General features: G+C 43.3%; 1 protein-coding gene across 1 annotated transcript; it reads right to left on the reverse strand.

Annotated features, from left to right (window-relative positions):
• Window positions 1–24,615: 24,615 nt before the first annotated feature.
• Window positions 24,616–49,297, reverse strand: atp6v0b (ATPase H+ transporting V0 subunit b). The gene is made up of 8 exons (XM_033028730.1): window positions 49,103–49,297; window positions 43,479–43,527; window positions 38,660–38,743; window positions 38,062–38,139; window positions 36,995–37,064; window positions 33,856–33,907; window positions 32,403–32,593; window positions 24,616–28,182 (listed from the first exon to the last, which is right to left on the reverse strand). The coding sequence occupies exons 1-8, from the start codon at window positions 49,167–49,169 to the stop codon at window positions 28,156–28,158; spliced, it is 618 nt and encodes a 205-aa protein (XP_032884621.1). The 5' UTR covers window positions 49,170–49,297; the 3' UTR covers window positions 24,616–28,155.
• Window positions 49,298–72,089: the final 22,792 nt, after the last annotated feature.

Consider the following 72,089-nt stretch of genomic DNA (forward strand, 5'->3'; position numbering starts at 1 on the left):
AGATATCCGCAAAGGTATTAAGACCAAATTCTTAAAATACTGGAGATATTTTTTATTTTGGGGGGGGGGATTAATTATTGCTCAGTCCATTGGCCCAATTGATCAAGATCCACTTCTAATCTTAGATAACCTTCACTGCTCACTACACCACTAATTTTAGTATCATCAACAAAGCTATGAACCATGCCACCTACATTCAGATACAAATTGTTAATATAAATAACAAACAACATCGGACCCAGCACCGATATTCATAGAGTGTTGAAACAAGCCCTTCGGCCCAACTTGCCCACACCGACCAACATGCCCCACCTAAACATTGCAATAGTATCTGCCTCAACCCCGACAGCTTGTTCCATACACCTAGCATTTTTTATGTAAAAATGTTACCCCTCGGGTTCCTATTAAATCTTTGGTCCTCTGGTTCCCAATTGCTCCATTCTCTGGGAAAATACCCTGCATTTACTTGATCTATTCCTTTCATGATTTTGTACGCCTTTATAAGATCACCCCTCATACTCCCGCGCTCCAAGGAATAAAGTCCTAGCCTGCTCAATCTTTCCCTATAGCTCAGGCCCTCGAGTCATAGGATGATACAGTGTGGAAACAGGCCCTTTGGCCCAACTCGCCCACACCGGCCAACAATGTCCCAGCTACACTAGTCCCACATCTGCACTTGGTCCATATCCCTCCAAAACTGTCCTAATCCATGTACCTCTCTAATTTCTTCTTAAACGATGAGATAGTCCCAGCCTCAACTACCTCCTCTGGCAGCTTGTTCCATAGGCCCACCACCCTTTGTGTGAAAATGTTACCCCTTGGATTCCTATTAAATCTTTTCCCCTTCACCTTGAACCTATGTCCTCTGAGTCTTGGCAACATCCTGATAAATCTTCTCTGCACCGTTTCCAGCTTCCCAACATCTTTCCAATAACATGATGATCAAAACTGTTCAGAAAGGGGGACCACGTTCAGAAAGGGTGAAATAGTTTGATTAGCATCATGGTCAGTGCAGACATGGTGGGTCAAAGGCCCTTTTGCTGTGCTGTACTGTTCTACATTTCCCGTAAGTTTCAGTTCACAGATTTGGGGAATGTTTTCTATTGTTAATGTCTTCTTCTTATCGAGTCTACATCCAAGATTAGAAGTTGTTCAGCCAGAGCTGAACACACCTCTTGGCATCTACACAATGGTATCTGTCTTGCGACTCTTGTGCTTCGTGTGCGTGGTGGTGGAAAGATTGGTGGAAACAGGGCCACAACATGAACGCTCTTTCCTTGACCCTTATTGTTTAAGTAATTTGATAGCAGCTCATATAAAGGGCGCCTCCTGGCCGTTTGGATCAGTGCAGTACAGGCACTTAGGAAATCTTGTCGGGATTCTAAGATGAAAACCTGCATTTACCATTGTTATTTCAGTTCAGACCGAAAGGTCTGAATGACAATAAAGGAATTCAGATTCAGTTATAAAATATGTACAGAGCCACACAGTGGTAGTTCCTATTTACTCCATTCATCCTCACAATTCAAGGTCCTGATTCAGTAATAAGACCAGCAACACCATCTCACTGACATTCCTTCCAGAGGAAGTGTCCCTTCCTTTGAAATAGGTTTAGTGTGGCATTTACATAAACCCACAGGACCTACTATAATATGTGATCTCCATGTGGTACTGTAGGGGTGTAGAGGGAAGGAACAAAATACTCGACAAATAAAGTTTTGAGGAAGTTTGATCTTTTGCCCAGTAACAAAAAAAAGTTTTGGTTTTAGTTCTAGAGTTACAGCGCGGAAACAGGCCATTCGGCAAACCGTGTCACCCCGTACACGAGGGACAAATTACAATTTTACCAAAGCCAATTAACCGGCAAACCTGCACGTCTTTGGAATGTGGGAGGAAACCGGAGCATCCAGAGAAAACCCAAGTGGTCACAGGGATAAATTACAAATTCCATAGTCAGCATCAAATCTTGGTTTCTGGCAATGTAAGGCAGCAACTCTACCACTGCGCCACTGTGCTGCCTAGAAGCACAAAAAAAAGCTTTAGGTAAATCAATAACTTATACTTATTGTTCAAAAGGGAACTGCAGATGCTGGAATATCGAAGGTACACAAAATTGCTGGGGAAACTCAGCGGGTGCAGCAGCATCTATGGGTCCTTCGCTCCATAGATGCTGCTGCACCCGCTGAGTTTCCCCAGCAATTTTGTGTACCTAACTTATACTTATTAGCATCTTCCATGACTTCAAGGTGCCCCGAATTGTTTTAAAGCTAATGTGACTGGTGTAATCACTATTTTAACATTTCAATTGAACTGTAATTGGAAATAATGTTTTCAGCAATAGCTCCCGAATCCTCTAAACCACTCCACCATTCTATTTTGACATTTTCTTAGAGATGTGTCAAAGCTTACCATCTTTATCAAGGTTTGATCTCCTAATTTTTCCGTTTTTTTCTGAAAGTATCCTGAGAAGTGACCACATTTACAGTTGGTGGGTGCAATTGTTAATGCACAAAATACAGCATCCTTATGTTTTTTATCTATCTATCTCTATAAAATTCGGATCTTGGATGTGTGTGTGTGTGTGTGTGTGTGTGTGTGTGTGTGTTTGTGTGTGTGTGTGTATGTGTGTGTGTGTGTGTGTGTGTGTGTGTGTGTGTGTGTGTGTGTGTGTGTGTGTGTGTGTGTGTGCGTGTGTGTGTGTGTGTGTGGTCATACTGCTCGAAAAACAACACCCTGACGATAAAATTTTTACATATTCCTGTAGAGATTTATCCGGTGAAGTCAAAAATCGGCTTACCTGAAAATTTCGAGCTTTATTTCTTGAGTTATTAATTAAAATGCTCAAAAATTTCAAATAACTTAGAAAATGAAATCGCTTTGGCTGATGATGTGTTGATGTCACAATGGTTGCACGTTGTGTTCATGCGCTGCGAGTCACGTCGTCCAGCCGTACCGCTCGCAAGAACTTTGAAAAAAAAGTCTTCTTGATCGCACTGCAAGTGACGTCACCCCCCCACCCCCGACCACACGTTCTCAGGCCCTGACTGCAGCCTACAGCCTGAAGCCTGAAGCGAGGTTCGGGAACCAACCCTCCCCTTTGACAACACGCCCCCCCCAACCCTCCCAAACTCCTCCCTCTCTGCCCCCTCATGCTCCCTCTCTGCCCCCCCCCCACAACGGGTAGGGGACAGGTGCGTTTTGCAGCCAGGAGCAAGGGAGCGAGGGATTATTGCGTTCGGCAACTAGCCCTCATCTCTGATGACGCGCCCTCAACCCCTCAAACTCTCCCCCCTCCCTCTCTCCCCCTACCCCCTGCTCCCTCTCTTCCCCCCTCACGCTCCCTCTCGCCCCCCCCCCCTCTCGCCCCCCCCTCTCTCCCCTCTCTGTGCTTCTGTGTCCCTCTCCGTGCCTCTGTGTCCCTCTCCGTGCCTCGGTGTCCCTCTCTGTGCCTCTGTGTCCTTCTCTGTGACTCTGTGTCCCTCTCTCTCTATCCCCCTCCCTCTCTAGGCGCGCCTGTGATTTGGGGAATATGCGTAAGTGGATAGGGCGGGGATGGGGTAAAAACTAATGAATGAATGGGATGGCAGGACTTTCATATGAAGAAAGATTGGATAGACTCGGCTTGTACACGCTAGAATTCAGAAGATTGAGGGGGGATCTTATAGAAACTTACAAAATTCTTAAGGGGTTGGACAGGCTAGATACAATAAGATTATTCCCGATGTTGGGGAAGTCCAGAACTAGGGGTCACAGTTTAAGGATAAGAGGGAAGTCTTTTAGGACCGAGATGAGAAAATCATTTTTTACACAGAGAGTGGTGAATCTGTGGAATTCTCTGTCACAGAAGGTAGTTGAGGCCAGTTCATTGGCTATATTTAAGAGGGAGTTAGATGTGGCCCTTGTGGCTAAAGGGATCATGGGGTATGGAGAGAAGGCAGGGATGGGATACTGAGTTGGATGATCAGCCATGATCATATCGAATGGCGGTGCAGGCTCGAAGGGCCGAATGGCCTACTCCTGCACCTATTTTCTATGTTTCTATGAATAATATTAATATAATATTAATGGGGGTGGTTAGTGTATGTGTGATGGGGTTAGTTAGTGCTTGTGTGAAGCTGCACGCTACTCCCTCCCCCCACAACCACATGTTGAGGGGAAGGGACCCAACGGGTCCCACTTGGTCTAGTCTATAACCAAAACTCTCATCTTGTATGTATGTAGGTGTACATATATATGTACTGTATGTACATGTCCAAAATACAGCCATAATGGTACATGATAGCGCAACAATTTTAGGCCTACCTTACTCGCCATTAGCCTGGGGTGTGCTGTATCAAGCATCGTTCCATTTGACAAAGTAATTCACTTAAAAAAAAAACTATTTACTTTATACCGCGAACGGCACAGTGCTCCCACTTGCGGGCCTAGTTAGCCATGCCTGCGCAGTTGGGGAGGGTTGCCAGGTCCGCCATCTGCCCGTGCGCAGTTGGGGATGGTTCCCGGGCCAGGATCGCCATTTTGACTGAACATCGCCTCGTGTATAGGTGAGTGGTAGAATATTGCGTTGGGGGAGGTGGACCCAATGGGTCCACGCTTGGTCTAGTAGTCCAATTAAAAAGCACCAATAATTCTGAGAAGCGGGCAGAACTCACTGCTTTTCTCTGAATGTACCATTGGGATATTTTACTTGCATGACATATACCTTGTTAATATTTCTCTTACAAGATGAATTTGTATGTCAAAATGCATGATACCTCATCGACTGGATGTGTCTCATACGAAAATATATTTTCCATATCATTTCAGTGTAACAAGAATTGTGTGAAGCCTCAGCGTACATCTAATCAACAGGTAGAGCATTCTAATTTATTATAGGTGAATTATTGAAGTACTACGGCAACGTGCGCTTTCGGGGTGGAGGATTTATATCTCATCTACTAGACTACTGTTCATTCATTATTCACCAGCTTTGCTGCTGCTACACCTATCTCCTCGCAATTTGTCTGCTCTGCCTTCTATGCTCAATCTTGCTCACTAGTACCAATTTTCAGAAGTGCTGCCCCATTTGTTAACTTGGTGCTTTTGGTGGCATGTGATTCCTCAATGAAGAAGGAATTCTTCTCTGTCCAAGTTCCTTGCAAGTGATCCCAGAGTTCAATTTTGCATGGTGGCACAATAGTACAGCTGGTGCCTTACAGAGCTTGCTTAACGGCGGCGGGGCTTACCATCACCCGCCGGAAGCTTTAACATCGGGAGCCCCTGACGCCTCGACACAGCAGTTGGACTGCTAGACCGCGGGAGAAGAAAAGATTGAAAAGACTAGGCTTGTATTCACTACGCCTGGTCTCGCCGATGTAGAGAAGTTGACACCTGAAACAGCGGATACAGTGGATGAGGTTGGAGGAGGTGCAAGTGAAGCTCTGCCTCGCCTGGAAAGACAGTTTGGGTCCTTGGATGGAGTCGAGAGTGGAGGTAAAGGGACAGGTGTTGCATCTCCTGCGGTTGCAGGGGAAAGTACCTGGGGAGGGGGTAGTTTGGGTGGGAAGGAACAAGTTGACCAGGGAGTTTCGGAGGGAACGGTCTCTGCGGAAAGCAGCACGGGGTGGAGATGGGAAGATGTGGCCAGTAGTGGGATCCCGTTAGCGGTGGCGAAAATATTGGAGGATTATATGCTGTATGCAACGGCTGATGAGGTGGAAGGTGAGGACAAGGGAGACTCTGTCCTTGCTACGAATGGAGGGAGGGGGAGCAAGAGCGGAGCTGCGGGATATCGAGGAGAAATAGGTTTAAGATGAGGGGGGGAAAATTTAATAGGAACCTGAGAGGTAACCTTTTCACACAAAGGGTGGTAGGTGGATGGAACGAGCGACTGGAGGAGGTAATTGAGGCAGGTTCCATCGCAATGTTTAACAAACATTTAGACAGGTATATACAGGTTTAGAAGGATATGACAGGTTTAGAAGGATATGAGCCGAATGCAGGCAGGTGGGACTAGTGCAGATGGGACATGTTGGCCAGTGTGGGCAAGGTGGATTTAAGGGCCTGTTTTCACTCTCTAAGACTATAGACTTTGGGCATCTTTGACAACAGCAGCATTAATTCACCAGATCCAATTGCAATTGCGTGGAGCAGGTATTCCACCACAATGCAGTTCTCCGTTCCCACCCACCCCCACCTCTGCACTTGAGGCAGCTGTATTTCTATTCACTTGTTGCCTTTGCTCTTCCAGCTAGTTCAGGGCTTGGATATTAAGTCCAAAGCAATCTTATTATATTGTTAGGTAGACACAAAATGCTGGATTAAATCAGCGGGACAGGCAGCATCTCTGGAGAGAAGGAATGGGTGACGTTTCGGGTCAAGACCCTTCTTCAGACTGATCTGAATTGCTATACTGTTTTGTAGATCTCATAGACCAGCTAACGTGTATTGGAGGTAGTGAGAGTGATGTTAGAACGGTGCTAGCACGGAAATCAAATAGGTTGCTTTCTTTTGGATGGAATGGAGATCGTTAAGTTGAGCTGCGTCATCCAGGGAAGTGGAGAGCAGCCGTCCTCACTCCCAGCACACCTTGTGGAAGCTCTTTTCTAATGATAGTGCACAAAACAAATAAAATAAACAGCATCTGGTTGCTCCAGTAAAATTTCTGGTCTTTATGACCCTAAAGACTTTGATATCAGATACTTATAGCAAAAGTAATGGCTTTGACTGTGAAGGGGATCTGATTGCACTGACATTTCTTGAAACTGATTATAACCTTATCTCTGTGCTTCCCTCACCCTGACTCTCAGTCTGAAGAAGGGTCTCGACCCGGAACATCACCCATTCCTTCTATCCAGAGATGCTGCCTGTTCCGCTGAGTTACTCCAGCATTTTGTGCCTATCTTCGGTGTAAACCAGCATCTGCAGTTCCTTCCTACACATCACCTGCAAATCCTGGTTGCCATTACACCCTGTGCCAGAATAAAGTTCAACAGTAGACTCATGCAGGCATGGGCTGTGTTATTATTTGACAAGTTATACATTGAATTGAAGATTGTTGATGATCACACCAACATCCTCACTTCTGACTTCATGATGTAGGAAAGGTCATTAATGGATTAGCTGAAGGTGGCTGGACCCACAGGATATCCTGCCGTACTGCCCTGCAGCAAGATAATAATTGATTTCCACTAATTATCCTAGTTTGTGATGAGAATAATTACAGGCGGTAGAAAGTTTTCTTCTCAGTTCTCATTGATTTGAGTTTTTCCAGGGTTGTTTGTTGATATAGTCGTTCAAATAATATCTTGATGTCAAGTTTGAACAAGTGCTTTAATAAAGCCTGTAGATGAGTGGTCCCGCTATACACCAAATGGAGAAGGCTAGTGTTGATTAAATGCAGCTTGATAATACTGTTGTTGACAAATTCCTTTTTTTTGTTATAAACGATAATAGGTTGATGCGGTCGCATTCAGCTGCACTGGATGTTTTCTGTATTTGTTTTTGTAGACAGGAATTACCCGGGCACTTTTCTAGATTCTTGGAGACTTGCCACTGTTATAATTATGCTGGAACAGCTCAGTCAGAGCTGTGGCCGAGTCTGGAACTCACATTCGCCTTGTAACCCGGTATGTTATTTTTTGGTATATTCTGCACTTGTGCTTATTTTATTCCATCCCATAGGCAATAAAATTGAATAAACTGCAGCATCTGTGATGTCGGGGTGTCGAAGAGCCCAATGGCCTGAATGAAAACAGTGCCAATACATTGTTTCACCATTGAACCACCCCGAGTTGAACTACAGACTTTGATCTATTTGGAGGATTGAATGAATTTTGACATTTGCATGGAGACACAAAGAACTGCAGATGCTGGTTTACAAAAAAAAAGTGCTGGAGTTACTCAGCAGGTCAGGCAGCAACTCTAGAGAACATGGATAGGTGAAGAGTAGCGGCCCCAGCAGACTGACCGCTGCGGAACTCCGCTAGTCACTAGTGGAGGCACAACATTAGCCACCCTCCAGGGACCCATGTCGAACAATGATTGTATATTTCAGCCTGGGCTCCTGCAATTTTTTTTCTCTAGCTTCCCACGATACTGCTGCTCTCTCCTGACAATGATCCCTCCCCCAACAGTATCTCAAGGGGCAGACCAGTTGTCGAGGGGAATGTCCACAGGGGATTCCTGCACTCTCTGCCAACTAGGTTTCCTGGTGGTCAAACATCTACTTTCTACCCGTACACTAGGCGTGACCACTTCCCTGAAACTCCCATCTATGACCTCCTCAGTCTCCCGGTTGATCCTGAAGTCATCCAGCTGCTGCTCCAGTTCTCTCCGGTCTGCAAGCTGTTGCTGGGCTTGCCTCCCTCCCACAGGTGTAGTGCTCAGGGACACGGCAGATTTCCCTGACTGTCTGCATCCTCTGCCCGAACATCCAGCTCTACTGCACTAGACAAAGGAAGATTTAGAAAGGAAAGAAAAACGAACACAGACAGTATGTTGCTTTTTTAAAGTGGTCCTCTCCTGCTCCTGCTTTCAGCTGCTCAACTGAATCAAACCTTCTTGTCAGCAGATGGTAGCTCTGACAGCCAGTTTTTCTTTTAAATTTCAAAATAGACTTTATTCGAGAAATAAATATGCACAATACATGATCCTTACAAAACTCCATCTGACATTCTCGGAGGCTATACATACATTCAATACTGTTTACACAAATTACACAATTTTATCCCCACTCTTGCCACTCATGTGGCCCACTGGCATGGAATCCCTCCCTTTATTTTGAGGGGCATCTCCACCACACCCTGCCCCCCATGTCCAACAGTGGAAGGAACTTAGACTGTGGTCCTCCCCCACAGAGCCTTGGCGTTGGCTGCAGCGAGCTTCAGTGCGTCCCTCACCACGTATTCCAGCATCCTGCAGCGGGCCAGTCGGCAACATTCCCCGATGGACATATCGCTCCGCTGGGCAGACCAAAGAGCGTCTTTCACTGAGTTGATGACCTTCCAGCAGCACTCGATGTCAGTCTCTGAATGCACCCCTGGGAACAGTCCGTAAATCTCAGAGCCCTCTGTGATGGAGCTGTTCGGAATAGGGACCCTTGCAAACCCTCTCCAGACTCTTTGTGAATCCACACTCTGCTAAGAGGTGGGCAACCGTCTCCTCTCCATAGCAGCCATCCCGAGGGCAGCGTGCGCTGGGAATGAGGTTCCGACGGTGCAGGAAGGATCTGACTGGGTGGGCCCCCCTCACCGCCAGCCAAGCCAGGTTTTGGTGCTTGTTGGTGAGTTCGGGCGATGATGCATTTCGCCAGACAAGCTGGGCAGTCTGCTCTGGGAATCACACCACAGGATCCATGGAGTCATTCCCTGCAGTGCCCACAGGACGTTCCATGCTGACCACTGCCCGATGGACTTGTGGTCAAAGGTGTTGGTCCGGAAGAACCTTTCCACAAACTAAAGATGGTGCGGAAATGTCCAGCTGACTGGCACATTGCGTGGCATCTGCGCCAGGCCCATCCTTTGCAACACCGGGGACAGGTAGAACCTCAGCAGGTAGTGACACTTAGTGCCCACGTGCCTTGGCTCTATGCTCCACCTGATGCAGCCACAATCGAAGGTGACCATCAGGCAGGGTCATCTTAACAGCAATATAGGACCCTGGGCAAAGCAGTGCACTGGGGCCCCTACACTTCCAGTTTCTTTATGCCGAATCAAATATGCCGTCATGCACTTGTGATGCTCTTCTCCGTTTTCATGTTCTACAATAACATTCTACAATACATAGATTAGCATGGGGCCCCTAAGCTCGTGGGGCCCCGGGCAACTGTCCGGCGTGCCCGTGCATTAAGACAGCCCTGCCATCAGGGTGAGGGCGACGTTGGGCACGCTTTTACCCCCGTTGTCTGCCGACTTGTGCATTGTGGCCCGTCGCACCCGGCCAATCCTCAACCGGCCCAGGTGATCCCTGTGGCGTAGGAGGGAGGGACAGGCCACACTTGCGCCAAGTACCGCAGCCCCGAGAGCACCACACACCTGATGACCAAATTGTTTCCCATTATAGAGAGCTGCTTCCACAGCTCCAGTTTCTTCCTCACCTTGGCTGTCCGCTCCAGCCAATTTCTGTCATAAGCCTCAGCCCACCCGAACTCAAACTGGTCGCAGATGCTGATCAATCTGCGGACCGACCCTGGATCCGAGCAGAAGACGGCGACATCGTCCATGTACAGGGAGGTTTTGACCCCAGTGCCCACATTGCCTGGCAATGTCACTCCTCTTATGCTCACGTCCTTCCTGATGGACTCGGCAAAAGGTTCTATGCAACAGACAAATAAGACAGGAGAGAGAGGGCAACCCTGCCTGACTCCAGACCTGACGGGGAAGCTGTCTGATTCCCACCCATTGATTTGGACTGCACTACAGATATCGGTGTGGAGCAGTTGGATTCAATTCCTGATTCCCTCCCCAAAGCCCATTTTGGAAAACTTGTACGTGTGCGATATCCTGTCGACGGCCTGCTCCTGGTCCAAGCTGACTAGGTAGGCATCCACTCATCTGTCCTGCACGTAGGCAATGGTATCTCTCAGCAGCGCCAGGCTGCCTGAGATTTTCCTGCCAGGTTCAACACAGGTTTGGTCGGCGTGGATCACCCGTCTCAGAGCAGACTTGACCGGGTTGGCGATGGCCTGAGACAGGATCTTATAATCAACATTCAACAATGTGATGGGTCTCCAATTCCATATATCATTCATCTCCCCCTTCTGCTTGTAGATTAGGGTGATGCTGCCCTTCCTCATAGAGTCTGGCATGCTGCCAGCTAGAAGCATGTCATTGTACACTTCCAGCAGGTCTGGGCCCACCCAATCCCACAGAGCCGAATACAACTCGGCCGGTAAGCCATTGCTTCCGGGAGTTTTATTCGATTCAAAGGAACGGATGGAGCCAGTCAACTCCTCTAGGGTCAGTGGTGTCTGTACTGCTCCTGGTCTCCCAGAGCTGGGGAACAACAGAGGAGTCCTTTTCCTTTCTAATCTGACAGACAGTATCAGTGTCTCGACCACAAGCCTTGACTATGTCTGGTTATACTAATTGGACTGACCATCAGAGGCGATACACTTTTAAGAGAGACTAACTCCTGGAGAATCTACAGTATGTACATTCTTTGTTCCCCATACCTATGCCGCTACTTTGACAGTGCTATCCAATCAGTTTTATTTTCTTACTCTTCCCCATGGACCAGGTATGATTCTTGCATGGATGTACCCAATTCTCTTTTGAAATATACTAATGGTCAATTCCTTGGGCTATACATTCCGACTTCGGTCTAAGCTTTTCTTTGTGATTAGAAACAGAAGCAATTCCCATGACCTCTTGAGTTTATTGTATCATTCAGTAGCAAGACACACGATTTAAGAAATTTAAGAAACAGTTAGACTGGTATATGGATAGGACAGGTTTGGAGGTATGTGGACCAAACACAGGCAGGTGGGACTAGTGTAGCTGGGACATGTTGGCTGGTATGGGTAAGTAGGGCCGAAGGGCCTGTTTCCACACTGTATCACTCTCTGTTGCTATGACTTTATATCACATCCTCAAGATGGCCTTCCTAATCCATCTCCTGTGTTGCTACCTCTCTCCAATCCATCCCATCATAGCTTAATTCAATTAAAGTCCCAAACAATCAACTAATTTCATTCTTAAATATACAGACTCAAAGACTAAGTGGCAACAGCCCTCTTAAAAAAAAGTTTTTTGTTTTTTTTAACGGTTTACAGATATCAAACCACCTCCCAAAACCACGCATGCCATTTCTAGGCTCCCTAGCTGATAGAAAATCCCTCAACATACTTTCCAGTCCGTCCCTCCCTAAATATTATGTTTCAATGAGATCACTGATCGTTGCTCAGTTGGTAAAGGTTAGTCCTACTTGGTCTCTTCAAGTAGATCAATTCCTACAGCTACATTGTGTAACAGGATGAATACAGAATAAGCTGAACTGATCTTGCATCTGATGTGATAACATTTCTCTAAATTAACTTACATGCACTATAGCTTTCTGAACAGCATCCCGCAGCTGTATTTCCAAACACTGTCACATATTGAGCAACTGAAGAGATTGGCTCTGATGGTTCAAACTAATTGAGGCAGATTCTACTTATTCCTATTAGATCCACAACAATACCAGGGTATCCCGTGGCTCATTTGACCTCAACTTCCTGGAGATGGAATAATCGTACCGCGTCTCAAGCATCCATTGATGTTTCCTAATTTTTAAAACACAGGGAGCCACCCCATACTTCCAGCTCCTGTTTCTCCACTTTACTTCTCAGCAAAATAAAGTTTTCTGGAATAATTGGTTGTCAACATTGGTCACTCTTCAAGCACTCTCCATGGCTATTAGATCACAATTTTCTATAGTGTCATTAGCAGAGACAAATATCCAAAAATGCATCACATAGTATCAAATAAATATTGAAACTAGGACACTTAGTGTGAAAAATATACATCTTCTATATGCGCTGGGTCGCATCCTCAGTGATGTGACCTGGGGTCATCGGGTGTTTCGGGTCTCACTACATCAGACACCCTCGCCCAGGCGACCCAGCCGGGGTTGATCAGGCCCCGACTTGCATCCCAGCAGTAACCGCCCACGGATCAGCAAACTTAATAACTACTCTGCAGGGGTTGGGAGATTCTAGTGCGTGGAGGGACTGGGGTCTGTGGGGTGAGTCCTGGCCGGGCTCCTCCTACGTCTCACCAGGTTCAAGGCCTGTGCGCTGCACCTCTTTCTCCTTCTCCGAGCATTTCATTCGCGCCTGATGAAATTTTAGGCGATATTAAGGCAGATCATCGAAAATATGATTAAAATGTGTAGAGAGGGATTATGCAGTAGAATAATCTAGGGAGGCAATTCCAGCAGTTAGGGCCTTGGCAAAGGAAGGCCCCATCACCGATAACGAAGTGATTGAACATGGGATTGACCAAGATGCTACAATTAGCATTGCGTTTATCTGAGAGGATTGTAGAGCTGGCAAAATAAATGTTTTCACCATGAAATATACTTTTTTTTTGGTCAGTTTTTTTTTTAGTTGTTAATCCATCAATTTTGTGAACACCTTGCGCATTCACGTGGATTTTAATTCCCATCCAAGTGTCAGTGAACTATTTATTTTTTAAACACATATCAACTCTCGTCTGGAATCACGATGCTTATTTTTTTAATATGCCCTTTGCTGAATTTTCCCAGTTTTCCGTTCCAGAACCTCTGCTTTTTTGAAATACTATTTGCTGTCCATCCCAGACTCACCAGGATACTTGCTCTAACCTGATTTAGCATGAGCCTGTCAAGATGGAACAGTTTTCTCTCCTTAGAACTGGTCTCCAGTGCTACATAAATTGACATTCCTGCCTCCCATCATTCTTTCAATTATACATTAAACTGTTAATCTTCCATCTCTACTGAGGGTCCAGAACAAACATTAATTTTCATTATATAACTGGTGAAAGCAATGGTACAAGAGCTGCATATTTGGGACATTAAGGTTTTAGGGACAGCTGATGACACCAGGGCTGACTAATTTGCCAAATGTTTCCAGCAATTTTTGCTTTGATTTCGCAAAGCTTGTTCACCAAAGTCATTGTGAAAATGCAGCACCCATATGAAATTCCTTTTGCAGATAAGGCTCAAGTAAATAATAATTTCACTGACAAAAATATAGTAGATTGGAGAACATAAATAATTAACTGCTCGAAAAATTGCCTTAAACCTAATAAATATTTAATTCACTACCCGGAATGAATACATTCCAAGTGTATTCAATGAATTACTTCCTGCATGTAGTAAATGAATTAGATTTTTCACCAAATACAATTTAGTGCACTAAATAATTAATCACTCTCGACTCCTCCTGACCCTATCTCCCCAAAACAGGATTAAATTAATAAAGAGTCTTCTCAATTGCCAAGTTATGTTTAGGTTAACACTTTAACACCTACTCAGAACTGCCTCAACCAAACCATCATGTTATATCATGATGCATCCGAGCAAATAGATTTATAGAAAGGCCATTGTTAGTAAAGATCAAAGTAGTTTTGACATACCCTTGCAAAACATCACAATCATGGGTTTTAATGTATTCCTGGGTGTTCATGAAGCAATTATTTTGGGGCTACGTGAAATCTACATCTGGAAGTAACAAAAGAACCATCTATTCACTTTTCTATCATAAATCCAATAAATAAGGGGGAGGCTGGGTAGAGTGGATGTGGATAGGATGTTTCCACTAGTGGGAGAGTCTAGGACCAGAGGCCATAGCCTCTGAATAAAAGGATGTACCTTTCGAAAAGAGATGAGGAGAGATTTCTTTAGTCAGAGGGTTGTGAATCCGTGGAATTCATTGCCACAGAAGGCTGTGGAGGCCAACAATGGATATTTTTTAAGGCAGAGATTGATAGCCTTGATTAGTACAGGTGTCAGGGGCTACAGGGAGAAGGCAGAAGAAAATGGGTTGAGAGTGTAAGATAGATCAGCCATGATTGAATGGCAGAGAAGACTTGATGGGCTGCGTGGCCTAATTATGTTCCAACAACTTATGAACTTACGAGGCTGTGGATTGAGACTAAGTGCAGTATTTAAGGGTAAGTGTTGAGGCTTAGGTTCAGGAAGCTTCGGCTGAACAGAGGTAGAGGATAAAATAAAGGCAAAGTATTTTCCTTTTCACAAGTTCCCCTAGTGGTAGTGCAGTGAGTAAGGCAGTTAAAGCATTGGCATGCTCCTCCTACAGGACAAAGGAAGTCAGGGAGACTTCTAGTGCCCCTCAGCACCACATCAATGGGAGGTGCATCCTCTCTGATGAGAAACATAGAAACATAGAAAATAGGTGCAGGAGGAGGCCATTCGGCCCTTCGAGCCCGCACCGCCATTCATTATGATCATGGCTGATCTTCCCCTATCAATAACCTTTGCCTGCCTTCTCCCCATACCCCTTGACTCCACTAGCCCCTAGAGCTCTATCTCTCTCTTAAATCCATCAAGTGATTTGGCCTCCACTGCCCTCTGTGGCAGGGAATTCCATAAATTCACAACTCTCTGGGTGAAAACGTTTTTTCTCACCTCAGTCTTAAATGACCTCCCCTTTATTCTAAGATTGTGGCCCCTGGTTCTGGCATCGCCCAACATTGGGAACATTTTTCCTGCATCTAGCTTGTCCAGCCCTTTTATAAGTGTCTATAAGAGAGAGGGAATTATAGCTGTGGCGGGATGAACTTGCGATCATCCAGAAGTATGAGTCACTTAGATAAGAGCTATAGCCATGTGGTCACACCCAAGGTGCAGGTAGAAAGTGAATGGGTGACCACCAGGAAAAGGAATAAGCAGAGATTGCAAGAATCGAGAGGCCATTGCCCTCCAAAACAAGTATAGCCCTTTGAAATATTGGTGGAAAGGGCGAGGGGGAGATTGCTCAGGGGAGAGCAGCGGCAATCACGTCTGTGGCACAAGGAGGTTAGCGAATGCTGAATGATGAGAGGAGTACCAGTCAGAACCCTTTTCCCAGAGTGGAAATGTCAAGGATGACAGGCTATTAAAGTTGAGAGGGGTAACGTTTAAAGGAATTGTGGCAAATTCCTCCCGTTGGTGGAGGCAGATACGATAGTGGTATTTAAATCGTACATAGAATGAAGGGATATGGAGGCAGGTGATTAGTTTAACTTGGCATGGTGCTTGGCACCAACATCCTCTGCTGTTCTGTCCTATGTTCAATGTAAATAAAGGTTTACATTTATAATGCTTGTATTGGATGATGCTCAATTATCAGTCAAGTACTTTTGGTAAATGAGTAATGAGGCAAACAAAATTTCCTTAAGTCATAAATTATCACCACTTAGTTTTACAAAGTGTTGTTAGCATATTGCAGATACGTACAATTGCTAGCACCAGCTTGATAGTGTGGTGTGCTGCAAAATAACAGTTCCTTAAATGTCGCTGGTAGACAAGTTATCACTGCACATTTGCAAGAAATAGAAAATGCAACAATATAGTTGTCTTTGTGGAGAGAGAGATTCAAGATAGTTTATTGTCATGTGTCCCAGATAGTAATATATATATACACACACACGAATAAATAAAACAGATAAAGTGCAAATAAACAGATAATGGGCTATTAATATTCAGAGTTTTGTGTGAGTTAAGCTTAATAGGCTGTGGGGAAGAAGCTGTTTCTGAACCTGGACTTTGGAGTCTTCAGGCTCCTGTACCTTCTACCTGAAGGTAGCGGGGGGGATGAGTGTGTGGCCAGGATGACGTGAGTCCTTGATGATGCTGCCAGCCGTTTTAAGGCAGCGACTGCGATAGATCCCCTCGATGGTAGGGAGGTCAGAGCCGATGATGGACTGGGCAGTGTTTACTACTTTTTGTAGTCTTTTCCGCTCCTGGGCGCTCAAGTTGCCGAACCAAGCCACTATGCAACCGGTCAGCATGCTCTCTACTGTGCACCTGTAGATGTTAGAGAGAGTCCTCCTTGAAATATCGACTCTCCGTAATCTTCTCAGGAAGTAGAGGCGCTGATGTGCTTTCTTTATAACTGCATCAGTGTTCTTGGACCAGGAGAGATCTTCAGAAATGTGCACGCCCAGGAATGTTAAGCTCTTGACCCTTTCCACCATCAACCCGTTGATATAAACGGGATTGTGGGTCCCCATCCTACCTCTTCCAAAGTCCACAATCAGTTCCTTGGTTTTGCTGGTGTTGAGAGCCAGGTTATTGTGCTGGCACCAGTCGGTCGGTCGATCTCACTTCTATACTGACTCATCCCCAACAGTGGTGTCGTCAGCGAACTTAATGATGGAGTTCGCACTATGACCAGCTACACAGTCATGAGTATAGAGTAAGTACAGCAGGGGGCTAAGCATGCAGCCTTGAGGTGCTCCCGTGCTGATTGTTATCGAGGCTGACACCTTTCCACCAATTCGAACAGTCTGTGGTCTGTGAATGAGGAAGTCGAGGATCCAATTGCAGAGGGATGCGCAGAGACCCAGTTCTGCGAGTTTGGTAACCAGCTTGGAGGGGATGATTGTATTAAATGCTGAGCTGTAATCAATGAATAACAGCCTGACATATGAGTTTTTGTTGTCCAAGTGGTCCAGAGTGGAGTGGAGAGCCAGCGAGATCACATCCACCGTTGATCTGTTGTGGTGGTAAGCGAACTGCAGTGGGTCCAGGTTTTTGTCGAGGTAGGAGTTGATCTGCACCATGATCAACCTCTCAAAGCACTTAATCACCACCGACATTAGTGCCACTGTTCGATAGTTATTGAGGCACGTCACCTTGCTTTTCTTGGGCACCGGTATAATTGATGCCCTTTTAAAGCAGGTGGGAACCTCAGAAGTGAGAGGTTGAAAATGTCCGTAAAATCTCCAGCCAGTTGGTCCGCACAGGGTGTTAATAGAGAGTGTTAATATTTCAGGTTGATGACCTTCTTTCATTTTTGTATGACTATGCATATGAATGTTAATGGATTGCTTCAATTGCATTTCCATTAATTAATGGATACAGATGTCTGCAGGAAAACTATTTCTATTTTTAGTACGTATGCCTAATTGTGGGCAACACAAACTTAGTGCACCAAGGTATGAATCCAGTGATATTAAAGGGAATGGTAGCTTTGGAGAACGATTAAAACCATTTATTTAATCAGGATGGTGGCCTGGTGTACTCGCGTAATGTAGGTACACAAGACTGAATTGTCAGGGGTGGCGAAGTGTGGTTCAGCAATATATGGAGGGAGTGGTGATGGAAATTTGTGTTACTTCCTTAAGCCACTTTACTTTAAAAATACAATAATTGTAATGCTCAGAATGGTTGCTCTTCCTGATTTTTCCTTGCACCCTCTTCACAACACACCCCCTCTATGCTTTGCATTTCAGAATACATGTGGAAACTGATTGCAAGTTGACACTCAATAGAACTCAAACAACTGCTTGCAAAAGAGTACACAAAGTTAGATAGAGCTCTAGGGGCTAGTGGAATCAAGAGATATGGGGAGAAGGCAGGCACGGGTTATTGATTGGGGACGATCAGCCATGATCACAATGAATGGCGGTGCTGGCTCGAAGGGCCAAATGGCCTCCTCCTGCACCTACTTTCTATGTTTCTAATCCCAAACTATTTTCAAATAAGCTATGAAGGGGTAACACTCACATGAAAAAGGGGCACCGGAAAATCGATGCCATTCAAGATTAATATTGAATATTTGATTAAATTAAACTGCCTAAAACTATTGATATCAGAAACATCTGTATATTTACCTTTAAACATTTGTATGATCTCACCACTATGAAACATACCACTATGAAACATACTTTACTAGGTAGCGTAGGATGATATCTAACTAACAACATTGATGCTGCATGATGCGCAGCAGTAGAGTTGCTGCCTTGCAGCACCGGAGATCCGAGTTCGATCCTGACTACCGGTGGTGTTAAAACGGCATTTTAGCGTTCTCCCTGTGACCGCATAGGTTTTCTCCGGGTGCTCCAGTTTCCTCCCACACTCCAAAGACATACAGGTTTGTAGGCTAATTGGCTTTGGTAAAATTATAAAAATTGTCCCTAGTGTGTAGGATAGTACTAGTGTACAGGGATAGTTAGTTGCCATGGACTTGGAGGGCCGAAAGGTCTGTTTCCACGACGTATCTCTAAACTAAACTGGTCTGGCTTTGTGAATGGCCACACAATCTAGATGGCCCATGTGTTGCAGTTTAATTTATTGTCACATGTACTTGGGTACAGTGAAAAGCTTTTGCTGCTTGCTAACCAGTCAGCGGAAAGACAATACATGATTACAATCGAGCCATTTGTAAACCGTGTATAGGTACATGATAAGTATCTACTTATCTTCTCCAGACCCCTCAATCTGAAGAAGAGTCCCTCCACAGACGCTGCATGTTCCGCTGAGTTCCTCCAGCAGCTTGTTTTTTAACCCAAGATTCTGGGAACTCGTCTCTCAAGGCTCGAGACCCACATATGTGATGAGCCCCTCACTGTCCTTTAAAATGGCCCAGGCAGCTACTATGCACTCTAGTGGGAAAATAGCTTACTTCCCAGTTATATCTCCAGCCTGTGAATGTATAAACAAGTCAGGCAATCTTTGTCATCTGTAATGAATCTTAGATTAATCCCATGCCTATGCTTTGCACTGGGGAAACTAGCCTGGCCAGGTGACAGACATTTCAGTAACAATTATCATAGCTCCGTAGGTTTTAATCAAAGAGACACAAAATGCTGGAGTAACTCAGCGGGACAGGCAGCATCACTGGAGAGAAGGAATGGGTGACGTTTCGGGTCGAGACCTTTCTTCAGACAAAAAAGAAATGGGTGGCGTTTTGGGTAGACCCTTCTTCCATAGGTTTTAAGATAGTAATGAATAAGGATAAACCTGGACCTTAGGGGAAGGTAGTAGATTGGGGTAAAGCAGATTGCAGCAATATTAGGCAGGAGCTAGGGAGAGTACATTGGGAGCAGTTGGACAAACCGGAATTATTTTCTCAGAAGAGGAGACCTGATAGAAGTATATATAATTATGAGGCATAGATACAGTAGATTTCCCCTCCCTCCTTCCACCCATGTCAAAGACTAAAGGGTATAGTTTTAACAGGCACGTGCCATGAGTAATTCTCAGGGTATGCACTTGGCAGGCAGTCGACTTTTAAAAATCGTAAAAATCCGCGCGTGCACAGAAAACCATGAAAACCTCGCACGAGCTTGTAAAAATCGCTGAATAAAAGGTTGCAATGCCAATCCAGGAGGATACCCGGTTCCATTAAAAAAACTGCAATCCCTGCCAAAGTCCAGCAGATGGCAACAATGCTCAGCAGGATTGAGAAAGACTATTGCTTCAGGGGCAGTTTTTGCAAAACATAAAGGTCCCACTACGGGGACCTACTTTGCGAGTGTAGAAGAGTTGAGGAGAGTATGAAAAAGTGTCATGTTGAAGACCTCCTTCGACTATGTAGAAGACCTCCTTCGATTACATTGAAGACTAGCTACGACTAGCTTAGGGGAAATTGGACACCGAATAGTGGAGTGAAGCCGACCTCCTTCAATCTTCTTTGACTATGTTGAAGACTATCTACGACTACGTTTGACTACCTTCGACTACCCTCGATTACCTACGAATAACATACCGACCTACTATCTTCTACTTCGACTAAACCTACGAGTAAAAAAAAAAAAAGATTTTTTTCCCATGGCGACCTTTTACTCGCGGGCATTTTTCAGCATGCTAAAAAAAACACAGCGACCTAACTGAGGCCTCGAGTACGCGGGGACTACTCTCGAGCATGAAACAGAGTTACAAAGACCTCCTAGGATCTTGTGTCGACCATGCTGCGAGTACGAGTCGAGGGAAAATTCTTCTAAACTCGCCAATTAGGTTCCCGCAGAGGGACAGGCCCTTAACATCGAAGACCTGTCTCCACTGTGTTTATTCCACCTTCTCCAAAGAAAATGAACATTCAACATCTAAAGTTAACTATCTATTTAAGATTGCAATATTGTCACACAAAACCTACATGGTTCACCAAGGTCCTTTATGGAAGGAAATGGGTTATTTTTCCAAAGTTCAGCCTATGTGATACCAGACCTACAAACATGATGAACCCTTCTTAAATAGACATAAAAGGCTGGATTATCTCAGCGGGACAGGCAGCATCTTTGGAGAGAAGGAATGGGCGACTCCAGAGATGCTGCCCGTCCCGCTGAGTTACTCCAGCTTTTTGTGTCTATCTTCGGTTTAAACGAGCATCTGCAGTTCCTTCCGACACATGATGAACCCTTAACTCTGCTGTGCAGTGGCCCAAGGTCCTAAGTTCAGTGGGCAAATGTACAATAATAGACTGGTCTCTGGCAACTTCCTCATCTTGAAGAATGATTAAACCTTAAATTAATTCCATGTCTACGCCTCACAAAATAAATTAACCAAGTTGTTTCATTCTCTTGATAACTTTAAACTAAACATGATCCGTAATGTAATGTATAAAATTAATGGTCTTCGGTTGGTAATTTGAATTTAGCTGGGAAAACAAACTCAAAACTGCAGATGCTGGGGTTCTGTCAAAAGCAGAAAACGCTGGAAGAACTCATCTGATCAGGCCACGTGGAAAGAGAAAGAGTTCATTGTTTCAAATCCTAGACCCTTAATCAGAACAAATGCACGAATGTTGTTCTTAGCAGATGACAAAATATACCTATTCAAAGAGTAATCCAAGGTAAACACCAAAGAGGCATGATTTTGTTAAAACTACAAGTTTTCCCAAAGTTAAAATGTAGCATTTTATGAATCAATGTTTAGGTGTGGGTTTATTGTGTGCCAAGATACAATGAAAAGCTTTGCTTTGGATGCTATCCAATCAAATCAGACAATAGTCAGAGTCATACAGCACGGAAACAGGCCCTTTGATGAACCCGAGTACCAGACCATCCCCATCCAGGGACTGTGGAGAGCCAGAATCCAACAGCAACTCCATTAGTGAGCCTGGTAACTCACTCGTGGTTTCTCAGGATGGGCAGGTTGCAACTTTGCTGTGCTCACAATAGCTAGGGAGGGATTTCCTGAGCCTGGTGCTGAGGGGGTCTGTGGATTTGAGCTGGTCGGTTTAGGCAAGTGGACTGCACCTTGACCCACCACCCATTCCCACATTAAAAGGGTTGGGGGAGTGGGCAGATGAAGTTTAGTGCTGATAAATGTGAGGTTATCCACTTTGGTAGCAAAAACAGGAAAACAGATTATTATCTAAATGGAGTCAAGTTGGGAAAAGGGGAAGTGCAACAGGATCTGGGGGTCCTTGTTCATCAGTCTATGAACATAAGCACGCAGGTACAGCAAGCAGTGAAGAAAGCGAATGATATGTTGGCCTTTATAACAAGAGGAATCGAATATAGAAGCAAAGAGGTCCTTCTGCAGTTGTACAGAGCCCTAGTGAGACCACACCTGGAGTATTGTGTGCAGTTTTGGTCCCCTAATTTGAGGAAGGACATTCTTGCTATAGAGGGAGTGCAGCATAGGTTTACAAGGTTAATTCACGGGATGGTGGGACTGTCATATGCTGAGAGAATGGAGCAGCTGGGCTTATACACTCTGGAGTTTAGAAGGATGAGAGGATATCTCATTGAAACATATAAGATTGTTACGGGTTTGGACACGCTAGGCAGAAAACATGTTCCCGATGTTGGGAGAGTCCAGAACCAGGGGCCACAGTTTAAGAATAAGGAGTAAGCCATTTAGAACGGAGACGAGGAAACACTTTTTCTCACAGAGAGTGGTGAGTCTGTGGAATTCTCTGCCTCAGAGGGCAGTGGAGGCAGGTTCTCTGGATGCTTTCAAGAGAGAGCTAGATAGGGCTCTTGAAGATAGCAGAGTCAGGGGATATAGGGAGAAGGCAGCAACGGGGTACTGAATGGGGGTGATCAGCCATGATCATATTGAATGGCGGTGCTGGCTCGAAGGCCCGAATGGCATACTCCTGCACCTATTGTCTATTGTCTAAAAAGGAAAATAGAAATGCAACATTTTAATTGCAAAAAACATTTAACAGGTGAAAACTGAATCCATTTTGTATAAATTAGGACATTTTTCACAATATGATCAATAAATCCAAAATTAACTCTCAGATAATTAAAGGCAATAAATCTGAAAACATTTGAGATAAATGAATAATGCAATAGGGAAAAAATGTCTCCTCCAGATAAATGAATTTGAAGGAACAAAAAGACACAGATTCTGTAAAATCACTCACCTTATTCATCTGTGCATTGCGCCATTTTTACCAGTCATGAAGAAAAGCATCTGGAGTACCATTGTCATGAAATCCATTTTAATCAGTGAAAATATCAAAGGAGCATTGTGGCATTTAATCAGCCTTGACAAACACAAACAATTTGCAGTTTTATCCCCCAAACATAATTTTAATTTCCCTCTGTATTTTGCAAGTCGAATCATGTAATGGATCCCACGGAACATGCTCCCAACAGTCTTTCTACAAGGATAACCACTCATACTTCCAAAAGAGAACCAGATGTCTGAATTTGCATTGCTACTGCAAATAAATCATTTACTTTTTACCCAACCTTTTACATAAACAAAATGCAAATGACAATCCCAAAGAAGCACTTATATAATCTGTAAGAAATATGAATATAAAAAAATCCATGAGAAAGTCACAATTTTGCGTGCTTAAGATCATCTATAGGGTGATTTCACGAAAGGTCACTGGATCATAGATCCTCACCCACGTGACCGCAAAATTTAACTGGGGTACAAACGTCACTTCCAGTACATGTTATTGATGCTAGAAACGCGCACTTTCAAACCTGTTAAAAACTGCGAAAACGGCCCGTTTTTGAGTTGTAAATAACTGTGCCAGTCGGGGTGACCGTGAGACACAGTTATGCTGGTTTAGAGTCCAGAAGATAAAGAAAAATGAAGGTAAAGACAAGAGAGCGCTGAAGGGAAAATAACAGCGGAAGTTGTTGGCCGTGCAGATATAAAGATAGAAAATATCGGGAATTATCGCGTTTGCTCACTGCATTTCATCAAAACTAAGGCATTATTGATGTTTTGATGAAATGCAGTGAGCAAACACGATAATTCCCGATATTTTCTATCTTTATATCTGCACGGGCAACAACTTCCGCTGTTATTTTCACGGGCCGTTTTCGCAGTTTTTAACAGGTTTGAAAGTATGCGTTTCTAGCATCAATAACATGTACTGGAAGTGACGTTTGTAACCCAGTTAAATTTTGCAGTCACGTGGGTGAGGATCTATGATCCAGTGACCTTTCGTGAAATCACCCTATTGAAGATCCAAAGAAACTGGTCAGATCTCAAAAAAAATGTAGGCTGTTTTCATCACATTGACTAAGTTTTGCTATAGCACAATTTACCTGGACGTGCTCCATAAAGCAACACATAACCAGGGTGTTGTATGCTAGAATACTGTTCATCCAAAAAATGCTGTTTTAACTTGAAGTGCATTATTCTGATTTCCCAACCTTCTGGTGCAGTTTCATCTCACAACCAAAATTACTGTTGAACTGGGCTTAGAAGATAAATTGTAAAGCAAATATTTGCTGAAATTATATTCTTAATGGTTTATTTTCTAGAGGATCTAAAACATCAATCTGGCATGGTACACAATTGTATTTTGAATTTAGCTGTAACAATCACTTTATACAGCCGTCAACTACGATATAATCCATTGCAACTTGACTTGCTGAATTTCAGTAATAGCTATTCCCTGGGAGAATGAACTTGGTTGATCTGTAACTACCACAACCATATAACATATGACCATATAACAACTTTTGTAAATTAGTTTGCTTGCTTAGTTTTTTTTTTTAATCGAAAAACTGCATTTACATACAAGTCCGGGAATATGAGATGGATGCATATAAAAAAATAATAATAATTTTGTCTCTTCTTCTCTGGAAGGTGTCTATTGATTTCATGGACCCCATAAGATTCATTTAACTTCATGCTTAAATACATGACTTCAATATGCCATAATCTCGACTTTGTCATTTAATATTCTTATGCCAGTAGAAATTACACCAAATTGCACAAAAATAGCTAAATAACAAGTTCTACAGCTGATCAGCAGTTATTTTATTTTGTCAATATTTCAACAAAAGATCACGTCAAATTGTGGTCAAGGATTACGATAGGTGTGAACAAACTAGAATTTTACTTTGAAGTTCAGCGACTGATGCAAATATAACATTAACAATACAGACATTGTAACAATTGGAAATCAACCAGACAAATAATTAGATGTGCTTAAATTTAGTTGCACAATTCAATTTCACCCTCTTTTCAAAAAATACATATTTAACCCAGCATGTGTTACTAAACATGAAATTTTACAAAGATAATATTTTGATTTACCTTTTATTTGAAATAATTGTATTAAACAACTGCAACACCTTTTTACAAATGTCCTTCCATTCAATTCATGATTTGTAAAGTTGATTTTGAAGTCTGTTCAAAAGCTTTGGCCCATGGGACAACCCACGCTATTTCAAATCTCACAAATGTGGAAAGTTATTCCTTTACCTGCATTCAAAGTTGAATTCAAACTCAAACATCTTGGCAAATGCCATAGCTATGTCCTAAGAGTTATGCCAGATCATCCCATGTTTCTCAGCTTGAGAATATTTAAAAGTATAACACGACAAAATAACCACAATCAATAAACATTTTTTACCACCCTCAGGATACGGTAAAAATACCCAGGTCTATGATTAAGCCAAAAAAAAACTATAAATTCAAGTAACGGGACAACTTTTAATTCATTCCAGTTGACACGCATTTCAGACTGTTGCATGGTTTGAAAGCCACCATATTGAACAGACCTTGCTGCCAGTTAAAATGATGCAGAACAAAATGCATTTTGAGATTACATTCTGAATGGGTTGACTAATAGCCATTCATCATTAAGAATTTAAAGCTTAAAATGAAACACCAGTACTTTAAGTTAAGAAAAGAGTGAAACATCTTTATTCTGCTTGTCTGTACTATTTCCAGGAAGTGCTTTAATGCTTATGTATACATACAAGCAGACACTTTCAAAAGCAGGTCTTGGAGCAAATGAAGACAGAGTTATTTTAAACAAATCTCGACATCTAAATGACAGGAGTAAAAATCATCAGTAGGCCCAAGCTTAGAGAAAATGTACACCAGACAGAATAATAAATAGATCAGGTGCATCAAAGACCTGGTTCAAGCATGATAAACCTCATGTATATAAATTTTCAACCTTAAACAAATTTCCACATTTAAAATGGGAAGAGTGTTGAGGAATAAAACATGTTTTTCATTCATTACGATCAAGCTCCCTCAGACTAGCTAATGTCATTTTCTAACTCAAATTCTCAAGTTTATGATCAAGCCTTCAATTGTACAGCTTTTAATAGTAGTCATGACTCAATTCATGAAGCATGGGTACAGATGCTTCAGGGTCCACAATTGCCCTCATAGTACCCATTTTATTTGTCCCACATCCTCACCAACCTCCTCCTACCCCACTCACCAACGTACCTGGGGCAATTTTAATGACCCAAGTTGCATGTCTTTGAGTGTGGGAACTGCTACACTGTCAGCCTTTACCCACTATCCGTCCTTCTGGTCTTTGGTGACAAATCTATAAGCAATGATCTTGTTGCCATTAGGAATTGGTTTGAGGCTGACTGAATTCTGCACGTTGGACATTTCCCAAATAAGCACTTCCATTTCATTACATTCATGTTGAATTAAAACTTGGGTCAGGGCAACATTCTAACTTCTTAGAAGAACAACTTCCAACTTTACTCTGTACAACCCCACATGGAAATTAAACGTTAAAAATGCTAATTGATTTACATTTACTCGTGCCACAATATGCACCATGTTTCTCAAGTCACATCTGGCAGTTAACTTGATCCTACTAGTCACGTTATCACCCACACTGGATATTCACACTGTACACTATGCGTCTTTCAATCCCTTAAAATCAGACTTCGGGGAACACACTTTAACCACTGATCAATTGCAGCCTTATCAGGAGACAACCTGCTCAAAGGCAATACGGCATCATGGGCATAGTAAAAGCTGAGCATGTGATGGTGAAGATATCAGTTCACGTGTCTGAATCAGAACAGAATCTTAACTTTACCAAATGCTTCGACTTACCTAACAAAAAATATTTTAAAGTGAGAAAAATGAATCTATAATTGTGTTTTGCCCAACAATTAGCACATAATCTACAAACTACATCAGAATATTCTTACTATAATTAACAAAAGCTTTCTTGTGCAGCATAGTACAAGTAAAAGGCTTTGGCAATTAAAAACACAAACTGATTTAAAGTAAACATTTTCTTCAATTTCCCAGTTTATTCAGTAAACCATTTCCAAACGTTATTAATGGAAACAATTTATTTTTATTTCCATTAACCTGGAAAAAAATTGACTCAATATAATTTATGAATCAACAATTTTTGCAGCCAAATCACATAGTACACAAAACAAATTTTGAAGTCAAGCCGAATGTGAATGGAAAGATTTGACCAATATGCAATTATCATATCTTGTTGCAATTTTCAGATACTTTTCAAACAAAGTGCCAGTCATTCAGTGCTCCAAGAAACAAAGCCATCATTAATGTTGCAGCCTATATGCTATTCTGCACAAGTTAACAGATCAAAGTACCTTTGATTATCACAGGGAAGAAAGGGAAATACATGGTTAACATGTTGAATGTTTTGTTACATTACATGGAGAACAAAAGATGAATGAAGATCAAACTTCATTGCTTCAGCCTGGCTAAGGATAAATTTTCATAATTCTCATAATATTGATGCAGTTGTAAAAAGGCCTGAATATTGTTCCGTAACTGGATATTTAAATTGCCTGATATAGTAAGTCAAATACTCAAATTGAATTGGTGCACGTAATGCCTCCAATGACGATAAAGTCTCCAATACAAATACAAAAAGGCATGCACGATACTCCTCTAAAAATTGCATTGGATAAAATACAGGTCGGGCGTGGGAAGAGGCTGTTTGATGAAGACCCACATATAAATTAGTACTTTATTTTTGTGGTTGGGATTTTGATTTAACATTCATTTTCTCCATTACGTCTACAAGAAACAACATAACAGAACAGAAATTCCAACTGAGATACATAAATGGACAAGAGTTGATTTTGCTATGACCTCATTCATTGCAGGTTTGCTATGATCTCCAGAAACCGCATGTGTCTAATATAGGATTGTGGTCATGTTAACAATATCAACATTTTCAGCTCTTGCACAAACCAGGTCACAAAGGATCAACACTGGGATGTGACAATGAAAGAAGTCTTTAACGTTCAGTCTCACACATCTACTTCCATCCCAAAATCCAAGTGGGCAATAAACTGTCACATTGAACTACAGACAAAACTACAGAATACTGTTGGACAGCACCTGGCCTGTTGTGCAGAACTGATCAGGAATCACATCCGAATATATCACAATCATTCTTAAAGCAAATGATGTTTAAAAACCACAAACAGTATACTGGGAAAATATACACTTAAATAAATTATTTACAACTAATCTTGGTCTCTTTGTCAGAACTTCAAACTCTTCATGTTCTCATGAAATCTAGTCTCCCATTTTCACTTTGGATGTCTGTTTCAAAGGAATGCAAAAGGTACACATTCAATTTTCTGACAGCATCATTGAGCAGGTGCAACTTTATACCTACATTTTTGCAAAAAATAGACAAATAGCATCATCAGTGCTAAATTGGTGTGTGATAGGAGGCTCCCATCAAAGGCGCTGCAATTAAGGGTGCTTTGAGGATGGAAGGTTTACTAATAAGCTATTGTGACCTAGAGGTTTCACAAGGCATGAATTAAAGGTTCCCTTGGCAGATGGAAGCAGTCAGTCATTAGTACAGACCATGCAGATTTAGAGGGTGACAATGACAATGAATGCTGATGCGTTGATTTGGCCTGATACAGTACCCGAAAGTATAATAACCACTGAAAAATATCGATCGACATTGTGAAGAGTGCAAAAAATATTCAGAACGCGATAAGGCTGATTAATTGAAATCAGAAACAGAGTTGATGGAAGGGTAGAGCTGGATGTTAACGGGCCGTTTCGCTGGCCCGGGGCAGCCGGCAGCCTGAAGTCACGGTCTGCAGAGCTCCAGCTGGTGCGGCGTCTACAGCCCGGGATCCCTCGTGGGGGACCCGGGGGAAGAAGAAGCCATCACTGCCGACCGCGGCCAACTTCTACCGCGGGGCCGGCATGGACTTACCATCACCCCTGGAGGGGAGCTTCGACCGCCGGCCCTGCAGTCTACGGTGCTTCTGGCTGCGGCGGAGACTTTAAATCTCGACCGCCGGCCTGCGGCCTACAACAACTTAAAGCCGCGGTCTCCGGTGAGGAAGAGCCGATCCTGGACTGACTCTGGACTCTGGTCCTGTCCATGGGGGGGAAATGGAGGAGGACCGGCCAAATTTTGTGCCTTCCACCACAGTGATGAATGCTGTGGTGGATGTTTGTGTTACATTTTTATTGTGGTTGCGTGTTCTTTATTATTGTATCGCTGCTGACAACCCAAATTCCACCGACCCTGGTTGTGTGGTAATAAATAAATTCTATCTAATCAGTGCGTCAAAATATCTGACATCAAATTCAATAATAAAGAAATAGCTATTGGCACTTAGTGGTTGTTTAGTGAGTAGGTTGGGAATACATTATTGTAGCCATGATAAGTCAACCGTGCCAAATTGGGGCAGGCTAGAAGAATCAGCTGGTCATTTGCCTATCTACCTCATGTTTGCATCACAGCTCTTCAGGATCATTATAAGGTGATAGTTATGTTGTTTTATAAAGAAATAATTGATATTGTTCAATGAGTAAAATGTTTCTTCGTATAAAGACCAATCATTAGGAAAATGTGTTGATGTATAACGGGGTGCAGTGGTCACAATGAACACTACTTGATGAGTACATGAACTCCCCAGCATCTACATTATCTGCTCCAGAGTGCAGTGCTGAACTACTATCTACCTCTTTGGTGGCCCTCGGACTATCCTTGATCGGACTTTGCTGGCTTTACCTTGCACTAAACGTCATTCCATTATCATGTATCTATGCACCGTAAATGGCTGAAGTGTCTCGGCCTGAAACATCAACCATTCCTTCTCTCCAGAGATGCTGCCTGTCTCGCTGATTTACTCCAGCTTTTTGTGTCTATCTACTGTAAATGTTAATCATGTATTGTCTTTTTGCTGATTGGATAGCATGCAACAAAAGCTTTTCACTGTACCTCGGTACACCTGACAATAAACTAAAATAACTAAACTAAACTGAAACCCTCAATGGGGTTCAGCGGGTTGACCCTGTAGTGGATTCGATGCCAATCAATTTCTGACAGTATCAGTGTCACGCATGCGCATATGGTGAAGATGTCAGTTCAATGCAATCCAAAAAATGTTTTCCAAAGTTTCTTAATGTTTAGATCAGAAATTTGACTTTCTAGTCTACTCTTTCCCTTTTATTTCCACTCTACCAGCCCAGAATGACTAATCAGTTCTTCGAGCAGCACAGTTTGGCACTGTCTGCGTACATGAGTCAGGGAAGATGGGATTGGGGAGACTGATGATTCACTGCTGCTTGGAGGGAAAAGCATGCCTATCTATCCCAGAGATGTATCTTAACTGTTTTTATATCCCAAGGCATTACTATATTCTGGTTGGGAAGCCCCTTAGTTTTCTTTGAAACACTGTTGGAGTTATGACCTCAGGTGTATATTTTGAGTAGAATTAGGTCATTCGGCCCATCAAGTCTACTTCGCCATTCAATCATGGCTGATCTATCTTTCCCTCCTAACCCCATTCTCCTGCATTCTCCCCATAACCGCTGACACTTGTATTAATCAAAAATCTACTTATCTCTGCCTTAAAAATATCCACTGACTTGGCCCCAACAGCCTCTGTGGCAAAGAATTCCACAGATTCACCTCCCTGTGACTAAAGAAACTTCTCCTCATCACCTTCCTTTAATTCTGAGGCTACGATCTCTAGTCCTAGACTCCCACTAGTTGAAACATCCTCTCCACATCCACTCTATCCAAATCTTTCACTATTCTGTTTGTTTCCATGAGGTCCCCCCTCATTCTAAACTCCAGCGAGTACAGGCCCACTGTCGACAAACACTCATCATAGGTTAACCTACTCATACTGGGATCATTCTTGTAAACCTCCTCTGGACCCTCTCCAGAGCCAGCACATCCTTTCACAGATATAGTGCCCATAATTGCTCACAATTTTCCAAATGTGGCCTTACCAGCGCCTTATAGAGCCTCAGCATTACATCCATGTTTTTGCATACAAGCCCTCTTAAAATAAATGCTAGCAATGGGTCTGCTTTCTTTACCACTGATTTGACTTGCAGATTAATATTTTTGGAATCCTGCACCAGCACTCCCAAGTCCCTATGCACCTTTGATTTCTGGATTTTCTCCCCATTTAGAAAATAGTCTACGCCTTTATTCCTACTACCAAAATGCATTACTCCACACTTTACAACATTATATTCCATCTGCCACTTCTTTGCCCACTCTCCCAACCTGTCCAAGTCCTTCTGCAGAGTCCCTGCTTTCTCTACACAACCTGCCCTTCCACCTATTTTTGTATCATCCGCAAACTTGGCCACAAAGTCTTCAATCCCCTCGTCCAAATCATTAATATACAACATGAAGAGTAGCTGCCCCAGAACCGACCCCTGCGGAACTCTGCTAGTCACTGGCAGCCAACCAGAAAAAGCCACTCTTTGGCTTCTGCCATCCAACGGACCTGCTATACATGCTAGTATCTACCCGTTGATACCTTGGGCTCTCATCTTACTTAGCAGCCTGTTTAAGAAGGAACTGCAGATGCTGGAAAATCGAAAGTCTGAAAATCCAAAATCAAAACTAAAAGTCTGAAGAAGGGTATCGGCTCCATAGATGCTGCTGCACCCACTGAGGTTCTCCAGCACTGTTGTCTACCTTACTTAGCAGCCTCATGTCTGACACCTTATTAAAGGCTTTCTGATCATCTAAGTAAACACATCAACTGAAGAAGGGTCTTGACCCGAAACATCACCCCTTCCTTCTCTCCAGGGATACTGCCTGTCCTGCTGAGTTACTCCATCTTCAGTTTAAACCAGCATCTGCAGTTCCTTCTTACACATCTACCAACTCTCCTTTGCCTGTTCTGCTATTTACTTCTTCAAAGAATTCCAGCAAATTTGTCAGCGAGATCTCCCCTTCACAAAGCGATCCTTAAACACTAACCATTTTTCTTTGCACCATCCCCACAAATTTCTGGAGGATATTCCAAGTTTTTTTTAATTGACACTACAAATAAACACTAAAAGTGTGGTTTGCGTAAATTATTTACTCATTCTGAGGAACAATAAACTGCTTCACCTGCTCTTCCTATCACTCCAAGTATCAGACTGAGAGATTCTGTTCCTTCAGGGACTTCAATTAGCTACACAGGCCTCTGACATTTGGAAGTCCAGATGAAGATGGGGGAGAAGCCGGGATCACGGGAAAAGGTTGCCTACCAATGCAGACCAGGAAGATTCAAGGATGCAATTGGAAGGATGTTGATCTACCCACTTTCCAATCGAAAATGAAGGACAGGAAATGGCAATAACATGCTGACCTTTGGGGCAGATGTTCCAGCTCAGTGATGGATGAATAACTGTTATTAAAAGCTTAAAATCAAAGTAATATTTTGCTTCGGTATCTAATTAATAAATCTGAAACCCATCCTTGATTAAGTGGGCACATCCCAAGACCTTTTAACCAACACAGCCACTAAATATATAGTTGACAAGCTTACCTGTAGAATAGCCACAATGACTCCAAACAACCCAATGGCACTGCCAAAAATTTCAACTATCAGGATCTTGACAAACAAGCTGGCATTCTGGGCATCTGCCAGAGCAGCACCGCTGCCCACAATACCAACGCAGATTCCACAGAAGAGGTTAGAAAATCCAACTGTTAGGCCTGCGCCAAACATAGAGAAGCCTGCAAACAAAATAGGGAAATGAGAAAATTACTGACGATAAACTACACCAACTTGGTTTTATCCCAAGTTTTGGGCAAAGACTGCAATGTGCAAGTAAGTGGATCATAGCTCTCAGATATTTTTAATACAAAAGTCATAGTGATCCAATAAAACCCATATGATTTTTCTTCCTCCAAAATGCACAAGTAAAAATGTGCATTGCATCAAACAAGGACAAATTCGCCAACTTTAAGAAAGCATTTTCCAAGGGACATTCCAGTCAGCCTTTACGTTACGCAAGTTAGACATAGCACTCAGCTGACATGAAAGTCATTTCTGACCATGAAAACCAACGAGAAGTAAAAGCAAGGAACAAAAAAAATCAATCTAATGCACTGACCAAAATCATGATCAGAATTTCTACTAGATGCAGATATCAAGGAATTGAAATAATGCAGATAAATTCAGATGAGACAAATATTAGACTTGTTTGAAAGTTTGAAAATAGAGGTGGGGGCAAGAAAGGCCATTTAACCCCAGTCTAAGGCATAATTACAACACTAAAACCTGTATTTTGACATAACCAATAAATTAGAAACAATTTCTAGGGTAGCAACTTTAGTTTATTTTATCTAATATTTTTAAACTACCAACTCTATCCATGATAAAAGCATTTGCCAAAGTTAATATATTTCTCATGTATATATCCAAGGTTTTAAAACAGCTTAGGTATTTTCTTTGGCAGATGCATCCATGTGCCACTCCAAGTAGTACAGCCATCTCAGAGCTCCAACACCTTAGGTTTGACTCATCTCCAGGGCTGCATGAAGTTTGTACATTCTCCCTGTCACCGTGTGGATTTTCCCCAGGTGCTCCAGGTTCCTCCAACATTCTAAAGAGGTGCTGTTTGGCTACTATAAATTAACACTGCGTATATGGCACAGGAGACAATTGGGCGGGTGCTAATGGTCTTGCGAAAGAACAGGTAGCAGGAAAAATAAGTGTGGTGAAGAGATTATTCTGAGGGCAGGCATGGACTTGATGGTCAGAATTGTCAATTTCCTATGCTACACTTCTCTGCATACTCTGGTAAAAATTCACATCAAGAGTACATGAAACCAAATCAAATTTGAATCTGTTAGCAGAAACAGTGGCAATGTCATTTAGGGAGCGCTTGCAAAATTGGGACAGCATGCAGGGTAAATGTACCCATAAACAACTGTTTCAATCTCAAGCAGAGAATACCTAAACTTAAAAGTTTGCACAAGAAAGCCAAACATACCTGCATGATAATTCTTGGCTCCAATTGTCTGACGTGTAGTGCCACTGAATGGCTGTGGGGAAAGAAGAAATGAAACAGATTGAAACTAAACCTCAACAACCAACTCACTATCTTTGACCCCACTCATCTAAACAAAACCATTTTGTTAACTGGTCTAATCAATTTTCATGGCTCGTGACTATTTCAGTTCATTCCTTCAATAGGCCCTTCAAACCATTCCTCCAAAATCATGGTTCCACGATCAAATAGTGTCAGAAAATCGAATACAAGGAGTTTTCTGCAATACTTTAATTTAACATATTAGTTGACATAGAAAAATGTGAAGAAGTTCCAGAAAATTCAAAGTTAGAATTATTCTAAGAAAATGTACACAATCAAATACACGGGTCATCCTTGCTGACCTGCATTGCACTTCAATTGAAAGTTATAGTTTTCCACAACCAAACAATGAAGGCAGACAAATTATTCAAAAGTAGACAAAAGTGCTGGAGAAACTCAGCGGGTGCGGCAGCATCTATGGAGCGAAGGAAATAGGCAACGTTTCGGGTCGAAACCCAAAATTATTCAAGGGATTTGGTAACTGAATCCAGTCATAAGAAACAAGAATAGAACAGAGGCCCTTCGGCTAACAACGTCTTTGCTGACGATGATGCCAAATTAATGTTCTCCGCTTGCATGTGATCCATATCCCTGCATATCCATGTGCCAATTTGAAAGCCTTAAATACCACTATTATTTCTGCTTTCACCACTACCCCTGCAGCACACTTCAGGAACCTACCACCTTCTGTTTAAAATAAAACTTGCCCAGCACATCTCTTTTAAACATTCACCCTCTGACACCAAAAGCTTTGCCAGCTACTTTTTGACACTTCCACCAGAGGAAAAGGAGTCTGACTATCGATGCCTCTCATAATTTTATATACTTCTATCAGGTCTCCCCTCCAACATTCCAGAGCAAACAATCCAAATTTGTCCAACATCTCTCAGAGGCAATACCTTTGAATCAACAATCTGACTGACGAAGGCCATCATGCCAAAAAGCTTCTGCACCACTTTGTCAAGTCAAGTCACATTTATTTATATAGCACATTTAAAAAACAACTCTCGTTGGCCAAAGTGCTTTACATTTGTTATAAGAATAGTATAAACAAACTACATACATATATACATATAGCCCTCGCTCAGTGGACGTCAGGAAAGGCTTGGGAGTATAGATAGGATTTTAGTCTTGACTTAAAGGAGTCGATGGAGGGGGCAGTTCTGATGGGAAGGGGGATGCTGTTCCACAGTCTAGGAGCTGCAACCGCAAAGGCACGGTCGCCCCTAAGCTTATGCCTAGACCGCGGGATATTCAGCAGCCCCAAGTCGGCCGATCTGAGGGACCTGGAGGTGGAGTGGTGGGTGAGAAGACTTTTAATGTAGGAGGGGGCAAGCCCATTGAGGGCTTTGTAAACATAGAGGAGGGTCTTGAAATGTATACGGAACCGCACAGGGAGCCAGTGGAGAGGCCAGGATCTGGGTGATGTGGTCCCTTTTTCGGGTGCCCGTCAGGAGTCTCGCTGCGGCGTTTTGGACCAGTTGCAGGTGGGACAGGGAAGATTGGCTGATGCCAGTGTAAAGAGAGTTGTAGTAATCTAGGCGGGAGATAAATGTGTGGATGATCTTTTCGAGGTCATCAAAGTGGAGGAATTGTTTTATTTTAGCTATCGTCCGAAGCTGAAAGAAGCTAGCTTTTACCACGACATTGACTTGTTTGTCAAATTTCAGTGCTGAGTCAAATATCACGCCGAGGTTTTTGACGTGAGGTTTGAGTAGTGGGGTAAGGCTTCCAAGACTGCCTGCTATCATTTTGATTGAGTCCGAGGGGCCGAGAAGGATGACCTCAGACTTACTCTCATTTAGTTGGAGGAAGTTCTGGGCCATCCAGCACTTTATATCCTCGAGGCAGCGGGTAAGGTTAAGTAGATTTGATTGTTTTTTGGGCTTCAGGGGGAGATAGAGTTGTGTATCGTCTGCGTAGCAATGGAAGGAAATGCCGTGCCTTTCAATGACTTGACCTAAGGGGAGCATATACAGGGATAAGAGAATGGGGCCAAGGATGGAACTTTGTGGAACCCCACAGCAGAGATTAGCTGGGGAGGAGAAAGAGTTGCCTATGTTAGTTGAGAAACTCCTACCTTTGAGGTAAGAGATGAACCAGCTCAGGACAGTGCCATCAATACCAACCCCGTACCGGAGACGGTCAATTAGGATGGTGTGGTCGACAGTGTCAAATGCTGCGCTGAGGTCAAGAAGGAGCAGGATTGCACAGTCGCCGGAGTCAACGGTGAGCAGTAGGTCATTATGCACCTTCAACAAGGCAGACTCTGTGCTGTGGTGAGCCCTGAAACTTTGTCTACCTGCAACCCAATTTTCAGGGAACTGTGTGCTTGTACTTCAAGGTCCTTCAGCTCCACAAAATTTCCTAGGCCCAATCTGTTCACTGTGGAAGTCCTACTCTGGTTTGACTTCCCAAAATCCAACACATTGCACTTTATAAACTCCATTTGCCATTTCTAGGCCCACTTTCTCAGCTTATCAAAATCCAGCCATAATTCTTCATAATCTCTTCACCGAATATACCACCTCTTTTCACATCGTTGGTAGACTTCCTAATCATGCCTTGTACATTCTTACCCAAATTGTTGAAGCAGATGACAAACACTGACTCCTGAGGCACACCAATAGTCAATGACCTCCTGTATGAAAAATAACCGTTGCTTCTTACCATCTAGCAAATTATGTACCAAATTAGCTATTGCTCCCCGAATCTGATGCAATCTAACCTTTCAAAACAGCTCATCATGCAGAATCTTATCAAAAACCTTGAAGTCCACATAGACTAAGTCTATGGCCTGCCCTCATCGTTCTTGGTAACTTCATTAAAATACTCGATTGTTTCAAATCATGATTACATTTCTATATCAACTGACATGTTAGTTGGTAAATGTAAATATTAATTAATATAGATGCATTTTAACTGTATTATAGCAATATTTTAGCCTATTCCAACCCTTTTACATTTCCGTTGAGATTTTGATATCAACTATATAATGGGTTATATGAAAAGTATGCACTTATACCAAAAACTCTCATACCTCTACCATATTACTGATGACAATAGCCATGATAATCCCATAAATTGCCACAGCTTCACAGAAAATGATGCTGTAAAACAAAATGTTAAAAAACAATTATCCCTGTTGAAGTTCACAGCCAGTTTTCCCATCAGTTTTCCTCACTGCCTCTCAGTTATGGCAGTCTCTCTGTAAAAACCTACAATCAGACGCTTTGTTTTAGCTACTCGTTTTTATCATCAACTTGTTTCACATTGATTTCAGTGCCAAGATTTAAGTTTACTTTTCAAAATCATTCTCACCATCAAGTTTCTAAAAGTCCTCAGCTTTTGAGCTAAGTTGTTCACATAGAATATTGGATGGACAATATTATATAGAATCTGCAATCCTAGCTCATGCTGGTGCTTATACTTCACACGTGCTAGCTTCATTCAAGCAGAAACACTCACATCTATCCTATTAAGCTCCTTGATTATTTTAAGGTCTTCGTATTTTTCAAGTAATGAGAATCCTAGTATGATAAATCTCTAAAGTGGTGTAGCCTTTCATTCTGCCAACATTTTTGGAAATTTGATTACAAACTGTTCAGCATATTGGATTAATTAATGTTTGTTTGCGACAGAAGTCAGCGTAATTGATTTTCAGTGCCTTTCGTCCTTTATCCATAATTTAATATTGTCCAAGAGGAAATCATCTTTCTGTACTCGTAAGTAGTCAGTGCAGAAATTCAACTCATTTTTCATCAAGATGCTAATGAATTTTGAATCTTTGTAAACTTAGATCTGTATAAAATAAAATAAATTTAACAAATTACCCCCTTTAACTCGAATAGCCAAATGAATTAAAAAAAAAAAACACTAAATGTCTGTAAAAAAATTAACTCCCAATTTCTCCCTTTCTTAATCCATCAAAATGACATCCACTCAAGACATTTGTTGTTTTATAGATACATTTGAAATACAGATTCCTTCTCCAAATTCTTGTAAACCAACTGTTAAGAAATACCTCTCTCTACATGTGTTTCCAATTGTTTAACAAAAAGTAGGATAAGTTTTACAAATTGAATTGAGTGATTTCAAAATTATTACCTGACAAGATTTTTGGTTTTAATCCTGGGGGCTTTCACACCCCCACCAAGAATGCTTGAACCAGTGATGTAGATACCCCTGAATAACAGAAGGAACAGATTGTGGTTACCTGGATGACTTTCTTTCCCTTGTAATACAATCTTTTTTTCAATTATTGGGAAAGGCAGCAATAGTGTGAGTCAGGAGTTGCGTGGTTTTTTTTTTTGCAACAAAACACTTGGTAGTCATGACATTTACTGACTAGTCCATGTGATGTTTTAAAAATGTGATATCAATAAAGGAAAGGTTACATGGTATTGCCATTAAACATTAAGGGGAAGGGCTCAGTTTTGTTGCAGATAATAATTGCTAGACTTTTGTGTGGTACAAACACTGCTTGCCATTTATCAGACCAAGCCTAAATGTTTGCCCAGTCTTGCAGGGACTATTTTAAGTACTAATGGAATAATAACAGCAAGGGCATCTATTGGAAATCCCCTTAATTTCAACTGCTGCAATTTAAAACTGTTAAAATCAAAAATTGGTGCACAAAACGTAATATACATGTTAAGGTATTTTGGCTGTATTTATTCAATGATACTGATAAAGAAACTCATACCATGCAGCACCCACAACTGACAAAGAGATCGCCAATCCAATTCCAAGATTTGCCCACATAAAGGGAGATGTCTCTGTTAAGAACCTATTGAGAGTAAAATACATTCAGATGCAAAAATTATTTATTGGTCATTCTGCAATCAAAATTCAAAAAATGTATGTCATGCTGTGAATGTTTTCCTAAATGTTTAGTCAAAATGTGCAAGTACATGAATATAAAATTGTTCATACAAAAAATTAAGCAAATACTGATCAGTAATTACATCAAAATTTTAAACACACGTCTGCATTTAGACAGTATATTGCTAGATTCTGGGAACGTTCTGTTGTTCACATTGTAATATGTTGCATTAACTGGAAGAAACACACCAGGTAAAAATACTCTTTTTTTTTGGCAGAATTATCTGGACAACTGAATTTGCAAGGTCACTATTCAGCATATGTTTAAACCAAAAATACGAACAGTAAATTTACATAAACACAGTCAGTGAGAACAAGATCTAAGCAAGATTCTGTCGCAAAGATCAGGGCTGGTGTGACAGAGGTTCGTGTGCACCTCCCCTAACCTCATCAACGCATTTTGTGTTCCCAATTTGGCCTCATTAACATCGACGAGACTAATTGCCAGAGTGAGATCACAAGAAACTGGAGGAACAGCACCTCATATTGCGCATGGGCAGCTTACAACCTAATGTTGTAACAATGCTAGCTTACAACCTAACATTGATTTCTTCAATTTTAGGTAATTAACATATATACAGCACCCTCCCCATTTCCCTGTTCTCTATCTGGACTCACTCCCATTTCTTCCCTCACCCAACTTTCCTTCCTCTGGCTTCACAATTTGTACTTCTATCATTATCTCAACACTTTTGTCTTTTCATCTTTGGTCTAACAAATCGCCTCCCTCTCATTTCCATCCATCTATCACTTACCAGTTTTTGGCTTGTCCATCATCTCGTTCTCCCTGTCCTGCCTACTACAATCAGTGTGAAGAATGGTCCCAATCAAAATATCACCTATCCACGTTCTCCAGAGATGCTGCCTGATCCACTGAGTTACTCCAGCAGTCTTGTTTATGTAGTTTCTTGTTTCTCTTCAAAGTCAACGCAGTCATACAGTTTTGCCATGACAAGTTGAGGTTGTTTATATTTAGTACATGAAAATTGTTTGTTGCCATCAAGAAAACCTTTTACCACTACATGCCCTTTCCAAAGTTCACTGGTTTATGTTTAAATAAACACACATAAAACATTTTTGCAAGGTAAGGAGGGAAGAGGAAGAATTAATTGGATCTCTTGGTTATTTGAAAATGTATCTATTTAACACTTCCTTCTTTCCCGAGCTGCAACTTGCTTCACTATTACCACTCAATGATCTGAAAGAGCAGGCCTTAAACAAGAAGATGTGACCATCTTTCTGGTAGGTCACAAGCACATTCTTGATAGGTTGCACATTGGAGATGAATTTTGCCTCCATTGGTCAAAGTCCACCACCTGCTGGCAACCGTTGATGTTGGTTGGCAATTAATGGGCAACTGAAGATACTGTCAAGTTTCTCAGTGGGGTAGTAGGAATAGTTCTACATCTCAGTAGCCCAATTAAAGGCAATTATATCCGAAAGGCAATCATTAGACACACAGAATCACAAGGTATAGGATTGGGAAACCTTGATGGTCAAACATGGGATGGGTTGCGAAGGAAGGGAGACATATTCTTCTGTTCTGAAATTGAGAATTCAGAATCTGTCACATTTAGTGAACACACACGCTTTGACATAGGTTGAGAAGAATGTTTCAACCCTTTTAAATTCTGACTGGCTTAAAGAATGTGTTCCTGGAAATGAAATTATCGAAGCTACCATGATCAATTTAACAGGCAACAAAATTAAATACAGGGTATGTTGCTTGAATTCAGTCACACCATCATGCACAGAAAGTCTTCCCCCTTTTCTATTCATTCCCACCATGTGCTGGTATTAATTGGAGTAGTAAGTAGTGTGTTTACTACCAATGTATAGTAAACATACACCAGCAGGGAAGTGCAATGCAAAAATTGTGCAAGACAATTTCAGAAAAGCAAAAGAACACCATTCCATTATATAGATTTCAAATATTATTCTGGTCCATTCCACTTTCTGAATGCCCTACTTGGCACCGTTTATAGGAACACACAATTCCATTACGTTGTGATTTATTCCCATTTCTTCTTCGGAAAGAAATAGTTTGTCATTCCAACTCTGTAATGTCCAATTTATACCTGCTTAGTTCTCCTTTCTCAATCTGACTTTGTTGAAACCCATCAATCATTTCTCCAAACACGTGCATTAAGGCTGACCTGTTAAAAAATGTTTTCTTGCCCTTATACAGAGCAACCTGGGACATTTTCTCATGGAAAGATGACCAGTTTTTCCTTGTGTAAGAAAGAACAGCAGATGCTGGTTTAAATCGAAGGTAGACACAAAATGCTGGAGTAACTCAACGGGACAGGCAACATCTCTGTAGAGAAGGAATGGGTGATGTTTCGGGTCGAGACCCTTCTTCAGACTGATGTTTATCCTTACTGTCATACTTCTCCCTTACTATCCTTACTGTCCAGACTGATTCTTCCTGCACATAGATCAGAGTTGGAGGTGTAATGTGTTTGTGGCATTATTTGTTCATGCTAACTAGCTTAAACAAAAACTACAAATATTTGTATGAACAGCCCAGTCACATCTAGCATAGATACAATTTTCAATAATAAACATATAACAAAACATCCCATATTTTAAAAATATTGTAGCACCGTAAGAAAACCAGACAAGTATTATCTACTGCTTCAGTCTTTGCAAAGGAGGCATACTTATATATTTATCTTAGTGTAGAGAATGCATGGGTTGATGTGATAGCTCTCAGGAAAGATTAAAAAAGCTGATTTACATTGAAACTGTTCAATGGGATTGTCAGGATAATCACAGAGCAGTTGTTTCCTTGGGATCTGGAACCACAAGACACAGGATTAGCTCTTGCCATTTTACATTGAGATGAGAAAAATATTCTTTATTCAGAGGGTTGTAAATCTTCTCCACGAACAATTTATAAATATTCCATTGTGGAATTCCATCAGCTGAGAGATAGTTTTTAAGACATTGGAGTTATCAATATCTGATGTGAAAGCGGTTCAGGTATTAAACGAAAAAGCAAGCTTAAGGAACAGTTTTTTCCTCCTACATCTATTTTGTTATAACGCAATAAACAATGAGCTCAACTAAACATATGACCTTGAATTGCTATCCTCAGTTGCCCCACTATTGTACTTGCCCAGACTGGATCTTGCTGGTCCAGAGCATCCCAGATGCCAGAACAACAACAGGTCTGACAAGAGCGCACAAAGGATGCCCTGCTATACGATGTGATAGTTAGCTTTGCTATCCAAAGCAGTGAGAGTTATTTAAACTGTTGCTCATTTCCAATAAGGAAATGTTGTGAATTTTTTTTAAAATAGCTAAATTACATTAACACAGGTAATTATTAAAATAGAATGCAAAACTGTTCCCCCCCAAAAAAGCAAATTAACATCCCCATTGGCCTCAAGTTCTCAACAAGGCTCTGATCCCGAGCCAAATCCAAAGCAAAGAATGTGATAGCCAACTCCCTCACCCAAATAATGAGGAATCTCAGCAAGCTGATTTAAACGGCTATAAATGTAGCCTTTGCCCGCAAGATGTGGACCAATAAACAATCACATTGAACATTTACATATGAATGCCAACTGTATTCAAAAAGCACTAATTGTTAGGATATGGAATTGACTTTATAAAGTGTTAATATCACAAGGAAACAGCAACCCTGGAATTGTCAATTCGGCACCAAATAACCAAAATAAAGTGGAGTCATAGAATACACTCATATCTGGAATTCAGTTTGCAGACAGGTGATTCACATGCAGTATCAGGCATCACAGGTCACAAGATGGAATTACAGGAACGTTCAACTTCAACTGAATTATCTTTACACTCAAACTGTCTCTAGCGCCAACAATCGGCCTAGCATGCCCGAAGATCTCTCATCTAGAGCAAAGCTCTAGGTCTACTTCTACTAGTCAGATCTACTTCTACCATATTTTTATTTCTCAAATTGTCTGACGCATATTTTATTTTTTTTTCCAATTTTCAAGCAAGTTAAACTTGGTCACAAACTGGCAAATTCATTCTGAAGATCAATACTGTGTGGTTGCAAAAAACTGGAAAACATGAAAACATTATGTACAAGAGTTCGTTTACAGGTATATAAGAAATTAACCACAAGCCAAAGGAAGATTTTCAGAAGTGATTAAAAGATTTTTCCAAGTGTTAGGTTTTTAAAAAAGGGCAAAAAAGGGTAGAAATATTGTTTAGGGATAAATTCCAAAAGCAAATCAAATCCATTAGCATGAGACTTTTTTCTTTGCTTTTTAAAAAAAAAGTTTATTCATTTTCCAGGATCCGGCCATTGCTGGAATTGAGTGATCCCGGCAAATCCAAACTGGATAGGAGTGAACAGCATGATCACCCTGAGGGTGAAATAATTACCTGTTCAGGGCTTGAATTTGCTAGTTTCAATACTTTAATGATGTTACAGTCAAGTACCAAGTATGGAGGAGTTCTGACACTAGGTCCCTTGACAAAGTTAGTGTTGTCAAAATGATTATATAGGCAACCGATACTAACACACACATGCATGTAAACATGCAAGCATCAGGAACTCATTAGATTGTCAAGACATCTGAATCTAGTCACTATGTACTAATCAAACTAGAAATAACTTAAGTGTCAACTAAATGATGATAAAAATTACCTACCATCCTATATCGAAGCGGAATCCCAGGTCAAATATTGTGTAACAAATGCCTATAATAGAAACAAAATCAGAACATTTTAGAAGACAGAACAGTACAGCACAAGATCAGGCCCTTCGGCCCACAATGTCTGTGCTGAACATGATGCCAAGACCACCTCATATTCCTGCACATAATCTAGTGTCCTCCATAATGTTTAGAACAAAGACCCATCATTTATTTATTTGCCTCTGTACTCCACAACTTGAGATTTGTAATAGAAAAAAAAATCACATGTCGTTAAAGTGCACTTTGTCAGATATTAATAAAGGCCATTTTTCTACATTTTGGTTTCACCATGTAGAAATTACAGAAGTGTTTATATATATAGTCCCCCCATTTCAGGGCACCATAATGTTTGGGACACAGCAATGTCATGTAAATGAAAGTAGTCATGTTTAGTATTTTGTTGCATACCCTTTGCATGCAATGACTGCTTAAAGTCTGTGATTCATGGACATCACCAGTTGCTGGGTGTCTTCTCTGGCGATGCTCTTCCAGGCCTGTATTGCAGCCATATTTAATTTATGCTTGTTTTGGGGGCTAGTCCCTTCAGCATATAAAAGGCATGCTCAATAGAGTTCAGATCAGGTGATTGACTTGGCTACTCAAGAATTTACCATTTTTTTGCTTTGAAAATCTCTTTTGTTGCTTTAGCAGTATGTTTGGGATCATTGTCTTGCTGTAGAATGAACCATCAGCCAATGAGTTTTGAGGCATTAGTTTGAACTTGAGAAGATAGGATGTATCTGTACACTTCAGAATTCATTATGCTACCACCATCAGCATTTGTATCATCAATGAAGATAAGTGAGCCAGTAACTTCAGCAGCTATACATGCCCAGGCCTGAACACCCCCACCGCAGTTTCGCAGATGAGGTGGTATGCTTTGGATCTTGGGCAGTTCCTTCTCTCCTCCATACTTTGCTCTTGCCATCACTGATATAGGCAATAGACAACAGACAATAGGTGCAGGAGTAGGCCATTCGGCCCTTCGAGCCAGCACCGCCATTCAATGTGATCATGGCTGATCATCCCCAATCAGTACCCCGTTCCTGCCTTCTCCCCATATCCCCGGACTCTGCTATTTTTAAGAGCCCTATCTAGCTCTCTTGAAAGCATCCAGAGAACCTGCCTCCACCGCCCTCTGAGGCAGAGAATCCCAGACATAAAGCCGCTCTAAATCAGATACAAGTTAATCTTCATCTTCTCTGTCCACAAGACCTTTTTTCAGAACTGTGATTGTGCTTTTAAGTACTTCTTGGCAAACTGTGTATTTCTGTTCATGACGTTTTCTGCGGACAGTGGTCATTGACAAATCCACACCTGACTCCTGAAGAGTGTTTCTGATCTGTCGGGCAAATGTTTGGAGATTTTTCTTTATTATTGAGAGAATTCTTCTGTCAGGTCGGGGGGGGGGGGGGGGGGGGGGGGGGGGGGGTGTAGGGGGAGAGGGAGTTCCCCCGCCACGGGTACCATGTAATCCCGTGCTTCCTGCTCCATGGTCATATAGTCGGCGACTAAACCGTCACCCCCACCTGGTTTGCCAGGTGAGGAGGGGGCTGTGGACCCCCAGCATGACCCCATAAACAAGACCTGTCAAAGGGCAAATGAGCTCCTAGCGAGCCAACGGCCATCCACACTTCAGTGGATCACTGTCGTATGTACATAGCATTGTAAGGCACCGTGCCCGTTGATGTTTTCAATGATGATGATGATCTTGTCATCTGTTGTGGAGGTTTTCCTTGGCCTGCCAGTCCCTTTGTGATCACCAGTGCTCTCGTTCTTCTTAATGATGTTCAAAACAGTTGATTTTGGTAAGCCTAAGGTTTGGTTGATGTCTCTAACAGTTTTATTCTTGTTTCTCAGTCTCATAATGGCTTCTTTGACTTTCATTGACACAACTTTGGTCCTCATGTTGATTTTTTTTCTATTATAAATTTCAAATTGTGGAGTACAGAGGCAAATAAATAAATGTTGGATCTTTGTCCCAAACTTTATGGAGGGCATTGTATATCCCACTATTTCCTGCACATCCATATGCCCATCCAAAAGATTCTTACATGCCACTATCATATTTGTTTCCACCAACTCCTGCAGGTCTTTAAGGCACTCACCATCCTCTGTAAAAAAATAACACCCCACACATCTCTTTTAAACTTTGCCCCTCTTACCTTAAAGCTATGCCTTCTAGTATTTGATTTTTCCATTCAGGGTAAAAGGTTATGTCTACCCTATCAATGCCTAGAGATGAAACAGCAGAACTGGTTTCCTCTCTACTTTCAGTAATTGTTTTTAAGCAGTGTTATATTCTTTTGATGCTACTGTAGAGATATGGTTACCAATTCAAATTAATTTTGTTCATATTCCGACTTAACTTATGGGCATCTAAAAAAAACGGGATGGGATTATCTGGGGACTCTCAGCTTTATTCACCCTGAAATAACGCACAAATGAAATATTTGATCCTCTTGATACATTGTTCCATGCAATTTGCAAGTACTGTAGTCTTTCCTAATGTTACAACCTCAAAATTGCTATCAATAAACACTTTGCGATGTCTTATGGTTTTGAAGAGCAGTATGTTTTTGCTCTTTATTAGATTAGATAGCCTTTATTGTCATTATTGCCAATTAACTCCAGGATCACCTTTACAAGTTTAGATATTAGTAATAAATTGAATGGCAATGTATTCTGAGTTCTATAGTATTCTAAGAGTTCAATCATTGAGGAACAGAGAAAAGTCCTTCTATGAAGAATTTGCTTTTGAGAAGATGCAGTGTGTAGTGAGCAAGTATGTGATTTAGCAAATGCAAACCATTATTTAATCCAAATTTAATTTGTATGTTGTACAAAAATGAAAAAATCCCAAAATGCCACTTCGAGAGTTTCAACAGCTTGGAGTTACTGAGCAAAATGTGTCATGGCATTAAGTATTCAGGTCCCATTTGTGCAACACCTGTTATATTATCTTCCACAACCACCTTTTTTCATACAATTATTCTATCAAATCCACATAAAAGTCACATTTTTTCACAGCAATAGTTTCGATTTATTTTCCCAGATGAAAATAATGAGTTTGATATGACCAGGTTTATCTATCAAGATGTATTTCATGCCTCTGATCCTACTATTCCTTTCAATATCTTTAAAGTTTTATATACCAGAGCTCCACTTAACGCTCCCCCTGAGTGCTCGTTCATAATAGCACTTTTGATCCTCCAATTCAAAGACTCACAAGTACATACTTTCTTACACTCTACCCCCAAAAAAAGCCGACTATGCATACCTGTGCTAGTAACTTGATGCCATCCCTCACACTCCTAAATGCTGTTTTTGCCAGGAACTTGGCACAAACTAGTGGCTTTCCTGATGCTGCCTACCGTTATGCTGGAAACCCAATGTAAATCCCTCCCCACTGCTCACATACCCACTGCAATGAATTGCACATGGCTTGGTGAAGGTAACATGCAATGGCTATTGTCGGGTGAGCTGAGACAATCAGTACAGCTGCTCAGTTTCGGAGAACTTAGGCAGAGAGCTGTACTTGAGCCAGCATGGCAGATGCATTCTACTGAAGATAGACACAAAATGCTGGAGTAACTCAGCGGGATAGGCAGTATCACTGGGGAGAAGGAATGGATGACGTTTCAGGTCGAGGCCCCCTTTCAGACCTCGACCTGAAACGTCACCCATTCCTCCTCTCCAATAATTCCTCATTCCTGCCTGTCCCGCTGAGTTACTCCAGCATTTTGTGTCTATCTTCAGTGTAAACCAGCATCTGCAGTTCCTTCCTACACAGATATATTCTACTGTTGGGATGATTACTCCTCATATTTACCCCATTTCACAACTGCAGAGTAAAGGATGTTCAACACTATTTCTATTCTATTGTTTATAGTTTTCAATAAAGGCAGCCTGCACCTTTCTTCCTCCTTCTCCTCTGCAGTGTTTTTGGGAGCTAGATCTACAAGAAAATCACAAAGTAACATCCTATTTTATGTTACCTAATTTTAATCAAATAAATTTAGTTTTGAACCCTCTAAAATATTCTCACTCTTTAGAACTGAATCATTCATTAACAGAATCATCCTCTGCTTTGATTTGCAACTCCAGTGAGCTCTTAAAGATAGCGGAGTCAAGGGAAATGGGGAGAAGGCAGGAACGGGGTACTGATTATGGATGATCAGCCATGATCACAGTGAATGGCGATGCTGGCTCGAAGGGCCAAATGGCCTACTCCTGCACCAATTGACTATTGTCTAAACAATATTTTTCTGAAATAATCAGAAAATACATCTGAATATTCCCCTTTTAAATGCTACTGTGGTTGAACAATAGTCAATGCTTTTGTTTTAGGTCATATTTCTCTACCTCCTTTTTAATAAATGAAAGTACTACAATACTTGTGGCAGCAAGCCCACTTCACTAGAAGCCAAACATGAATTTAAATATTTTCCCAATGTAGCCAGAATGAGTATCTTCTGAGTCTGAATCAGTCTGAAGAAGGGTTTCGGCCCGACACGTCGCCTATTTCCTTTGCTCCATAGATGCTGCTGCACCCGCTGAGTTTCTCCAGCATTTTTGTGTACCTGAGTATCTTCAAGATGCTCTACAACAAGTCACCATAGCTTCTTCAACTGCACCTTTCAAACCAATGACCTCTAATGTTGAGAAAGTCGAGGACAAGTGTTTGGGATATTTTTTGGTTGGAAGATTTCCCTCAAGTGACATGTCATTCTGACATGGTGTCATTTCTTCATAAATACGGGGTTAAATGTAAAGTAAAAAGAGAAATGTATTTGAATATACAGGTCAAGCAGTATCTTGTGGGGTGTTGTTATCCCAAATAATATTGTGGAACGTGTCCCCCTTCTACCACCCTGGTGTGAAGTCTCCCTAATCATCCGCTCAATAGTGTCACTGATTTTAAGGTGACGTCCTTTTCCAAAATTTCTATCAACAGTGTCAAACAATCTCTTTCAAAAGAATTATAATACGCCCAGGGCTCTAGAAGCAAGTTTAACCGCACTTATGGTAATGGAAATAGGGAACAAAAAGAGCAGGAGTCATTGGGGAACATCTGATCATTTACGCACATTGCGTATTACTGCCAAATTCTCGCTTAGATTCACAGGGGTGAGAGGAAAGACATTGCAAAAGCTGTCGACCCTCTCCCCCATCACGATATGCAATTAGTAACCAAATCTCACATCTTAATGTCGATCCAATATACGAGTGTAATCATAAAACAACAGTCGATGATTAGTGTAAGCATTCGCAGGAAGGAAGATAGGTGAATTTCGTAACTTCATTCTAACCCTTGATCTTCAGCTGCAAAGGGGTGGGTGGAATAATGTATTAATTAAATAGATCCTCAAGGCGACACAGTGTGTGGACGACAATTTGATGGGAAAGGCTCGGTCGCGGTTTGCAAGCTGGAGGGAGAGTGGGGAGGGAGCCGGTGCGGCGGGTCGGGTCGGGCAGAGGAGGGTTCAGGGCCGTCGATGCCCCACAGCCCCGGCCTATCTTGCTCCCACCACCGCTGGGCCCCCGCACCCGGCCTTCTCCCCACCGCTGCTCCTTACCTACGACGACGATGGTGGACCAAAAGGCCACGGTGATGCCGGTGTAGAGTAGCGTGTAGCCGTTCATTTTCCGCAGTTTTCTCTCTCTCCCTCCCCCTCGTACCTTCCTCGTTCACCGCCGTCTCCTCTCAGCTGGGCTCGAGCGGGTGGGGGGGGGGGGGCGGCGGCTGGTCACGTGGGGGGCGGCTGGTCACGTGTGGGGAGGCTGGTCACGTGGGGGGCGGCTGGTCACGTGCAAAGATCCTCTAGCTATATCTTTGGTCACGTGTGGTGGCGCGGTCACGTGGCCGGCGTCATGACGAGCTGTCGTCCGGAACTACAACTCCCAGCATGCCTCGCAGCGCTTCTTTTTAAAAAAAAACTAACTTTATTCATAATAACAAAAGAAGATGGGCACAGATGCTGGAGTAACTCAGCAGGACAGGCAGCATCTCTGCTGGGTGATGGTTCAGGTCGAGACTGAGTCAGGGGGACATAGGGATGTGAGATGTGAAAATTATAGCTCAAAGGGACCATTGTTCATCATTCTACATTTTCCCTGATCTACAACAACTTTTCTTCACTAATTTTCACACCGTACCCTGTCTAAATTTAACTTGGAGGAAGGGACTGCTGTGAAGGGGTCTCGACCTGAAGCATCACTCATTCCTTCTCTCCAAATACACTACCTGTCCCGCTGAGTTACTCCAGCATTTTTTTTAATCTATCTTCAGTGTAAACCAGTATCTGCAGTTCTTTCCTACACATTATTCATAATAACAAATATATACAAAACAAAAACTGTGCCACCTCTTCATACATTCTCAGTGTCTATACACTCAATAGGAATCAGGGATAACTTTTTCACACAGAGGGTGGTGGGAACATGGAACAAGCTGCCAGAGGAGGTTGCTGAGGCAGGGACTATCGCAACATTTAAGAAACAATTAAACAGGTACAGGTACATGGATAGGACAAGTTTGGAGGGATATGGGCAAAACACAGAGAGGGACTAGTGTAGCTGGGACATGTTGGCCGGTGTGGACAAGTTAGGCTGAAGAGCCTGTTACCACGTTGTATGACTCTGATTCTAATAGTGTCATATGTGTTTGCACCTCTCTTTAAAGAAAGCACACTTGCAACTCAGTGCCAATGTGGGATGATAATCCCTTCCCTTGTCTGAGGGGTGTCCCCACCTGAGTACCCCCTCAATGTCTGGTAGAAGGATCCTAGACAGACACAAAATGCTGGTGTAACTCAGCGGGATAGGCAGCAGCTCTGGATAAAAGGAATGGGTGACATTTCGGGTCAAGACCTTTCTTTAGACTGAATCGGGAGAGGGAGATACAGATAAAAGGGAATGTAAGGTGCAAAAATGAGACAAAGGGGATGGGGATCAAGGAAAATGTAGAATAGATCATTGTTAGCTAGGAGAAGGAGATATCCTCATTCTTTAGGGAACATGGGATCCCCTCTTCCATCATAGATGAGGCCCTCACTAGGGTCTCCTCGATATCTCACATTACTCTTGCTACCCCTCCCCCCCAGTTGCAACAGGGACAGTCCCCCTCGTCCTCACCTTTCACCCCATCAGCCATCGCATATAGCACATATTCCTCTGGCATTTTCGCCACCTTGAACGAGATCTCACCTGGTTAACTTGTTCCTTCCCGCCCAAACCATCCCCTCCCCAGGTACTTTCCCCTGCAACGGCAGGAGATGCAACATCTGTCCCTATACCTCCCCCCTCAACTCCGTCCAAGGACCCTAGCAGTCTTTTCAGGTAAGGCAGAGGATCACTTGTACCTCCTCCAACTTCATCTACTGTATCCGCTATTCCAGGTGTGGACTCCTATATATTGGCGAGACTAAGCACAGGCTTGGTGATCTACCTGATCTCCCGGTTGCTAAACACTTTAACTCCCCCTCCCATTCCCACACTTACCTTTCAGTCCTGGGCCTCCTCCATTGTTAGGATGAGGCCCAGCGCAAATTGGAGGAACAACACCTCATATTTTGCTTGAGCAGCTTACACCCCAGTGGTATGAACATTGACTTCTCTAACTTCAAGTAACCTTTGCCTTCCCTCTCTCTCCAACTCTCCCCCCTTCCCAGCAAAGATCTTATAGCGGAGCTATAAGATCTTTGCTTCCCAGTTCACTGACTAGTCTGACTGTGCTCGTTTACATTTTATATCTGTTTGCTTTGTTCTTACCTTTGCCCAGCTAACAATGATCTAATCTACATTTCAACAAGCGTCACCCATTCCTTCAATCCAGCAATGCTGCCTGTGTTTAAGAAGGAACTGCAGATGCTGGAAAATCGAAGGTACAAAAAAAAGCTGGAGAAACTCAGCGGGTGCAGCAGCATCTATGGAGCGAAGGAAAAAGGCAACGTTGCCTTTTTCCTTCGCTCCATAGATGCTGCTGCACCCGCTGAGTTTCTCCAGCTTTTTTGTGTACCAGCAATGCTGCCTGTCCTACTGAGTTATTCCAGCAAACCAGCATCAGCAGTTCCTTCCTACTACGTAAGGATCCTAGAGTTTGGTCGTCGTCCCCCTTCCCTACCTACCCCCACCCCCACTATCCCCCACCCCCACTACCCCCACCACATGTTGGCTGCACCAAACTTCAGTGTGGCCCTCAGCACGTACTCCTGCCGACAAATGGGCCAATTGGCAGCATTCTCTAACGGACATCTTGCTGAGCTGGAAGACCAACAAGTTTCGGTGAGACCACAGAGCGTTTTCCAGCAGTGCTTGATGTCCATCTCCAACTGACCCATAAATCATTGAGTCCATTGTTACGGAGCTGTTGGGGATGAGCTATGACCAGGATCCTTGCATCTTTCTCCAGGTCCTCTTTGCATATCCACACTTTGTGAAGTGCTGGACAACCATCTCTTCTCCGTAATAGCTGGCCAAGAGCAACATGCACCGGTGGTGACACTCCAATGGTACAGGCCTCTCAAGCCATCCAATGCAATCTGCAATTGACCACAGCCCCACTTTCCTTCCTGTTTCTGTAATATTCAACTTCCTTTTACACCAAAAACCTGCTATTACTGCCTTGCATAAATTTAACGACTCAGCTTTCACTACTCTGGGGTGGAGAATATGAAAGATTCACTTCCCTCTGAGACTTCCTTCTCATCGCTGTCTTAAATGGCGAACTCATTATTCTTTAACCCAGAGAGGAAACTGGGGATTTCTCAGCATATACGCTGTCAATAACTCCAAGAAACTCTGAATTAATGAAGTGGCATCAGTATACAGGACATTGTAGACTCTTGAGTCTCAATCTGAAGGACCAGAATTCAGAAAGTCACATGAAATTGCAAATCTTGCAATTTTGAGCTAAAAACAAACTGGTAGTGCTTCAAGTCTGAAGAAGAGTCCCGACCCTCTACTTCACCGATCCATGTTCTCCAGAGATGCAGCCTGACCCGCTGAGTTACTCCAGCACTTTGTGTCCTTTTTTGTAAACCAGCATTTGCAGTTCAATGTTTCTACACTTGACCACTTCACCTGCTTCAAGTGTTCCCTTCATCGGCACTCCTGGGGTTTAGTGGCGAGTGTTAAAGTTAAAACCCCACAAGAATTACAAGGGCCACTGGTATCTATCATGGCAGGCTTTGAAATAATCTGTGTTCAAACCACACTGCAGATTTGAAGCCATTAACCAGGTTAACCTAAATATTGAACATACCTGAATGTCATGATATTAAAGAAACCACCCTTTGAATGAGATTAAACTGTGGCTCAATTTATCTGTTCAAATTTATCATTTATTCATTTATCTGGTCAACTCTTCCATTTTCTGAAAATAAATCTCAACCTCGCAGCATCCTAATTAACTATTTTGATTACTCTGTGTCATTAAAACAAAATAACATTAAATGTCTTTATTTCTGCAATGCCGTTAAAATAATAAGGAAGCAGAAGGCGAGCCCAAGTAGCAAAATCCAACAACATTTGACACAGCCATGAATGGAGATATTAGCTAAAATTTCCACCATGCTGATTTTTGTTGTGAAAGCATCATCATGGGTCACTCTGACAACACATGATTTTGTTTGGTTAAAACACAAGAACTTTAATTGCAAGTTTCACAGATCAGCCTTGATTGGATCCACTGAAGCTGACTTTATCAGTGTTGACAGTGCTTGCAGTTCCCAAACAAATATAATCTATGCAGATTGTTAAAGGGACAAACCAAAATGCAAGCAACATTCTTCCAGCTACCAAGGAGTATTACTACCAACTGAATTTACACAATGGTTGGATAAGTTCCCTGGTGGACGTAGAGAGTTGGACAGACTGGTGAAGAATGGTGCCTACCAAAGGCATGTTTTTTGTGCAAAGGGTCCACTTGTTCCCAACAGGATTTTACCAGAGAGGTTTCTATAAGGACATAAATGCATGCTATAAATGCCCACACATTGGGAAAGTCTATAATACAGATAAAGCATGGCTCTGCTCCTGTGTGCTGAAGGAAAAGGAGATGAAGCTTCTTCTCCTTGAATTTGGGTCACCTCGTTCATGAAGCAATTGGCAGCAAACAAAGAGATGTCACAGAAATCAGCAGCAGCAGCTGCTTGGGATGGTTCTGAAAACTGAATTCTAGGAAGCTGAGAGTGTCCTTGACTCTGACCTCCATGGGCAGGGCTGTCGCTGTACATGGGAGAATGTTTCTGAAGTCAGAGGAGGTCGCGGATTTGTGTGAGCACAAAAAATGCAGTTCAAATGTTAGTTCTTTAAAGGCACGATTTGGGAGAAATAAGGGTTGGAAAATCTTATTTTTCTGTGAGTAAATAACAATTGTTTTTCTTTTCAGATCAGTGAGTTTGCAAATCTTATCAAAAACATATTTTGCATCTTGCACTACTGTCCAAATCATTTGGGGGAATTTAACACCAAAATAAAAATACTGATCAAAATGAAAATCTCATTGGGGAAGAAGGAATACAATTTCTGATGGCTGCTGATGCCCTCCAGAAATGTGTGCAATAATTCTCTGTCACACATTAACCCGATTTCCAACAGTGCCACAGGATTTTCTTTTAGTCATTGAATGAATGAAAGTCAAAAGAGCGTAATTCTAAGGGTGGGAGTCAGAACTAGCAAATGTTCACCTCGATAATCATTAAGCACATTATGGATTAATGCATAAGCACATGCATGAGTAATAGAAACATAGAAAATAGGTGCAGGAGTAGGCCATTCGGCCCTTTGAGCCTGCACCGCCATTCAATATGATCATGGCTGATCATCCAACTCAGTATCCTGTACCTGCCTTCTCTCCATACCCCCTGATCCCTTTAGCCACAAGGGCCACATCTAACTCCCTCTTAAATATAGCCAATGAACTGGCCTCAACTACCTTCTGCGGGAGAGAATTCCACAGATTCGCCACTCTCTGTGTGAAAAAAGTTTTCCTCATCTCGGTCCTAAAAGATTTCCCCTTTATCCTTAAACTGTGACCCCTTGTTCTGGACTTCCCCAACATCGGGAACAATCTTCCTGCATCTAGCCTGTCCAACCCCTTAAGAATTTTGTACGTTTCTATAAGATCCCCCCTCAATCTTCTAAATTCTAGCGAGTACAAACCGAGTCTATCCAGTCTTTCTTCATATGAAAGTCCTGACATCCCAGGAATCAGTCTGGTGAACCTTCTCTGTACTCCCTCTATGGCAAGAATGTCTTTCCTCAGATTAGGAGACCAAAACTGTACGCAATACTCCAGGTGTGGTCTCACCAAGACCCTGTACAACTGCAGTAGAACCTCCCTGCTCCTATACTCAAATCCTGACTGCAATGTTTTTCCAAAAGCAGTGAAATTTAAAGTTTGGTAAATGAAGCAATTTGAAGGAGCAATTTCAAGGAGGAGGGGATTAAAATAATACCAGAGCAGGGGGCCTCGGCAATGAAAGGCATAGTTGCCAGAAGTAGATTAATTTAAAGCTAAATGCTTATGAAATGTGGAGAAATGAGATGGACATTACCTGCTCATTCATGATCATACTGTGCATCTCAGCAGACCTGAAAGTAAAAAGACCACAGGTGTACTGCTCTTTGTATTATTTTAGAGAAGAGAAAATGGAGATTGGCAAAAATATAATTGGGTGATAAGATTTTTTTGTTGTTGCAGAAATGACGAGGGAAGCCACTGCAAACAAATCTCTGGGTATGATAGAATGGGCGGAGATGGAATCAAACTTGTGCAGTTATTCATTAGTCATTGACAAGACATGGTTAGTTTAGTTCATTCTCCACATTGGCTTGCCCATTAGTTTTACTAGCAATTTCAACAATTTAAAGCAATCTCTGCAATTTATAGTAGAACATTTCTGTTTGGCTGGAGAAGGTAGTGGAGGCAATGGAGAAGGATTATATGGTCTTCTTTGTAAAAAGCAGCAGAAATATGTAAAAATTTGAGAAAATGTATATCACATCACAAACAAATTGAATCATATCTGTGATGCTGGTAGTGAACTAATCATACAGTTCATTGCTTTTGTGGAAATTTGACAGTGAAAAATTTAGCTTCTCCACTTCCTTTTATCATGGTTGAACAGTAATAAAAATTTTTAAAAAATATCTACCATGGAGACCTATCAAAGGACAATTTATATAGTTCCTCTCAAATACTTAGGATCCCTCATCATGATTCACTGCCAATTGAACTGTACTCACAACCAATGCCGGAATTACTGCACCAAAATTACTATCCATCCTAATAAAAATAAATCAGTGCGCACGTCATGTCAGGATTCATTCTATTAATTAACTCTGGGATTTATTGTGAAATATGCAAACTTGTGTTTGTTCCAACATTGTGACTTTGAAGAGGTGCAGCTTGCTGACAGCTTGCTCAAAGACATAAAAATAATGGTGAGGCAAATAGTGTTCTCCATTATTTAAGAGGAAATTAGACAGTGATATGGAATGACATGCATGTGACGCTAAAAGGAAGAGTGAGGGAATTGCAGTCTAAGGTGCCTGTACCTCTTGTGCTCTTCCGGTTTGAGCGTTATTTCTGTATGTGCAAAAATGGTACGCGATTATGCTACAATTTTTCACCAGGTTACTCGCCGTTCTCCTGTGCTGCGAGTGCAACAAGTTGCGTTCCGATCGGTGGTATATTGTAAAAGTTATCGAGGTTTAAAAATCTTTAAAACCGCACGTGCACAAATTCCTTCAGTCAGCGCCACGCAGATTGGTCTCTTCTCCTGTCAGTCAATGCCACGGCCAGGATGGCGACGCCCCTTCCTGTCCCACCGGTGGCGGCGCCTCACTCACAAACTCCTCTCTCCCCTCCTCACAGTAACTTGTCTATCGTCGCCCCCGCCACTGGCGGCGGCCATGGGGGTGGGGGGGTGGTGGTGTTCAGTGAAGGCCCAGTAGTGAAGGCCCAGTGGAGGCCCTGGTCCCGTCTCCCTCTCCCCCGCCCGCCCTCTGCGGCAATGGTGGTCCCGTCTACCCGTCCCCCCGGGTCTGCCTCCTCCGCCGTCGTCGTTGCGGTAACTCACCTTCACGGCCTTCTCGGAGGAGACCTTCTCCATCAGCTCATCGAAACTCGTGGTACCCACCGTGATGAACATTGACTCCATCCCCCCCCACGTGGCCCGGCGGCGGCAGCGAGCAGGCAGGCAGGTGGGCAGGGACGGGCCAAACAGTAGCTCCGACTTAGTCTAGTTATTCAAATATATTATTATCTAAATGGAGATTATGACAAGCAAGGTGCAGAGGAATCGAGGCGTTCTTTTACATGAATCACAAGAAAGTTATCTGGCAGCTGCAGCAGATGGTTAGGATGGAAAGTAGCCTATTAGCCTCTATTGCCAGGGGGTTGGAGTTTCGCAAAAGCGAAATGTTGCTACAATTATACGATACTGGTGAGACCACAAATAGAGTACTTTGCAGAGATTTGGTCACTTTATTTAAGAAAGGATGTACTGGCATTGGAGAAAGCTCAAAAGAGGTTTGCTGGGCTAATTACTGGGATGAGATGATTGCCCCATCATGAAATAAATTTGAGCGATATTCTTTGGTGTTTGATAGGATGAGAAGTATAGTAATGCACTGAAATATTTTAGCACTTTAGCGAGCATCACAGGGGACATGTCAAGGTGTTTCCACTACTGGGAGAATCGTGAATTAGGGAACATCGGTACAAGAGTAGGGGATTGAATAATATAATTATGAAAAATACTATTTTATTTTTCCATGGAATTTTGCTTTTTTTTCCTTAGCCCTGAGATCTAACACTATAACTAGGTCTAAAACAACAAAGACAATAGCATACTCAATAACATTATTAAATTGCTTGTATTTGTACAGGAGAAATTTGTTTAGTCTGCTCCAATCTTGCTCTCGTTTTGGTCACAATAAAGTTTTTATGTCATTCTGGTTACTGCCTGTTTCTGTATTGCTTTAAGATTACTTCTGCCTATTTACTAATTGGGAACGGAGTATATCTCTCGTTCTTTGCCTTCTTAGTACAGGTAGTTATAACACTTGTTTTCACACTGTAAATTGTGTGTAACACAATTGATGAATCAGAGAACACGACTGTATTTGTATTACACTGCTGAATTGGTTATAACGGAATTTCAATGGGACTTGAGAACTACTTAAAAATTACTTTGGAAATTGACAAGTAGAAATAAAAGCTTGTTACAAGATAAAAAATGTCTAGGGAAAAATAAAACTCTTTCTATGTAATCTCCCACAGGTATCAGATACCATTATCTCTTAAAAATAGTCTGACAAGGAATCACTGGAGTTTAGAAGATTGAGGGGAAAACCTCAATGAAACTTGCAGAATAATGAAAGGCATAGATAGAGTGGATGTGGAAAGGATGTTTCCACTGGTGGGAGAGTCTAGGACCAGAGGTCATAGCCTCGGAATTAAAGGGTGCTCTTTTAAAAAGGAGGTGAAGAGGAAGACTAGTCAGTCGGTAGTTAATCTGTGAAACTCATTGCCACAGAGGGCTGTGGAGGCCAAGTCAGTGGATATTTTGAAACGCGGAGATAGACAAATCCTTGATTAGAACAGGTGTCAAGCGTTATGGGGAGGAGGCAGGAAAACGTGATTAGGAGGCAGAGATCAGCCATGATTGTTGTGCTAAAGCAAAGCAAGTATTTCATTGTCCTATCAGGGACACAGGACACTAAAACTCTCTTGAACTCTTGAGTAGAATCGATGGGCCGAATGGCCTAATTCTACTCCTATAACTTGTGAACTTTTGAAGTTAAGACAATACATTTGTAACAACTTTGAGACGTGAAAGATACAAGATGTCGCCCGAAACATGGTGACTCTTATGTTCTGCTACAGTGTAATCTATTATTCTTACACCCTTATACTTAAGTATGATTGTGCATATGCCAAGGAACATTTTTGCTGAATTGTTTGGAAAAATTGCATTTCAATGTATCAAGCAAAGATACTAGAGGAGCACCAAGGCACATGTGACAATAAAGTACCGTTGAATCAATGAACCACAATTCATTCATTTGTAATTTGATATTATGTGGGCCTGGTTTTGCATTGAAATCCACGATATAAACATTTTCTGAGGGAACTTCAAGAATTAATTCAGAAGATCACCACACTGTTGAAATTGCCCTACCCCCAAATGTTTAGTTTAGTTTAGAGATATAGTGCGGAAACAGGCCCTTCAGCCCATTGAGTCCAAGCCAACCAGCGATTCCCGCACTAACATAAGAGACAATTTGCAATTTTACCAAGCCAATTAACCTACATACCAGTACGTCTTTGCAGTGTGGGAGGAAACAGGAGCTCCCGGAGAAAAACCACGCAGGTCATAGAAACATAGAAACATAGAAATTAAGTGCAGGAGTAGGCCATTCGGCCCTTCGAGCCTGCACCACCATTCAATATGATCATGGCTGATCATCCAACTCAGTATCCCGTACCTGCCTTCTCTCCATACCCTCTGATCCCTTTAGCCACAAGGGCCACATCTAACTCCCTCTTAAATATAGCCAATGAACTGGCCTCAACTACACTCTGTGGCAGAGAGTTCCAGAGATTCACCACTCTCTGTGTGAAAAAAGTTTTTCTCATCTCGGTTTTAAAGGATTTCCCCCTTATGCTTAAGCTGTGACCCCTTGTCCTGGACTTCCCCAACATCGGGAACAATCTTTCTGCATCTAGCCTGTTCAACCCCTTAAGAATTTTGTAAGTTTCTATAAGGTCCCCTCTCAATCTCCTAAATTCTAGAGAGTATAAACCAAGTCTATCCAGTCTTTCTTCATAAGACAGTCCTGACATCCCAGCAATCAGTCTGGTGAACCTTCTCTGCACTCCCTCTATGGCAATAATGTCCTTCCTCAGATTTGGAGACCAAAACTGTACGCAATACTCCAGGCGTGGTCTCACCAAGACCCTGTACAACTGCAGTAGAACCTCCCTGCTCCTATACTCAAATCCTTTTGCTATGAAAGCTAACATACCATTCGCTTTCTTCACTGCCTGCTGCACCTGCATGCCTACTTTCAATGACTGGTGTACCATGACACCCAGGTCTCGTTGCATCTCCCCTTTTCCTAATCGGCCACCATTTAGATAATAGTCTGCTTTCCTGTTTTTGCCACCAAAATGGATAACCTCACATTTATCCACATTACACTGCATCTGCCAAACATTTGCCCACTCACCCAGCCTATCCAAGTCACCTTGCAGTCTCCTAGCATCCTCCTCACAGCTAACACTGCCCCCCAGCTTAGTGTCATCCGCAAACTTGGAGATATTGCCTTCAATTCCCTCATCCAGATCATTAATATATATTGTAAATAGCTGGGGTCCCAGCACTGAGCCTTGCGGTACCCCACTAGTCACTGCCCGCCATTGTGAAAAGGACCCGTTTACTCCTACTCTTTGCTTCCTGTTTGCCAGCCAGTTCTCTATCCACATCAATACTGAACCCCCAATGCCATGTGCTTTAAGTTTGTATACTAATCTCTTATGTGGGACCTTGTTGAAAGCCTTCTGGAAGTCCAGATACACCACATCCACTGGTTCTCCCCTATCCACGCTACTAGTTACATCCTCGAAAAATTCTATAAGATTCGTCAGACATGATTTACCTTTCGTAAATCCATGCTGACTTTGTCCAATGATTTCACCACTTTCCAAATGTGCTGCTATCCCATCTTTAATAACTGACTCTAGCAGTTTCCCCACTACCGATGTTAGACTAACTGGTCTGTAATTCCCCGTTTTCTCTCTCCTTCCCTTCTTAAAAAGTGGGGTTACGTTTGCTACCCGCCAATCCTCAGGAACTACTCCAAAATCTAAAGAGTTTTGAAAGATTATTACTAATGCATCCACTATTTCTGGAGCTACTTCCTTAAGTACTCTGGGATGCAGCCTATCTGGCCCTGGGGATTTATCGGCCTTTAATCCATTCAATTTACCCAACACCACTTCCCGACTAACCTGGATTTCACTCAATTCCTCCAACTCCTTTGACCCGCGGTCCCCAGCTATTTCCGGCAGATTATTTATGTCTTCCTTAGTGAAGACGGAACCAAAGTAGTTATTCAATTGGTCCGCCATATCCTTGTTCCCCATGATCAACTCACCTGTTTCTGACTGCAAGGGACCTACATTTGTTTTAACTAATCTCTTTCTTTTCACATATCTATAAAAACTTTTGCAGTCAGTTTTTATGTTCCCTGCCAGTTTTCTTTCATAATCTATTTTTCCTTTCCTAATTAAGCCCTTTGTCCTCCTCTGCTGGTTTCTCCCAGTCCTCTGGTATGCTGCTTTTTCTGGCTAATTTGTACGCATCATCCTTCGCTTTGATACTATCCCTGATTTCCCTTGTTATCCATGGATGCACTACCTTCCCTGATTTATTCTTTTGCCAAACTGGGATGAACAATTTTTGTAGTTCATCCATGCAGTCTTTAAATGTCTTCCATTGCATATCCACCGTCAACCCTTTTAGAATTAATTGCCAGTCAATCTTGGCCAATTCACGTCTCATACCCTCAAAGTTACCTTTCTTTAAGTTCAGAACCATTGTTTCTGAATTAACAATGTCACTCTCCATCCTAATGAAGAACTCAACCATATTATGGTCACTCTTGCCCAAGGGGGCACGTACAACAAGACTGCTAACTAACCCTTCCTCATTACTCAATACCCAGTCTAAAATAGCCTGCTCTTTCGTTGGTTCCTCTAAATGTTGATTTAGATAACTATCCCGCTTACATTCCAAGAAATCCTCTTCCTCAGCACCCCTGCCAATTTGATTCACCCAATCTATATGTAGATTAAAGTCACCCATTATAACTGTTTTGCCTTTGTCGCACGCATTTCTAATTTCCTGTTTGATACCATCTCCAACTTCACTACTACTGTTAGGTGGTCTGTACACAACACCCACCAGCGTTTTCTGCCCCTTAGTGTTTCGCAGCTCTACCCATACCGATTCCACATCCTCCAAACTAATGTCCTTCCTTTCCATTACGTTAATCTCCTCTCTAACCAGCAACGCTACCCCACCTCCTTTTCCTTTCTCTCTATCCCTCCTGAATATTGAATATCCCTGGATGTTCAGCTCCCAGCCTTGGTCACCCTGGAGCCATGTCTCCGTGATCCCAACTATATCATAATCATTAATGGCTATCTGCACGTTCAACTCATCCACCTTATTACGAATACTCCTTGCATTGAGACACAAAGCCTTCAGGCTTGTTTTTACAACGCTCTTACCCCTTATACAATTATGTTGAAAAGTGGCCCTTTTTGATTTTTGCCCTGGATTTGTCTGCCTGCCACTTTTACTTTTCACCTTGCTACCTATTGCTTCTACCCTCATTTTACACCCCCTTGCCTCTCTGCTCTTGTACCCATCCCCCTGCCACATTAGTTTAAATCCTCCCCGACAGCACTAGCAAACACTCCCCCAAGGACATTGGTTCCATTCCAGCCCAGGTGCAGACCGTCCTGTTTGTACTGGTCCCACCTCCCCCAGAACTGGTTCCAATGCCCTAAAAATTTGAATCCCTCCCCCTTGCACCATTTTTCAAGCCACGTATTCATCTGCAATATCCTCCTATTTCTACTCTGACTAGCCCGTGGCACTGGTAGTAATCCAGAGATTATTACCTTTGAGGTCCTACTTTTAAGTTTATCTCCTAGCTCCCTAAATTCATCTTGTAGGACCTCATCCCTTATTTTACCTATATCGTTGGTGCCAATATGCACCACGACAACTGACTGTTCACCCTCCCCCTCCAGAATGTTCTGCAGCCGTTCAGTGACATCCCTGACCCTTGCACCAGGGAGGCAACATACCATCCTGGAGTCTTGTTTGCGGCCGCAGAAACGCCTATCTATTCCCCTGTGTTAGTCGCTCCCCCCCTGGAGAATGCTATGTACTTACCTTTCTCTGTTTCTCTCCCGAGTGCAGGCCTCGTGACTGTGAGTCTGGAATCACGGGGTTAAAGGCTCCTGTACCCGATTGGCCAAGCTGCGTCAGGTAACGGGTGACTCATCTGAAGCTTAAATACCAGAGTCTCCCAGGATTCTCGCTCTTTTTCGTCAACCCTGACTTAAGAACAGACTGCTGGTGTGAGCTGCGGAAGGCCTGGCCACATGGCATAGAACTTTGTGTACTTTCACCATTACTTGTTAACAAATATTGAATTGGGACGGATAAGTGCTGACCTTAGTGTTTTGTGTATTTTGTTTCAGGGTTATATCTCTTTAGGCAGGTTTTAGAGTCTCCGGTTCGACGGTCCATCATGTGGCTGGCTGGAGCACTGTTAAATTGTTTGTCAGTCCATCCATATCCCTGACTGGGTTGTTTGAATCAGGTTTGGGTTTTGTGTTCCATTGAATAATTAAAACTATTTTTGAACTTGAACCTGGTTTTTGAATTATGTTACGCGGCTCTGAAGTACTTGCATTCTGGAGTCGTAACAAAATGGGGGCTCGTCCTAAGCTTTGAGGACCCTAGACGTTTTTGGGGGGGTTTTTTGGTAGGCTTCTGGTGACTGAGGAAGTCTGTGCTGTGAGGGAATTTTTTCTTCCCTGTTTTTGGTAGCATTGGTGCCCAGGGCTTAGGTGGTGGTTTGTTGCTACATTTGATATGGAGTTTAAAGGGAAGGACTTTATTGAGGCTCCTAGTCGGGAGTTGTTTGATAGATGTACGAAGGAACATTTGATTTTGCTGGCAGAGAACTATGACGTGCCTATTGACAAGCATTCAAAGAAACAGTCCATTAAACGGTGTTGTGGGCTGCGTTGGTGGAGGGTGGGGTTTTGCCTGGCTGTGCAGACAGTCCCCCACCTTCTGTTCAGCCTGGTCAGGACATGGAGGCAGTCATTAGGTTGAAGGAGTTAGAGCTGGCAATGAGAGAGGAGGAGACCAAAAGAGCAGAGTTTCAGCTGCGTGGGGCTGAGGAGGAAACCAAGAGGGCAGAGATCAGGCTGCGGGAGAAGGAATTGGATGCCTCCCGGGTTTCTTCTAGGGAACGGGAGTTTGATATGAGCAAGAACATCCGCCTGGTTCCCCCGTTTAGTGAGAAGGATGTGGACAAGTTTTTCAGTGTTTGAACGGGTGGCTTTGTCCTTGAAGTGGTCTAGGGACGTGTGGACCTTGCTATTGCAGTGTGTCCTTGTGGGTAAAGCACGGGAGGTGTACTCGTCTTTGTCTGTTGAAAGCAGTCTGGACTATGAGTGTGTGAAGTCTACAGTATTAAGGGCTTATGAATTAGTTCCAGAGGCGTACCGGCAGAAATTCTGGCGCTTTAGGAAGTTTGATAGTCAGACTTATGTGGAGTTTGCTAGGGCGAAGGAGGCACTTTTTGACAGGTGGTGCGCTTCTCAAGGAGTGAAGGATATTGGGCAACTGCGGGCCTTGATGATTTGGAAGACTTTAAGAACTGTCTCCCTGAGAGGGTTACTACTTACCTTAATGAGCAGAAGGTGAATGAGGTGTCTAAGCCCGCGGTGTTGGCAGATGAGTATGTATTGACTCATAAAACTGATTTTGTTGGGCGATCATATAGTTTTGGTGCACGGCCGGTTGATCGTGGTGGTGTCGCCGGTGACAGTGTCAAAGGTGTTTCTGTGCCTGCAAGTGACAGCACGTTGATACAGGGGGAGGTCCGAGCTGATAAGGTTGACGGAAATTTGAGGACTAAGGAAGGTCCTGTGTGCTACTATTGTAGAGGGAGAGGGCACATGTTAAAGTCGTGTCCCGTTCTGAAGCAGAAAAATGCAAAGCCTGTGGCTTTGGTAGGTACACAGAAGGCACCTGTGGCACCTGAGGTGCCTGAATCTGATGAGTGTAGGAATTATTCTGCATTCATCATGAATAGTTTTGTTTCTCTGGAGGATGGGGGTGATAGAGTTCCTGTATCCATCTTGCGTGATACTGGTGCTACTCAGTCCTTTATATTGGATAGTGTACTGCCGTTTTCTGGGGAATCATCGGTTGGGTCAAGTGTCCCTGTGGTAGGATTTGGGATGGATGGCATGGTAGTGCCTTTGCATACCGTGAGTCTCGAGTCCGAGTTGGTTTCAGGCCGGGTAACTGTTGGGTTACGGCCGTGTTTTCCCGTTGGGGGAGTTTCTGTGATTTTGGGGAATGACTTGGCAGGAGGTAGAGTTTTAGTTACTCCTGAGGTGACGGCTGTTCCGATGGTGCAGAGTCCTGATAGATTGGCTATGCAGCATCCGATGGTCTTCGCAGCTTGTGCTGTCACCAGGGCTATGGCTAAGAGCCAGGCGAAGTTTGGGGATGTGGTGGACCTGAGTGAGGGCATTTTTGGGGATCAGGATGATAGATCTTGTGTTGTGAAGGGTGTTTCTACATCTCAAGATGGGGTAGTGTCTGGAAATGGGCCGGTGTCACTGTCACGTGACCGGCTGGTTGAGGAGCAAAAGAGCAAAAGAGTGATCCAGGTTTATCTGATCTGTGCGACTGCGCAGTGCCTGAGGGGGATATGGATTCCACAGCAAAGGGGTATTTTCTAAGGGAGGGCTTACTGATGCGAAAGTGGTCTCCCTTGGATATATCTGGGCATGATGATTGGAGCGTGGTTGATCAGATTGTGATACCTCGTCGGTATAGGGACGAGATACTCTGTTTGGCTCATGATGGTCCTCTGGGTGGACATTTGGGGGTCAATAAGATGTATGACCGTATCTTACGTAATTTTTTTTGGCCAGGGTTGAAAAAGGACCTGAAACAGCAGTGCAGGTGTTGTCACATTTGCCAGGTGGCAGGAAAGCCGAACCAATCGATTGTTCCTGCGCCTCGGACAAGGGTGAGCAACAAGTTTTTATTGACAATTATGTGTGCGTCTACCCGCTTTCTGGAGGTGGTCCCTTTGCGTAGAATTACTGCCCCTACCAATGTGAAGTCTCTCACTAAGTTTTTTTCGTTGTTCGGTTTGCCCAAGGTTGTGCAGAGTGACCAAGGTTCCAACTTCATGTCGAAGGTTTTTGGTCAGGTAATGAAGTTGTTAGATATTAAGCATTGTTACTCCAGTGCGTATCATCCTGAGAGCCAGGGAGCTCTTGAGAGGTTTCACCAGACTTTGAAATCTATGTTGAGGACTTACTGCCTGGAGTTTGAAAAAGACTGGGATGAGGGGGTTCATCTAGTTATGTTTGCGGTGCGTGAGGTCGTGCAGGAGTCTTTAGGGTTCAGTCCTGCTGACCTGGTGTTCACGCATACTGTACGTGGTCCGTTGAGGGTCCTGAAGGAGAAATGGTTGCAGGAGGATACAAAACGTAGTATTTTAGTCCACGTCTGTACTTTTCGGTCTAGACTGAGGAGGGCATGCGAACTGGCAATGGGTAATCTTGCTTCTGCTCAGTCTAGGATGAAGGACTGGTTCGACAGGAAGGCTTCTAGTAGGAATTTTTCTCCAGGTGACAAGGTCCTGGTGTTGTTGCCTATTCCTGGTTCCAGTCTGCAGGCCCTATCAGGTGGTTAAGAAGGTTGGTGCGAGGGATTACGTTATTGGTACCCCTGATCGGAGACGTAAGACTCAGCTCTGTCATGTCAACATGCTGAAGCAGTACCATGAGCAGGAGCCTGTGGAGGTTGACGGGGAGGAGCTGTGTCCTTCGGTTTCGTCTAAGCCTGTTTTGGCTGCAGTGTTGCTGCCCCCTGACACGGGTGGTGATATGGGGGAGGCACGGTTGTCTGTGGCAGTGACGCAGGGAAAGCTGTGTAACTCTGAGGCTTTGGAGTCGCTTCCCTTGCGGTTGTCTCATTTGACTGAAAGTCAGCGGGGTGATCTGCTTGCTTTGGTGGAGTCAAATAGGTCACTGTTCTCGGATGTGCCTTCTCAGACGTCTGTGCTGCAGCATGACATTGACGTGGCCGGTGCTGCGCCAATTAAACAGCATCCGTATCGGGTCAACCCTGACAGGCGTCATCGTCTAAGGAGTCAGGTTGACTATATGCTGCGGCATGGCATTGCTGAACCTAGTTGTAGTCCGTGGAGTTCTCCGTGTCCACTGGTTACGAAGGCTAATGGGGAGGACAGGTTTTGCACGGACTTTCGGAAAGTGAATGGTGTAATTAAGCCGGATTGCTATCCTCTCCCACGGATGGAGGATTGCGTGGATCGTGTGGGAAGTGCATCTTTTGTGTCTAAGTTGGACTTGTTAAAAGGGTATTGGCAAGTCCCTTTGACTAGGCGGGCGAGGGAAATCTCTGCGTTCGTTACGCCTGATGACTTTCTTCAGTACACGGTAATGGCATTTGGGATGCGCAATGCACCGGCAACCTTCCAACGGTTGGTGAACATTGTATTGTCTGGTTTGTCCTTCTGTGAGGCATACCTTGATGATTTGGTTGTGTGCTCCAGGTCGTGGATCGAACACATCGGTCATCTGAAGGAGGTATTTCATCGTCTAGCGGAGGCAAACCTAACGATCAATCTGGGGAAGTGTGAGTTTGGCCAGGCCACGGTAACGTATCTGGGTAAGGTAGTGGGCCGGGGTCAGGTTCGCACTCTCAAGGAAAAGGTGGGGCATATTGTCGCATTTCCTGCTCCAACCTCTAGGACTGAACTCCGTAGGTATCTGGCTATGGTTGGGTACTATAGAGGATTCTGTCCAAACTTCTCTGCGGTGGCTGCCCCTTTGACGGATTTGCTGAGTCCGAAGGTAGTTTTTGTGTGGTCCGCAGAGTGTCAACAAGCCTTTGATCATACTAAGTCTTCTGGTGCGCGCACCTGTGCTTGCGGCACCTGATTTTGAGCGTCCATTTAAGCTGGCAGTGGATGCTAGTGATCGTGGGGTTGGTGGAGTTCTTCTACAGGATGATTCAGATGGGGTGGAGCATCCAGTTTCGTACTTCTCTAAGAAGTTTAATCGTCATCAGAAGTGGTACTCCACCATTGAGAAAGAAACCCTTGCTATTTTAATGTCTCTGAATCATTTCGAGGTTTATGTTGGCTCCTCGAATGTCCCTGTCATCGTACTCACGGATCATAATCCTTTGGTATTTTTGCAGAGTATGAAGAATAAGAACCGGCGGTTAATGAGCTGGAGTTTGCAGCTGCAAGATTACAACCTGGAGGTCAGGCATATCCGTGGCAAGGATAATGTCTTGGCTGACGCCTTGTCGCGCCAGTAGTGTTTTAGCTACTGAATAGTTTCTGGGATTTGGTGGTGTTTTTTCTCTCTTCTTCCGAAACTTATTCAGTATCTTTGGGTAGGGGTGTTAGGCGCTCCCCCCCCCCCCCCCTGGTGAATGCTATGTACTTACCTTTCTCTGTTTCTCTCCCGAGTGCAGGCCTCGTGGCTGAGTCTGGAATCACGGGGTTAAAGGCTCCTGTACCCGATTGGCCAAGCTGCGTCAGGTGACGGGTGACTCATCTGAAGCTTAAATACCAGAGTCTCCCAGGATTCTCGCTCTTTTTCGTCGACCCTGACTTAAGAGCAGACTGCGGAAGGCCTGGCCACATGGCATAGAACTTTGTGTACTTTCACCATTACTTGTTAACAAATATTGAATTGGGACGGATAAGGGCTGACCTTAGTGTTTTTGTGTATTTTGTTTCAGGGTTGTATCTCTTTAGGCAGGTTTTAGAGTCTCCGGTTCAACGGTCCATCACGTGGCTGGCTGGAGCACTGTTAAATTGTTTGTCAGTCCATCCATATCCCTGACTGGGTTGTTTGAATCAGGTTTGGGTTTTGTGTTCCATTGAATAATTAAAACAATTTTTGAACTTGAACCTGGTTTTTGAATTATGTTACGCGGCTCTGAAGTACCTGCATTCGGGAGTCGTAACACCTGACAATTGAATCCCCTATTACTATTGCCCTTCCACTCTTTTTCCCCCCCTCATGTGCCGCAGAGCCACCCATGGTGCCATGAACTTGGCTGCTGCTGCATTCCCCTGATGAGCCATCTCCCTCAACAGTATCCAAAATGGTATACCTGTTTAGGAGGGAGATGACCGCAGGGGACTCCTGCACTACCTGCCTACTGCTTTGCTGGCTATTGGCCACCCGTTCCCTTTCTGTCCTCTTACCTTTTACCTGCGGTGTGACCAACTCGCTGTACTAACTCATGGGGAGAACATACAAACTCCGTACAAACAGTAGTCAGGATCGAACTCGGGTCTCTGGCGCTGAAAGGTAGCAACTCTACCACTGTGCCACCGTACGGCCCTTAGCAAAAATGTCTTAAAAATGTCTTTTGTTCAAAAATTGTGAATATCGGTGCAGAATCCTTATTAAACATTATAAAAGTGAAAAACATTATTAAAGGTACGTAGTCAAAATCTTACCCAAAACACCCAGCTAGTAGAACCATTCCCTCACATATCCAGTGACCTGGGTTTGATTCTGACATTTGATGCTCTTTCTGTGTAGTTTACGGAAGCTATCTGTGACCAGCATGTGCTGCAGTTTCCTCCCACATTCCAAAGATATGCAGACAGATAGAACAATTGGCCACTGTAACTTGCCCCTTGTGTGTGGATTTTAAGGGGTGAATTAAGAAGAATGTGGGGGGCATAAAATGTAGCATTCATGGAGGATTGTGGAAATGGGTAGTCAGCCTAGCTTTGGTGGACTGAAGGACCTGTTTTCTTGCTGTAGCTCTCTATGATTCAAAGATAGACACAAAATGCTGGAGTAACTTAGCGGGACATGCAGCATCTCTGGAGAGAAGGAATAGGTGACGTTCCGGGTCGAGGCCCTTCTTCAGACTTTATGACTCAATTTCCTTCTCTCTATTTTGAGTTGATTCCAGAAGTAAACCTTGCAGTGATAGGCCTCCCATGGTAAAATTAATTACGCTGGCTAAGAAAATTGGCTGATGACTTTACAGATAACGGCACCAAAGGTCTTGTGGTTAAACATTGCAGATTCTGAACCAGTTAGTACATCTGTCCATTTCCTTTTGTCAGAGCCATTCCCATCTCAAAAGTTTAGAGAGCTGGTGGTGAATTCTCCCCAGAACAAATAATCCTGAATTTATAGAATTGACAGCCTGCCTGCGGCGACTTTTGCGGAGCTCCGGAAAATAAAAGGCTCAACTACAACTTCCAACAACTTACCTGGATCAGAAAAACGGCAGATATCGGTGCCGTTTCGGACAACCTGCTTGAGATCCTCAAGGCTCTCGCAATTTCGCGAGCTCCCGCAGCTGCGGGAATCCAGGACTTTAAACTTTCCCACACTGGCTGTGGAACTCCCGACCCGACTGAGGATCACAGGTACTGTACCTTGAAACCCCGGGATGACCCCCAGAGCCGACGGGCTGGATCTTCCAGCAACAACGGAGCTGCAGTTGCCGACTTTGAGGGAACCCCTGTTCGTTACGGAGCTGGAGCTGCCGTCTGTGAGGGAATCCCCGTTCCAGCGCAGGTCCGCAGAAACAGCAGGTACAGCAAGCACAGTACCTGGAAACAAAGGGGAAGCCTCCATTGTGTCCGGAAACGTGGCCGTCGGGCAGGACTTCAGGTCAGAATGAAGCGCAGGGGCCTCCGGCCCCCTCTCCCTACTATCCTACTGGCTAATGTACAGTCCCTTGAAAACAAAGTGGAGGACTTAAGGGCAAGACTGCTTTATCAAAGGGAGCTGAGGGAATGCTCTGTGTTCTGTTTCACAGAGACATGGCTCACCCCCAGCTCCCCAGACTCAGCGGTCCAGCCTGAAGGGTTCTCCATCCACCGCATGGACCGTACCCTGGCATCTGGGAAAGGGAGAGGAGGGGGCGTCTGCCTCATGGTCAACTCTGCGTGGTGTTCCGACGTGGCAGTCCTGTCCAACTCATGCTCTCCACACCTCGAACATCTGGCGGTGAAGTGCCGTCCCTTCTACCTCCCGAGAGAATTCACCTCCGTTATCCTGACCGCGGTCTACATCCCACCCCAGGCAGACGTCCGTCTGGCACTGGAGGAGCTGCAGGCCGTGGTCAACAAACACCAGACGTCTTACCCCGAGGCATTTACCACCATTGCTGGGGACTTCAATAAGGCGAACCTCAAGAAATCACTCCCCAACTTCCACCAACATGTCTCCTGCTGCACCAGAGGACCAAACACCCTCGACCACTGCTACACCACCATCAAGAATGCCTATCGTTCTATCCCTCGCCCTCACTTCGGTAAATCCGACCATACCGCGGTGCTGCTTCTTCCTGCCTACAAGCAGCAATTAAAGAGCGCACCCCCAGAAGTGAGGACAGCACAGAGCTGGTCGGGGGGGGGGGCAGAAGAACAACTCCAGGACTGTTTGGAGTCTGTAGACTGGGCAATGTTCAAGGACTCGGCAACGGACTTGAACGAATACGCCACAGTCGTTACAGACTTCATAAAGAAATGTGTGGAGGACTGCATCCCTACAAAAACCTTCCGAGTGTTTCCCAATCAGAAACCTTGGATGAACTTTGAGATCCGCACTCTCCTGAAGTCCAGACACAGGGCATTCACCTCCGATGATACAGTGGCCTACATGAAGACCAGATACGACCTTGGTAAGGCCATCAGAAAGGCCAAAAGGGACTTCTGCTCCAAACTGGAGGACGAGACAGATGTTCGGCAGCTGTGGCAGGGTCTGAATGCAATCACCTCCTACAAGGCAAAACCAGGAGGCAGCTCGAATGCCGGTGTAACATCACTCCCTGACGAGCTCAATGCATTTTACGCACGCTTTGACAGGGAGAATACTGATGTGCCTTCCCGATCCCCCATTCGCTGCGATGGCATTTCAGTCTCAGTCACAGAGGCCGATGTCAGGAAATCCTTCAGAGGGGTGAACCCCCGAAAAGCACCTGGTCCTGATGGTATACCCGGCCGTGTTCTAAAAACCTGTGCGGACCAACTGGCGGGAGTTTTTACGGACATTTTCAATCTCTCACTTCTGAGGTCTGAGGTCCCCACCTGCTTTAAAAGGGCATCAATTATACCGGTGCCCAAGAAGAGTAAGGTGACATGCCTCAATGACTATCGACCAGTGGCACTAACGCCGGTGGTGATGAAGTGCTTTGAGAGGTTGATCATGGAGCAAATCAACTCCTACATCGACAAAAACCTGGACCCACTGCAGTTCGCGTACCGCCACAACAGATCAACGGTGGATGCGATCTCGCTGGCCCTCCACTCCGCACTGGACCACTTGGACAACAAAAACTCATATGTCAGGCTGTTATTCATTGATTACAGCTCGGCATTTAACACAATCATCCCCTCCAAACTGGTTACCAAACTCGCAGAACTGGGTCTCTGCGCATCCCTCTGCAACTGGATCCTCGACTTCCTCGTCCACAGACCACAGTCTGTTCGTATTGGTGGAAATGTGTCAGCCTCAATAACAATCAGCACGGGAGCACCTCAAGGCTGCGTGCTCAGCCCCCTGCTGTACTCACTCTATACCCATGACTGCGTAGCGAACCACAGTGCGAACTCCATCATCAAGTTCGCTGACGACACCACTATTGTGGGGCGTATCACTGATGGGGATGAGTCAGAGTACAGAAGAGA

This window comes from Amblyraja radiata, chromosome 10 (assembly GCF_010909765.2).
Source record: "Amblyraja radiata isolate CabotCenter1 chromosome 10, sAmbRad1.1.pri, whole genome shotgun sequence".
Taxonomy (NCBI): domain Eukaryota; kingdom Metazoa; phylum Chordata; class Chondrichthyes; order Rajiformes; family Rajidae; genus Amblyraja; species Amblyraja radiata.

Coding starts and splice junctions, on each gene's coding strand:
- atp6v0b (XM_033028730.1), bottom strand. CDS start 49,169: ATGAACGGCTACACGCTACTCTACACCGGCATCACCGTGGCCTTTTGG. Junction 43,528..49,102: donor GTCCACCATCGTCGTCGTAG/GTAAGGAGCAGC, acceptor TTTCTATTATAG/GCATTTGTTACACAATATTT. Junction 33,908..36,994: donor TCATCAGTAATATGGTAGAG/GTATGAGAGTTT, acceptor CTTTCCCCACAG/CCATTCAGTGGCACTACACG.